The sequence below is a fragment of the Orcinus orca genome, chromosome 16, assembly GCF_937001465.1.
Source record: "Orcinus orca chromosome 16, mOrcOrc1.1, whole genome shotgun sequence".
In the NCBI taxonomy this organism is placed as follows: Eukaryota; Metazoa; Chordata; class Mammalia; order Artiodactyla; family Delphinidae; genus Orcinus; species Orcinus orca.
This window is the reverse complement of record NC_064574.1, coordinates 80,363,737-80,421,714: the sequence shown is the minus strand read 5'-3', so window position 1 is coordinate 80,421,714 and position 57,978 is coordinate 80,363,737. Positions and strand designations below refer to the sequence as shown.

The 57,978-nt window shown below is 55.7% G+C and overlaps 1 protein-coding gene and 1 long non-coding RNA gene across 2 annotated transcripts; both read right to left on the bottom strand.

The window, feature by feature from the left end:
* Nucleotides 1-29,787: 29,787 nt before the first annotated feature.
* MYL10 (myosin light chain 10) lies at nt 29,788-38,457 on the bottom strand. The gene is made up of 6 exons (XM_004268836.3): nt 38,120-38,457; nt 37,444-37,519; nt 36,420-36,524; nt 32,711-32,789; nt 30,280-30,328; nt 29,788-30,002 (listed from the first exon to the last, which is right to left on the bottom strand). The coding sequence occupies exons 1-6, from the start codon at nt 38,153-38,155 to the stop codon at nt 29,904-29,906; spliced, it is 444 nt and encodes a 147-aa protein (XP_004268884.1). The 5' UTR covers nt 38,156-38,457; the 3' UTR covers nt 29,788-29,903.
* A 6,543-nt stretch (nt 38,458-45,000) lies between these two features.
* LOC125961367 (uncharacterized) lies at nt 45,001-46,936 on the bottom strand. The gene is made up of 3 exons (XR_007472007.1): nt 46,668-46,936; nt 45,766-45,891; nt 45,001-45,211 (listed from the first exon to the last, which is right to left on the bottom strand). It is a non-coding gene; the product is annotated as an uncharacterized LOC125961367 (long non-coding RNA).
* Nucleotides 46,937-57,978: the final 11,042 nt, after the last annotated feature.

Below are 57,978 nucleotides of genomic sequence, written 5' to 3'. Positions count from 1 at the left end.
CTCACCCTTGCTGGGACCACCCCACCGCACATGAGGGGACCCAGGGGAGCTCTGCTCTGATGGCAGCCCCCTTCCCGTTGCAAGACCCTGTGTTCCCAGCCGGAAGCTTCGGGCTTGGTGCCCCCTGCCCCCGGTCCCATATTGTCTCCCTAGAATATCCTCGTCCCCAGCTGGCACTCTGCAAGCTCGCTCACAGCAGGGCTGGGTCTGGCTGACTTCCATCCTCCCAGCCCACCTCCCTCCCCCACGCCCCCGCCGAGGGCCTGGCCCAGATGAGACGTCAGTTTGTTAATAAAGGAATGCCTTCCCCCAGATGGGGACACCCACCCCATTACCCAGCAAGAGCACCTATGACGGCTGCTGCCGAGCCCGGCCGCGGTGACCCGCCGGTGCTGCAGGAGGCCGTCCCCGGAAGGCCCGCGTCTAGTGACAGTGGAGCCCTCTCTGCCCAGAGCACGCCCTCTTTGTGGGGTGAAGCCTCATTCATGGAGCAGTGCACCTCCTGGGGCTACGCGAGGACCGATGCCATCTGACAAGCTAAGCCCCCCCCACACCTTAGTGAAGCAGGACACGAGGCATCTCGTTCTCGCTGAGCCAGCGGCAGATGGGGGGCCCTAAGAGAGATTGTCCTGCCTTACCCAGGACCCCAAATCTGCTGCCCCAGCGGCCCCCAGCCTGAATGTCTCAAGGACAGACCCCACAGGCATCAGCATCCTTAGATCAGGGGCTGCTGCTTGGAGGTGGGGAGGTGTAGACTGAGCACAGGCGGGCAGGGTGGGTGCCCACGTGCACACACAAAGGCCCTCAGTGCAAACAGAAGCACGTGGGCGGCGTGGGATGGGTCAAAGGGCAAGGGCCTGGCTCTGCCCGGGCCGTCACGGGCCAGTGCAGAACTCTGCAAGGTCACAACCTGAAATCAACCTGGCCTTCCTGGTCCTTCTAAAGGATATTTGTCACAGTAGGAGTATAGAGCATCTTTTCTTTAACAGTTGATTAGCTGAATGTATAAGTTTTAAATATTTAGACGTACGATGCCTCCCTTTGTACCCTGGCCCTGGACCCTGCACTTTCTGGGGCAGGCCTGGGTTGGGGGCTGGCAGAGTCTGGAGTGACCCTCCCCCCAGGACTGGATGTCCAGGTGCTCCCAGGCCCATCTCAGAGCCACTGGGAGCAGAAGGGGTTCAGGAGGGAACCAACGTCCAAGGGGGACTCGCGCCAGCAGGGCGGACAGGCCAAGCCTGCGGGGTGTCGGACGGGGCCAGGGTACCAGGATTCGTGGACCTGGAGAAGTCAGGGGAGCTGTGCCCTGCACAGCCTCCCAGCGAGTGGTTCTAGAAGGAAGAGTGGAGTTCACGTCCACCAAGAGACCAAGGGACAGCACTGCCGGGCTGGGCAGGTGTGAGCAAAGGGCAGAGGTAGATGACGAGCAGGCAGAATTCCCGCAGGAGACTGAGGTAGACACCAGGGGCCAGGTCTTGGAGGACCCTAAACACTGGAGGGGGAGAAGCTGACCCGGAGGGGGTGGGCTGCTGTGGCCGGTTTTCACTGTCAGTCTGGATGGTAGATCGATCTTTCTGGAATGCGAGCCTGGCAGCATACCCCCTTGATCGTGAATCTGCAGTGGCTCCCTTGTTTCTGGTCCCCAGCCTGGGCTCTGCAACCTGGTACCATCGTCCGGGCCTCTATCCTCCTGGCTGCCGGCTGCAGAAGAGACCCACCACCTGGTCTTGTCTCTGTGCAGCCTGTGGGTGCTGGTGCCCCACACGGCCAGCGCTTGGTGCTTGCAGGACATGGAAGAGCAGGGGGTGCCTGGGGCGTCCGGCACTTACAGCCCCACCGGGAGCACAGCTCTTGGCTTTGGGCAAAGGCCTCAGATGCATCACCTCCTCTGACCCCTGCAGCCTGACAGCTGGGCTGTGTCCCTCTGGTCCTTGGTTCTGTCGTGACCATGAGCGTCTTTGTGCTGATGTGTGGAAACCCTAACCTGTTCAGCCTGCAAGTCCCAAGATGGATTCAGATGGTGGGGTGCGTTGCTCAGAGCGCCCCTAGGATCCATGACTGGGCTTCCAGGGCCAGGCACCCTCCTCTGCCTGAAACTGCCCCTCTCCCTGCAGCTCCTGGGGACGGGGTCCATGAGGGTCAACCCAGTGCAGGGGATGGGCATCTCTGAGCTCCTAACCCCAGCCCCGCCTGCAGGGTCCACCCAGGGGGTTAAGGAGGGAGAATTGGCTCAGGCCGACCCCCTGGCCTCGCCTCCCCTCACTCCCTTCCCTGTCTCCTCCCCCAAGCCTGCTCTGTTCCTCCAGCCAGCCTCAGGGCACACCCAGCCTCCCTCCAGGCAGTGCCTCCTGCACACACTTCTCTCCTGTGCCCCAGTGTCCGGATCAAACCAGGACAGGGACTGAGCTCTTTACTAACACCTTCCCTTCCAGACCCACCTCCCCCAGAATCCTGAGCAGCCCTAGACTGCAGGACCCTCTTCTCCTCACCCTCCTGCCTAGCTGAGCCCAGGGAAGCAAGGATATGAAGGGCACAGGCTCAGGCAGGGCCCCGGCTCGGGCCCCCCTTTCTGTGGGCGGGTCCCCAGGGTCTCCTGGGCAGGGCAGGTGTGGGACCTGGATGCAGCTCCTGAACTCACAGCCAGGGACCCCCACCAGACCCCTTAGTCAGCCACCAGCCAAAGCAGAAATTCAGGATCCCCTTAGTCAGATGGCGACTCTGGCAATTGCCCGGATGTGGTGGCCACATGTGGAGGGGACTCGGGCTGGGCTGATCTTCAGGAGCTCCCACTGGGCCAGCGAAACCTGTAGTTAAAATATCGAAACACCCCTGTGCTGACGGACCCAGCTCCTCACATGCCCCCCACCATCCCACCCCTCCCGCAGCCTCCCCAGAATCTAGGACCCCGCTCCAGTGCTAGGAAGAGGACCTGTTCTGATGGGTGGGATCCTGTACCATACGGATCATAAAATATTTTTAACATCTCTCCCGACGCGGCAATGAGAAGCTGATGGCAAGAGCCGGGGCTGAGGGGGTACGCTTTGCCACTGCTCGGGGCACATCCTGACCTCAGGCAGAAATTCACAGCTGACGTGCTGCCTTGGGATGGGGAGCTGGATGGAGGCGCTGGATGGTCATGGTCAAAAGCTGAGAAGTGGGCCAGAAGCCCTGGTGAGCCCAGGCTGGGGTTCCTCTTGGGCACTCCAATAGGACCCCACGTTTCCTGCTGCACCGCCTTGGGACTGGAACTCAAGAGAACATGGTGACCTGTTTCCTGGGACCAGGAGGGAATCAGGGTGAGGCTGGAAATTAATCAGACACTCGCCTGACCCCCAGGGGTTCAGAGGTCACCTGTATCTCTTTTCCCAGAATGCACTGGGCGAGGTTGGCCCCCTCCAGGCTGGGGGGAAGGGCACTTGGGGGCACATTCTTCTCGTCCTGCACTTGGCATGTCCCAAAGACACACAGCAGGTGATTCTCCTGCTGCATGGGCAGGAACTACCTAACTCTGGCCCTGGGCCCCAGCCAGAGGTGGTCCAGGTGCTACTGGGGTCCCCCAGCACAAGCTCTCACCTCCCTGGATCAACAAGACACCCTCACAGCTCCACCCCCCACCCCACGTCACTCACTCGGCTGTGGTCTTCTTGTGGGCAGGGTCACACGTGCATCCCCAGTGCCCAGCTCTGGTCACTGCAGTGAGTCACAGGACATTCACAAAGGAGAGGGACTCCTTCCCAGACCCCAGAGGCAGTGACTGAGGTGGTGGGTAGGGGGCCAGGTGGGCATCCAAGATGGTCCTAGGTCAGAACAGAAGCCTCCTCCCCACTGGCAATCCCACACCTGCAATCCCAACTATCTCGAGGTTTCTGGAACGCCTCTCTGCCAGACCTGTTTTATGGACTATAAAAAAAAGAAAATTTCATGAGATTTGCAATTACGTGAATTCCAGGGAGATTTATTTCCAATGTTATTAATAAATTCTAACGCCACCTATAACTTTCAATTACCAGTTAATTAACATGCAGTTGGTGCATTGTAAAGGCAAATTAAATACTTTCTCAGGCGGGGGCTGGTGAATCTAATGAGCCAGTGTGTCCCGAAGGAGACGGCTGGGCTCACACGTCCCGGTCTCCCCCTCCCCCATGTTGATGGGTGTGTGACATATTGATGGGCAAGTGATAATCCGGCCTCAGTGTCCCCATCTTAAAAGGGGATCACAGAACCTGCCTCCGGAACTCTCATGGTATCTGGGGTCGAAGCTGGTTTTTATTCACATAAATACAACTTGAACCTAGAGTCTGTCATACAGAGTGAAGCAAGTCAGAAAGAGAAAGACAAATACCGTATGCTAACACATATATATGGAATTTAAGGGGAAAAAATGTCATGAAGAAACTAGGGGTAAGACAGGAATAAAGACACAGACCTACTAGAGAATGGACTTGAGGATATGGGGAGGGGGAAGGGTAAGCTGGGACAAAGCGAGAGGGTGGCATGGACATATAGACACTACCACGTAAAACAGATAGCTAGTGGGAAGCAGCCGCATAGCACAGGGAGATCAGCTCGGTGCTCTGTGACCACCTAGAGGAGTGGGATAGGGAGGATGGGAGGCAGGGAGACGCAAGAGGGAAGAGAGATGGGAACATATGTATATGTATAGCTGATTCACTTTGTTATAAAGAGAAACTAACACACCATTGTAAAGCAATTATACTCCAATAAAGAATTTAAAAAAATCAAGTGATAATTAGAATCAAGTCTGGCTCTTTGCTCCCACAGGCTGAGCGACCGGACCAGTTTCCCGGGGCTGCGTTAACAGGTTGCCAGAAACGTATCCTCCACGGTTCTGGAGGCTGGAATCTGAAATCAACGTGTCCGCGGGGTTGTGCGCCCTCCGACGTCTCCAGGGGAGAATCCATTTTTGCCTTTACCAGCTTCTAGTGGCCCCAGGCGTCCCTTTGGCTCCTGACTCCATCAATCCAACCTCTGTCCCTGTCTTCACAGCCTTCTCTCCTATGTCTGTCTTGTCGTCTATGTGTCTCTCATAAGGACACTGGTCACTGGGTAATCCAGGATGATCTCTTCATCTCAAGATCCTTGACTTAATCCCATCCACAGAGACTCTCTTTCCAAATAGTGTCATGCTCAGAGGTTCTGCAATTGGGACTTGGACATACACTTGGGGGCCGTTCTTCAGTCTATGACAGTGACCTTGGGCAAGTCACTTAACCTCTCGGGGCTTCCGTTTTCCTTGTCCAACAAAGGGCTTCTTCACTGAACTAGTAAGAGCAGCTGCTGCCGCGGGTCAGGCGCCACGCCGAGCCCGTCATGTGCGTTGACTCATTCAGTCCCCACGCCAGCCCCAGGATTTGTCATCTTCATTTGTTGCAGGTGATCAAATCCAGGCACCAGGAGGTTAAGTGACTTGCCCCAGGTACCAAGTCGTGGGGCAAGGATTTGAACCCAGGCCACCTCACCCTGCAGCCTACACCCCCCTTTTTGTAATTGAGCTTTTTAAAATCAAGCAATAATTCACATGCCATTCAACTCCCCCATTCCAAGCGTACAATTCAGGGGGTTTTAGTATATTCAGAGCTGTGCAACCATCGTCACAGTTGACTTGAGAACATTTGCGTCCGTATCATTTAGTGATACCCCGCAGTCCTCCTGTCCCCCCACCCCCAGGCAACCACTGATCTACTTTCTGTCTCTATGGAGTTACCTGCTCTGGACATTTCATAGACATGGAATCAGACACTTTTGTGTTTCACGTAGTATGATGATTTCAAGGCTCATCCGTGTTGTGGCTGTATCAGGGCTTCGTTTCTCTTTGTGGCAAAACAAGAACCTATATGCTTAACCACTACAATGACCTGTAAGGTCCCTGGCCGCTCCGAAAGCCCCTCTGTAGGACTGACACATTCCAGAAATCTCAGTCAAACCCTGAGGTTTGATCTGCGAAGATTCTGTAGGACTTGGGGGCCAGAATCTCTCACCCTCTCTGCCCGCGGCACTGTCCTCTCTCTTTACCAGATTCCTGGCGCGGCAAGAACGCTGGCGGGGCCGGGCGCCAGTGGGTGAGCTGGAAGAGCAGCCGTCAGGCCCGGTCACTCCTGAAGTGCAGCTGCTCGGCCCTCACCTGGGGCAGAGCTTCCCGATCTTTCTCACGACACGGCTCATAGGGAACAGGATGTTATTTGCACAGCCCTCGGGGTAAACAGGCAGAGCTGCACCCAGCAACGTGCCCAGCCTGGGGTCTCTGGCTGTCCCGGCACCACCCTGGTAGACTCGAAGGGCCGCCACCTGAGACTACCTGAAGCCTACCTGCAGCACAGGGCTGGGAAGCTCTGATCTCGGGCGTCAGGGCTCTCACCCAAAGGATGCTCCTGCTGGGTGTGAGGCAGGAGGAGATGCTGGCTCTTCAGGGGCCAGGCCTTCAGACCGTCCTCTGTCGCTGGTTGAGGAGGAGAAGGGAGGGCGCGAGAGGAAGGATGCCTGGACCCGGGCTCTACAGGCCTCGGTACCCGGGTCCTCAGGGAGAAGAGGAAGGGGGTGGGTGGTTAATTAAGCCTGGAGACCTAGGGCTTCTGCGTGTTCCCACCACGGCTTCTGCGTGTTCCCACCATGGCTTCTGCATCTTCCCACCATGGCTTCTGCATTTTCCCACTGTAGCTTGCCATGGCCTCTTTTTTTTTTTTTTTTTTTTGCGGTACGCGGGCCTCTCACTGTTGCGGCCTCTCCCGTTGCGGAGCACAGGCTCCGGACGCGCAGGCTCAGCGGCCATGGCTCACGGGCCCAGCTGCTCCGCGGCATGTGGGATCTTCCCAGATCAGGGCACGAACCCACGTCCCCTGCACCGGCAGGTGGACTCTCAAACACTGCGCCACCAGGGAAGCCCCTTGCCATGGCCTCTTGCTCACTCTCTTCTCACAGCAGGTGGCTTTGCGGTCACCCAACATTCAGCGTTGTTATCAAGCATCTTCACGGTCTCCACTCCAGGGCTCAGGCTCCCTGGCACCTCCCCAGAGGAGGACTCCTTCTCCTGCTCTTGGCAAATGAACTCAGGTCCAGGTCTCACCCCCTCCAGCCTGGACACAGATACCTGACAGGGAAGGAGAACTCTGGGAACCTAAGGCCAGAACCCCAGAGAACGGGCAGTGTGGGCTTTGCTGCCTGTTGGTGGCAGAAGCTGCCTTCCCAGGAGGGGAGGGAATGCTTGGGGCCCCAAGCTGGGCTCCTCTGGGCCAACAGCGGAAGTCTCTGCTTTGTTTTACATCATAGTTGTATTCTCATCCCCGCCCTCCAGCTTTTCAAGGACCTTGATGACATCCATCCAGGTCCTCAGGATGTATCAGGAGTACATCACTCTCCACTTTCTCACCCCACCGTCCATGCCCCGCCCCCTCATGCTCCAACTACTCTGGCAGGCCCAGCTCATAACAGATCAGACGTGAAAGGACCTTGGCCTTAATTTTCCTTTGGCATCATGGCTATAAAAGGAGAATTTTGTTTTTTAAAAAAGACAAAACCAAAAAGTGCATCTTAATTAGGGAAGATGTGCAGTGAGGCCAGACTGAGCCCTGCTGGGCACCAGCCCTCCACTGGGTGAGAACAAATGCTTTTAACACAGTCCCGTTGCCAAGGTGATCACCGCATCTCAACTTACTGAGGTTGCATTGCAAATCTGTGGGGAAAGAACAGATTATTCAATAAATTATGCCAGGACATTTGCTTAGCTATTTGGAAAGAAATAAAATTAGCTTTTCCTTCACACCATACTTCAATATAAATTCCAGAGGATTTAAAGAATTAGATGTAAAAAGGGAAATTATAAAAAAAACTAGAAGAAATTATAGACAAATATTTGATCTTGGGGTGACTAAAGACTTCTAAACATAAAAGCAGTGGAAAAAAGAATAAGATAGGTAGAATTTAATACATAAAATTTAAATCTCTTTGTGTTTTAGAGAACCTTTTAATTAAATTTATTGGGGAACTACAAATAAGGCTAAGACAGTTGCAACAAATATGACAAAGGGTCATATATAAAAAGCAATTACAGGACTTGCCTGGTGGTGCAGCGGTTAAGAATCTGTCTGCCAAGCAGGAGACACAGGTTTGAGCCCTGGTCTGGGAATATCCCACATGCTGTGGAGCAACTAAGCCCGTGCACCACAACTACTGAGTCCGCATGCCACAAATACTGAAGCCCACACACCACAACTACTGAAGCCTGCGCTCCTAGAGCCTGTGTTCCGCAACAAGAGAAGCCACCACAGTGAGAAGCCCGCGCACCGCATCGAAGAGTAGCCCCCGCTCCCCGCAGCTAGAGAAAGCCCGCGCACAGCAACAAAGACCCAACGCAGCCAAAAATAAATAAATAAATAAACTTTAAAAAAAGCAATTACAAATAAATAAAAATGAATGTTCCAATAGAAAAATGGCTAAAAAGAAATGCACAAAAGAAGAAATAAAAAAAGGCAAGAAACATATTTTAAAATATTCACCTTCGCTGGTAATCAAAGAAATGCCCAGTAAAACACCAATGAGATTTTCCTCTCTCACCACTTATATTAAACATTGTACTGGAGATTCTACCCAGAGTAATTAGACTAGAAAAATACAGTCACCCAGATTGGTGATTGCTGGAAATTTGTCCATTTCATCTAGGTTATATAATTTCTGGCATACACTTATTCCTGGTATTCTCTTATAATCCTTTTTATTTCTGTAAAGTCAGTAATAATGTCCCCACTTTCATTTCTGATTTTAGTAATTTGAGTCTTCTCTCTTTTTTTCTTGGTCAGTCTACCGAAAGGTTTGTCAAATTTTCTGATCTTTTCAAAGAACCAAACTTTGTGTTTTGTTTTTTCTCTATTGTATTCCTATAAGGTAAAAATTTAGGTTATTGGTTTGAAACCTTTATTCTGTTTAAATATAGGCAATTAGAACTATAACACTCCCTCTCAGCACTGCTTTAGCTGCATCTCACAAGTTTGGGTATATTGTGTTTTCATTTTTATTCATCTCAAAGTATTTTCTAATTTCCTTGTGATTTCTTCTTTGACCCATTAGTTATTTAAGAGTGTGTTAGTTAATTTCCACATATTATTCCACAAGTATACTTCTGCTATGGATTTCTAATTTCATTCTGTTGAGACAGGAGAACACATGCTGTATGATTTCATTCCTTTTAAATTTATTTAGTCTTGTTTTATGGGCTAACATATGATTCCAACTGCAGATTCCAACATATGATTCCATGTGCACTTGAGAAGAATATGGGTTCTGATGTTGCTTGGAGTGCTCTGTAGTTGTCTGTTTAGGTTCAGTTGGTTACGAGTGTTGTTCCTTTAATTCTTTAGACCTGGTTTCCTTTAGTTCTTTGCACATATTTATAACAGTGTATTTAAAGACTTTGTCTAGGGCTTCCGTGGTGGCGCAGTGGTTAAGAATCCACCTGCCAATTCAGGGGACACGGGTTTGAGCCCTGGTTCAGGAAGATCCCACATGCCGCGGAGCAGCTAAGCCCGTGCGCCACAACGACTAGAGCCTGTGCTCTAGAGCCTGCGAGCCACAACTACTGAGCCCGTGTGCCACAACTACTGAAGCCCTCGCGCCTAGAGCCCGTGCTGCACAACAAGAGAAGCCACCGCAGTGAGAAGTCTGCACACCGGAACAAAGAGTAACCCCCGCTCATCGCAACTAGAGAAAGCCCGCGCGCAGCAACGAAGACCCAAAGCAGCCAAAACTAAATAAAAATAAGTAAATGAATAATAAATAAATAAAAGAAATGCAACAAAAATATAAAAAAAATTAAAAAATAAATAAAGTCTTTGTCTAGTAAGTCCAGTGTTTAGGCTTCCTCAGGAACACTTTCCTGTGAATGGGCCATACTTTCCTGTGTCTTTGCAGGTCTCATGAATTTTTGTTGAAAACTGGACATTTAAAAGAATATGGGGCTTCCCTGGTGGCGCAGTGGTTGAGAGTCCGCCTGCCGATGCAGGGGACACGGGTTCATGCCCCGGTCCGGGAAGATCCCACATGCCATGGAGCGGCTAGACCCATGAGCCATGGCCGCTGAGCCTGTGCGCCCGGAGCCTGTGCTCTGCAACGGGAGAGGCCACAACAGTGAGAGGCCCAGTTACCGCAAAAAAAAAAAAAAAAAAAAAAAGAATATGATGAGGCAAATCTGGAAATCAGATCTCCTCCCTCCCATGCAACACCATTTGCCAAGGGTTTGTTGTTATTGTTGCTGCTACCGTTTATTTCTTTAGTGACTTTCCTGAACTAATTCTGCAAAATCTGCGTTCTTTGCTGTGTTTGGCCACTGAAGTTTCTGCTCAGTTAGCTCAGTGGTCAGCTAATGATTAGATAGAGATTTCCTTAAACCCTTCAAACCAGTAAGTCTTCCAGCCTTTGTTGAGGGGCTTTGTATATGTGATGGGGCATACCTTCAATGCTCTAGCCTTAGCTTTCACTTCCTGATTGTGCAGAGCCTCAAGGTCAGCCAGAGGTGAGAAATTAGGTCCGTCACAGGTCTTTCCTGGGCGTGTGCAGAGTTATGCACGTGCATATGGCCTTCAAGCAACCCAAGAATATGTTGGAGCTTTTCAAAGCCCCCTATGGACATCTCATTTGCCAGCTTTTCCTTTTAATATTTTCTTTAGCCCCAACTGGTGCCACTTCAGGCAGCTACAAAATTAAACAATTGCAGCTGATTGTTTTTTTTGTGGTACGCGGGCCTCTCTCACCGCTGTGGCTCCTCCCGTTGCGGAGCACAGGCTCCAGACGCGCAGGCTCAGCGGCCGTGGCTCACGGGCCCAGCCGCTCCGCGAAATGTGAGATCCTCCCGGACCGGGGCACGAACCCACGACCCCTGCATCAGCAGGCGGACTCCCAACCACCGCGCCATCAGGGAAGCCCGCAGCTGATTGTTTTTGACAAATGCCCTGGAGCTAGGGCACACAGAGCAAAGACTGAGGTCAAATAAAAGACAATCCCTGAGAACGCGGCTTTTCAGGGAGCTGCCCGACAGGTCAAACAGTGACAATTCTCTGGCCGTGGGGTTTTGGGGGAGCTCCAAACCTTTTCTTTCCCTTCTAGTAGCTGCTGGGCTACTGGAACCACCATAGTTGTGAGGCTGTTGCTTTTCAAAACCTACAGTGGAGCTGTGAAAAGGGAAATGGGAATAAGGCAAGTTAACACTTCACAAAGCTTGCTGTTCTGACTGGGATTTGGCCATATAATGTAAAAAAAACAAAGCAAAATAAAACACTGCTCAAGTGTTGAAAGCCTTTGGTTAATTTCTAGAGCCATGAAAAAGTTGATTTTGACAAGTTTTGCCAGCATTTTCATTGCTTTTATAAAGTAGCGTATTTTTGGAAGTCCTTACTCTGTCGTTCCGGAAGTGCTTCCCTCCCACCTGTTTGTGTACAGAAAATATTATAGGAACACAGCCATGCCCATTCATTTATGTATTATCTATAGCTGCTTTCACACTACAATGAAGATCTGAGTAGTTGCAACAGAAACCATATGGCCGGCAAAGCCTAAAATATGTACTATCTGGCCCTTACAGAAAAAGTTTGCCAACCCCTTCGGTAAGGCAAGAAAATGATAGAAAGATTGGAGGAAACAAATTGCTGCTCTTCACACTGAAGAGATTTTTGCATTAAAAGTTGCTTTTTTAAATTTGTGAACAACTTGTGAGCATTAGTAAGTGAGTTTAACAAGGTCACTGAATGTGTTATACCAAACCCAATTATAGGACTTCCTGGATCCAGCTAAGAGAGTGTAAGCACACTCCACCTTACCTCTCCCACGGATGAGAATTAAAAAGCTTGGACAGAATACATAAAGCCGCCATCTGAGGACTCTGGAAAGTCAATCCTAAGAAGTGGACTGGGGAGGGAAATCCAAATGCAAAGGATGACTGGAATAGCTGTGAGTTTTCTGGTTTGTTTGTTTGTTTTTCTCCTGGGTTAAACTTTAGCATAACCCAAATCCTGGAAGTGAAGTGAAGTGAATGAAAACAGAATAAGCTCTAAGAAAAACTCTGTCTTCTGGCAGGAGAACCAGGAATGGGGCATCTTGCAAGACTGAGAGCCTGGTGGGTGGGGGTGTGGTGATCCCAGTATTTTTCTTTCACTTTTAACTGTCTCTGTCCTGTGACAAGCCCCTGTTAGGAATCCACATTCCTGGGGTTCCAGTAGAGCCACATGTACCTAAAACTCTGAGAGAAAAAAATTCCTTCTGATCAGAGAACCTAGGCACCTTCAGGCAGTGTCTTGTATGCCTCCTAATTTACTGTCTGGGGTAGCCATCATTGTTACTCCCATTTTCTTGGTGAAGAAACTGAGGCTCAGAGAGGTTAAGTAGCTTGCCCAGGGTCACCCAGCAGTGAAGTGGCAGAGTTAGTATTCTCACCCTCCCTGCCTCCTTAGTGTACCTGTGAGCTCTAGCACCTGGCTCAGTGCCCGGCACAGTGCCGGGCAGACAGTGAGCGCCCTGTGAGATGGGTCCATCTCCGCTCGCTGGCTCCAATGCAAGGCCTGGCTCAGAGCGTCCATTGACCCGTGTCCGCTTCTCGAACCTGTGCACACACAGAGGAGACCAGCCCCCAGCCTCCCTGGCCGACGAGGAGAGGCCTTGAACTCCACTCTGGATCAGCCGTTCTCAATGCAGATGAACTGCCGTTGATGTTCTTTGCACATAATTTTCAGCGAGACAGAATCATTTGGAAAGCCGTAAATACACATTCAGATGCACATGATGGATAATAAACTCGGCTCCAACGAGTCACTTGAGCCCCCATAAATCTTGGCTGCATTTTCTTCCCTGGTGCCCGTAAATCAGGCCCTATCTCTGCCTCGTCTCTGTCATCCTGCCGGCCCCTACCTGCCATGCATCATGATGCAGGTGGAGCGCCTGGCAGCTGGCCTCACATGCTGCCCTCATGCCCCGCTGCTCCCCCGAGGGACCCAGGCGTCTGGCCCACTTCAGGCGTCCTTTGTGCTTTTCTGAACAGCAGTCACCCTGCACATCACGGTTTACACAAGCCTCAAGGGGTTTTCACAACATGCAATTTTTTAAAAGCAGGCTGTAGCTGTTCTCTGCCTCTCCCTCTCCTGGGCTTGTGCCTCTGTGGGCTATTGTTAATAAGCTGCCAATGCGAGGGGCTGGGAACACCTCACAGGGTCTGGCGTTGGGCACAGTGGGCTGACAGTGGTTCTAGAGATTTCAGCCAAGTCCCTTTTCTGGGCCTCAGTGGGCTCATTTGTGAGATGGAAACAATAATCCCTATTTCCCAGGATTGTGTTATTCAGGGTAACAATGCACCGGTAACCAGCATTAGAGAAAGCCTCCAACCTCAGTTTGTGCATAGCCCAACACAAAGTTTAATTTTTGCTGCAAAGTCCGACGTGGAGGCCTTCTTCCATCTCATAGCTTCATTATCTGGAACGTGAGGCCCTCCAAGATTGCCACAGCGGGAGAAGAGAGACATGGAGACACATTGGCTCATAACAGCTTCAGCCCAGAAGGGATGTGGGTCACCTCCGCTCACATCCTATTGGCCAGAACCAGTCACATGGCCCCAGGCTAATCGCAAAGGACGCTGGGAAATAGAGAAGCACATGGCTGATTGGTGAGCATTTACATTCCTGCCAGAGTGGTTGAAAATGCTTAATTAAATACAATTCACAAGAGACAGCAAGGAAGGGCTCTAGTAGAAGCTCAAGATGTCGAGGGGAATCTAGATCAGTACTGGCTGATGGGGGATTTGCATCCAGCCCTCTTCCAAAATGGTGTATGTTGGTCCCTGCTCATGGATAAAGCATTTGCCGTCATGCCTTCCTTGGGGCCTGGCTGTGAAGGACGCAGAGCCAGGTTCCTAATAGGTGCTCAGGAAGTGGGACTCACCCAAGGTCATGCAGTTTTCCGTGATATACTGCATGCTCCCTGCGAGCCAAGCTCTCTCCCCTCACGTTCCCACCACCCGCTCCTCCTAGCAGCACTTAGCAGCTCCTATTCTTTCCCAACCCCTGGTTTCTCCCAGCCTCCATTGCGGCTTCAGGCTCCCATTACTCAGGAGGATGGCTCCCACCCACAGCTGGGCCCCACCTACAGGAAGCCCTCTGTGATTTTCCCGGCTCTTGTGTTTGGGGAGAGGGTAGGTGGTTCTCTGAACTGTGGCTGAATAGGGAGGAGGTTATCTGGCATATGAGGGTCTTCCGTGTCTCAGAGCCCGCCCGCCCACTGAACAGCCTCCCACAGCTGGGCCATGTGATTTCACAGCTGGAACTCCTCATACCTTCTGTCCCCCTTCCTCATGCATAGAAGCAGTAGGTCATGGTAAGGCTTGGAAACAGGAAGTCCAGGAGGCCAGGGCCTGGTGCAGCTGGAGGAAACAGACTGATTTGGTGCCCTCTGCTATCAGGGCGGGAGGTTGGAGACCCCGAGGGCCGCTCTCCCATGGCTGGAGACAGCTGGGCTAGAAAGAATCAGCCTAAGCTGTAAGGGCAGATGCCCCGTGTTCCAATCCTTGCCCAGCTACTAACTGAGCATGTGGCCTAAGCTGATGCTTTCATTCCTGGGCCTCAGCTTGCTCATCTGTAAAATGGGAATCTGTATTCATTCTATCCAGCTTACAAGATCAGCTACAAAACACTCGAGAACAGGGTCCAGGGTGGGGGTGGGCATGGGGGTGGAAGGTGGGGAGCCAGGGGACCTCTGCTGGGGTCTTAAATCCTGCCTGGGACCAGCTCTGGGCCAGGGCAGCCACTCAGTTCCTCTGGATCCAGGTGGAGCCCAATGGTGAGCACTGGACCAGAGGGACTGTTTCTCCTCTCTCCTTCCTCCCAGCCCAATGATGAAATCTGCTGCTTATTCCTAGTGGAATTCTCTTTTTCCATCTCCCATCCTCAAAATCACCCCATAAAACACCAAAAATAAACACTGTGCCTGGCTTTCATTTGGGGAGGGTTTGCCTGTCCCCTTTAATTACTTCTTACCATGACATACCAGCCTTTCATCTTTGCGTGCCAGGGTTGGTGACCCTAAGAGGCAGGCCAAAGGCAGTGCAACTGGACCTCTTTGGTCAAATGAGGACTCAATACTTAGAATGCTGGGGTAAGCACGGGGGACTGCCTGGGCTAGGCAGCCAACGCTGAACAGATGAGGAGACATTGAACCTGGGTTTAGAAGGATCAGTAGAAGTTTGTCAGGTGGAAAAAGTTGAGGGAGAGCATTCCCAGCAGAGCCAACAGTATGTGCAAAGGGCTAGAGAGAGGAACGGAATGGAATGTTTTAGGAAGAAGTAGAAGTTCAGTGAGGCTGGATATTAGGGTGCCCAAGGGAGGAGAGGGGGCCCCAGAGTCTCCAGGAGAGCTGGGTGGCATAGCCCTTGAATGCCAGGCTAAGGAGCCTGGACTTTATCCTAAGGGCCACGAGGAGCCGAGGAGGACTGTAAGTGAGGTGGGGACACCCCCGGACACCTGGCCACCAGGGTCAGCCTTTGTGACACAGCTGCTTCTTGTGTCGATGGAAGGTTGGGGGCTGGCAGGGTGACCCGTCTCCTCCCCAAACTCAACTTCCCTGGAGGAGGAAGTCTTGAAAGAATCTAAGAGGAGCCTCCACATAAAATGACTCTCTTAAAAAGTCAACATTTCTGTGATTTTGTAGAAATTAATCAGGAACACATGTGTTCTATTTTTCATAAATCGCGAGGGATCAAAAGGGAAGGAAAAATCTCTTAGGGTAAAAGATGACATGAGATCCACCACCCGCTGAAAGACTCCACACCACTGCCTCGCAGCCTGGGGCTTTCCTTCCACCCGGCATCCCCCGTGCACCCCGGTGGACGTGGGCCCCAGGCTGGTGTGGGACACAGAGGGATCTCAGACGCAGCCCAGACGCTGAGGTGCTCCCAGGAGGGAGGGAGCGCCAGCCAGTGAGGGGCCAGGGCAGTCGCTGTGTGTGACGGGTGCTGGAAGAGGAAGCCTGGCACTGGGGGAACCCAGAGGAAGCCTCCAGCCCAGCTGATGGAGGGACCAGAAGAAGGGACACTTAGAGAACAGATGAGAGAGGTGGGAACAGATGAGGACTGCCTTGAATGCACTGCTAAAGAATCTAGATTGTCCCCTGCATTTTTCCCCACTGCTGTCTGAGGACCGGGGTGTGATGGGAAGGGTCCTGGGCTTGGGGACAGAAGCTCCATTCAGCCTCCCTCTTACAGTGGGACCTATCCCAGACCTGGAACCTCAGTGTTCTCCTCTGTCAAATGGGGATAATAATGAGGTGTACCTCCCCCAGGGGAGCTGTGCAGAGCCGTGGACAGGCGGGTGCTCACTCAGGCCTCTGTCACCCTGGTCTCACCCTTGCTGGCCTCACCTGTCCTCTGTGGGGACCACGGTCAAGGGCAGAAGAGGTGAGGAAGCAGTTTCTCAGGCCTCCACCCCGCCGATGCCCTGTGTCCAAAGCCCAGTGGTTCCACAGCAAAGAAGAGGGGCCCAGGCCTCCCGGGGCCCCAACATCCCTGCGTCCATCCCGGGTGGAGCCCGACCAGGGGCCCTGCCCGAGACTCAGAGCCCCGTAGGCCCCTCGTTCTTCAGCCCCCAGATCAGGGGCTTCCTCCCTCCCCACCTCCCTCTCCACTCCGGGCCCCCCCAACCCTGGCCTGAGCGGCACCCAGTCCGCCCCTGCTGTGGGCGCCGTGCCAGCCCTGTGGACGGGCGCTGAGATAATCCGGCTAGACAGGCTGCCACCTTGGCACGTCCCGGGGCGCCCGGGGCCGCGGGGAGCCTCAAAAGGAAAATTAATGTCTCTTACCAGCAATTAGAGGACATTATTTCAGTAGAAATCTTGTTTTATATCCTCCCCATCCTTGTTTTTCAATCCCCAGCCTTTGATTTCTTTCTTCTTTGGGGATTCTCAGAAAGGCACTTGAGAGCCTGGGCCGCACACCCGGGCCTAGGGAGCGCCAGGGCCTCCCCTGTGGAGACCCTGGGGTCTCCCAGCGTGGCTGGCGGCCCGTCGGCAGCCGGGGCCGTACTCCCAGGTGGGCAGTCGTGGGTGGGCCTCTGGCTGGCTGGCTTTTCTGCTGCCCGACGCGGGTGACTCTGGGGCCCAGGCCTGGCCAAGGTCATGGCGTCAGGGGGTGGCATGGTGCTGAGGGGGAATCCAGGATGGGAGGGGCCCAGAGGCCTTCTGGGTGAAGGCCAGCACCCTTCCTCTCTCCTTGGGGAGACCCCCTCACATCTGTACCCTTCATGTCTCCCCAGTGCCTCAGACAAGGTCCCAACTCTGCAGCCTGGAGCTCAAAGCCCTGCAGATTCACGCCTGCCAGCTCCCCTGGTCTGGTCCGCCCTCCACCCCCCATCCTCCTCTGCAGCTACCCAGGATGCCTGGCTTGACCCAGAGTGGGGCCGAGCAGCTGTGGCCTGGGGTCCCTTGCCCGGGCCTGGAATCAACAGCCTTTTCTTTCTCTACCTGGCCAGCTCCGGCACCTTCTTCCAGGTTCAGCCCTGCCTCACCTCCTCCAAAATCCTGACTCGGAGTCCACCTCCCAGAATGTTTGGTGCCCCCGGCCCTTAGCACAGGCCTCTGCCCTGATCCTGTCAAACTATGCATGGGCCGGCTGCCCTAGGAGCTCCTCGAATCCAGGGAGCAGGTTTGCTTTAGCCCTAAGTCCCTAAATGGGCTTCAGCCAGCTTCTGCTGGAGTGGATGGGTTATGCTTAACCCATAGAATGCCCTGGAAGGGACACTGTGCTAGTTCCAGTCCCGGCCTTTAAGGAGACTGGCCGCTTCTGCTTCTTCCCTCTTAGAAAACCCCCTCTTGGAATCTAGCCGTCATGGTCAAGCGTGTGGAGAAGCCACATTCAGGTTAACAGCAGCAGCTAAAGTCCCAGCCAACTTCCCACATCAGCTGCCTGTGACGTGAATGAGCCCCTGGGTGGCTGCAGCCCAAACGAACATCACTTGCAGAAGAACCTCCAAGCTGAGCACAGTCAACTCACAGGATCATGAGATTTAGCAAGATTGTTTCTGTTTTAAACGACCAAATTTTGGAGCACTCTGTTGCAGCAACAAGTAACTAAAATAGTATACGCATTTACCAGATGTGTATGCATTTCTAAGTATTTAACTACTATTTTTCAAAAGATTAACCATTCTACACTACAGAACAGGAGTCCAAAAACTACAGAAAACAGCCAGCTGCCTGTTTTTGTGCCACCTGCAAGGAAAGAATGGTTTTTACTTTTTAAAAAAAATGTTACTTATTTAATTATTTTTGGCTGTGTTGGGTCTTCGTTGCTGTGCGTGGGCTTTCTCTAGTCAAGGTGAGCAAGGGCTACTCTTCAATGCAGTGCGTGGGCTTCTCATTGCGGTGGCTTCTTTTTGTTGTGCTCTAGGTGTGTGGGCTCAGTAGTTGCGGCATGTGGGCCCAGTAGTTGTGGCTCACAGGCTCTAGAGCGCAGGCTCAGCAGTTGCGGCGCACGGGCTTAGTTGCTCCGTGGCATGTGGGATCTTCCCAGACTGGGGCTCGAACCCGTGTCCCCTGCATTGGCAGGTGGATTCTTAACCACTGTGCCACCAGGGAAGTCCTGGTTTTCACATTTATAAGTGGCTTGAAAATCAAAAGAAGGATGTGATTCGGTGACTGGTGCATGAAGATTATATGAAATTGAAATTTCAGTACGTAAAGTGGGATTGGAGCACAGGTATGCGTCATTTGTGTACGTATGATCCTTGGTTGTTTTTGCACAGTGGCCAACTTCTGTGGTCGTGGCAGAGAACAAACAGCTGCAGAGCCTGAAAGATCTACTGTCTGGTCCTTTCCAGGAACCTTACCAATCCCTGCTGGAGGACATTAAATGCGCATCATCATTTTGAACTTCAAACACGGCATCAAAAGATTTGTATGTGTTTCTAAGCATTTATTTCCTTGGTCCACTAAGTATTAAAAAAAGAAAAATTGTGGACTTTTCGGCTTATTTATTTGTTTATTTGAAAGTTCGAAGAAGTATAAAAATGGTCAAAGAGAGTACAAAAATTTAACAAATTATGGGAGGAATGCTGAGAAAGCATTCGAGGAGAGGTAAAAATGAAACTTTCTGTTGATGGGGAGCAATGGAGGATTTTGAAGAAAGGGATTAAAAATTGAAAAGAGGGCCCAGCTGGACAGGGTCACCCGCTAAGGCTTTGGAAGCATCCGGGCAGACTGCCTCCTCCTTCTCCTCCCCCACGTCCCCCCCACATCCTGCCCTGGCCAGTGCTTCAGGCCTCATGCCTCTCTCTGGGAGGCGTCACAACAGCTGTCCCCCTCCTCGTCCCCTGCCTGCCTTCCTGCCCTTCACCGGCGCCCCTGCAGGCCTTTGAGTCAACCATCAACCCCCCCCACCATAGCTCCCCCTACACAAAGCCTTCCCCCACCTGCAGGCCAGCATTCACCCGCTTCTCTGTGCTCATCCTTCTAAGATCCCACCTGCCGTATCACACCATTGAGACCCACTTATTGTCCTTCTGCTTCCTGGGCTGGAAGCACCTCCAGTGCAAATGGCCGGATCCCAGGGGAGGTATCAGAGCTCAGCTACTGAATAAAGGAGCTCTGCAGCCCTTACTGAGCGGTGAGGGTCAGAATCCCCAAGAATGCTGAGTGGGCCGAACAGTGTAGATTTCCGTGATGCGGCACCCCCACCCCACGCCCAGCCTGTTGGGACCAGGGATGTGGAGAGATCAGGGCCTCCGACCGGTGGGCACCTTCAGGGTCACGCCTGAGCTGCCCCACCCTTGCCTGGCCTCTGGCAGGGCCTCGGGCCGGGCAGGAGTGGCTGACAGAGCCACCTCCCTTTCACAAGCCAGAAGCTGACAGCCGGGTTCGGGAGAACAAGAAGCCCATTCAGGGCGCAGGGCCAGGCGGGCCTGCTTTCAGGTGCATGATCTCACCTTTTGGAAACGCAGAGGGCCCGCCAGGGGACCTCCTAAAGCCTTTGATGACCCATGTGCAGGACACAAACCACAGGCCCCCGGGCCTCCAGGGCCTGGCCGACACTTCGCTCCGTGGACTCACATTCCAGTCCAGAAAGGGGCGCGGATGGGTGGGGCCGCGGGCTGCACAGGCAGGCAGCAGGGTGTCCACCCTGACGGCAAGCCCAGGCCTGACTGGGGCCCAGGCCCCGAAGAGCGCCCAGAGCAGAGGTGGCCCAGGCCCCTAGGCCCGACTCCCTGGGACCCGGCAGCACGTTCATTCGCTCTGGTTGGTCGACTTTGACCAAGCTGACTGGTGACACCAGGCAGACACACACCACCCCAAACCGGTGGCCATAACACACCGGGCCCAGCTGGGGGCTGGAGCTAGAGGGACTTTGGGTCCGGGCTTTGTCCCCTGATGGCCACCAGCTCTCTGCAGGGGAGGGACCAGCCAGGGGGAGCAGCTGGCTCCCTCTTGGGTGGAGAATTCCCTGGCCGGCAGCTCATGGGAGGCCCGACTTTTCTGTGAGCTCATAGGGCATGGCCCGGGAGCCAAAAGTGACCCAGAAGCAATGGAACTCAGATGGCCACAGAAGCCACTGCCCTCTGTCCCCCTGGCACAGTTACTTGGCTCCATCTGCAAAGACGGGACAGTGGCCTCCGGCTTCTCCGAGTGCCCGCAGGACAGGATACCAGGACAGGGCACGTACACCTCTCCCTGTGCCCAGCCTCGTGTCCAGCAGTGGCTTCTGTCACGACTTCTGTGGATGGCAGTACTGGCCTGCCATCCATTCCCTGGAGGGAAGGCCAGGCCACATTGCCCATGTGGGCCCCCAAGCCCTGGAGGGCAGCTCCCAGTGCCCTCAGGATAAACCTCCAGCTCTGGCTGGAGGCCCAAGGCCCTGCCCTCTGACCCTGAGGGCTTCTCCCAGTCTCAGGGACTGCCTCCTGATTACCCGTGAGCTCGGCCATCTGCTGGTCCCCCTGAAGCTCCTCCTGTTCTGCCAATCTGCTTCTCCCTCTGGCCCTGGCAGCAAGGGGTCCCTCCTCCAGGCCCCCCAGGACTCTGCGCAGCCCATACGTGGGCGGTTTATGGAGGCACCCACCGCTCTCTGGACACAGCTGCTCCGGAACAGAGACTAGGGGTGAGCTGGCCCTGACTCCCAGCCCCCAGCATGGACCTGCCAAAGGAGGTGCCCGCCGGTGGTTTGCAAAGTGACTGATGCATTCAGGAAGCCTCTGGTCAGCAAAAGGCAGTCTGGCCACACCCTTAAGAGTAGAAAGATGGCGGGCTTGGAGGGCAGGAGGCCCTGGGCATCCTTGGCCATTGGACGGGGGTCTTAGCTTCTCTGAGCCTCAGCTCCCTCATCGGCAGGATGGGAATACTATATGCACCATCTTTTTCATTTTAGCCATTCTGGGAGATGTGTACCTTATCGACGTTTTCATTTGCGTTTTCCTTATGAGGAATGACGTCGAGCACCTTGTCCTTCTTTGCCATCTGGATTTTTTTTTTATCACCTACCTGGGTTTTTGTAGATTTGGGGTTGTTGTTGTTCCGTGATTGATCTGTAGTTTTTTTTTTGTTTTTGTTTTTGTTTTTTGCGGTAACTGGGCCTCTCACTGTTGTGCCCTCTTCCGTTGCGGAGCACAGGCTCCGGGCGCACAGGCTCAGCGGCCATGGCTCACGGGCCTAGCCGCTCCGCGGCATGTGGGATCTTCCCGGACCGGGGCACGAACCCGTGTCCCCTGCATCGGCAGGCGGACTCTCAACCACTGCGCCACCAGGGAAGCCCAATCTGTAGCATTTTTAAAAAGTGTATTTAGGAGATGCGGTCTTTGTCAAGATCTATTTTCAGTTATCACAGGGCTAAAGAGAGGTTTCCGAGAGATCGACCACATGAAGCCCCAGGCACAGGGCCTGGCACCCAGGTGTCCAAAAACTGTCAGTTTCTCTCCAGCCTCAGGCACTGCCCATCACCTGCCTCTCCGAGTCCACCGCTTTGCTTCATCCCTGGGCCGTCTAAAATGCCCCCTCATCCTAGACCTTCACCGTTTCCCTGGTGTCTGCCTCGGGGTCCATGACCTGCCCCACCCCTGAACACTCTTTGAGCACCCGTGTTCTCTGTGCCCACCCCCAGGAAACAGCCCAGAGCCAGGGACTAGACCCCTAGGGCAGGCAACGGGGAGAACACTGGGCCCAGAGCCCTCAGCCTCCGCCTCTGGGGTTATTCTGCCACGTCCTGCCTGCATGTCCAAAGGCAAGTCGCTTTTCCTCTCTGGGCCTCAGCCTTCTCATCTGTAAAATGGGCTCTCCTGCCTGCCTGGCCCACCTCCCAGATGGTGGCAGGCCTGAACCTCAGAGCAGGGGGTCCAAGTGTGGTGGAGACTGTCAAGGGCTAAGTACCAGGTGGCTCACGCCGACCAACCCCCAGCACTCGGTGACAGGGAGCTCACCCCCTCACTGGTAGGTTGCATAGAGACAGGCTCCATCCAGGAGGGCCTTTCTGGATGGTGGCCCAGGGAGTGTCCACGGTCCCTGGTCAGGTCTCCTCTAGGCCAGCTTGATCTATGGTCCCGTCTCCAAGTCTCCCAAACTGGACAGCAGGTTTCTGGGGCCCCCACTTCCCTTTCCACTTTATTTGGAGCTACTCAAGCTGGCCCAGGCCTCCTGCTTCTACAGCAGACTCCTATCTCTCACAAACACTTTACGCTTGGAGGTGGGGCAGGAAGGAGAAAAAACAGTAATTACAGAGCTGATGGGGGCATTTCCAGGAAGGGGCATTCCACTCAACGGAGGCCCATGTGGAAAGAGGGAGGCTGGACTGGGACGGCCATCCTAGCAGCCTGAGCCTTGTGGCCCCATCCTTGGCCCTTCCATCCCCCACCGTGGTGGCCAGGAAGCTTGCTCCGCAGTGGAGGTGTTTGGAGGCCTAGGACCATGTCCTTGGCTAATCCAACACCCTGATGGGCCCACTGTGGGAGAAAGGGAAAGGTGGGAGCTTTCGAGCTGGAAGTGGCTAGAGCTATAATGTAACCCCCTTTGCGGACCGGAAAACAAGGGGTCTCAGAGCAGATCACAAACAGATGGTGGCAGGCATTTCCTCCCACCCCCATCACTGTCCTGGGAGAGCCCGGATTCCCAAGTGGGTGGTAGGGTTAGGCTATGCAGGGGACCCCTAGAGGCCTACAAGAAGAGGAAAACTTCTCCCACCAAACTTGGAGGAAGGTGTGAGGCGGGGTCAACAGATGAGGTCCCTCCACGGCTGCTTCCCCCTCCACTCACGGCCCCAGGGCTCAGGTAGCCTCAGCCCTCTCTCCTGGATGCGGGAACCAGGATGAAGTTCCCTTCCATCTGAACATCCAGCTCCTCCCCAGTTGTCAGCCTTCTGGTGCCCCAGGGATGCAGGACCGTGGCAGTATGAGGATGGCTTTGTGGACCAACCACCTCCGGGTACACGTGGACCAGCAGGGGCCCACCTGCTCAGAGCAAGGACGTCCCCGGTGCCTGAGAACAATGAGGAGCTCACGGTTGCTAGGGGCTGGGGGCCCTTCCTTGCCTCACCTCTGACCCTTGCGCTGAGCCATCGATGAGGACACTGAGGCACCAGCGCTGGGCGGCTCACGCAGGCCCCACAGCTAGCGAGTGAGTAGTGGAGCCAGGACGAGAACCCAGGGCAACCGCAACTCCTGTGCTGGAGTCACTGTGACACACCCCTTGAGCCGAGGGTCTCAGCCCAACTACCAAGGGTAACTCTTACCCGCAGCCTTGCAAGGCAGCTATGCTGTGTCTTAGCCTGTGGTGACAAGTAGGGGATGAGGACCTAGACTGCCTGCGTTCAAATCCCAGCTCTGCCACTTACTGTGCAGCCTAGGGCCGGTGTCTTACCCTCTCTGGTCTCAGTTTCCCCATCTGTAAAAGGGGATGGTAGTAGGCTCTACTTCCCGTGGTTGTTGAGGAGTTCTACGTGTGAAGGCACGTGAAGCACAGCGCCTGGTACACAGAGGGTGCTCTTAAGCGCTGCTGCCGCCTTTTACAGGAATCTGGAGGTAAACGAGCTTGCCTTGTCTTCCAGCCAGAAATTGAACTGAGGCAGCCAGGACTCACATGCCAACTTGTCTGCCCTCAAATTGCACTTTTAACCTTGCACCCATGGCCGCTTCGAAGATGCAGGCCCGGAAAGGCCTTGGGGAAGCCGGAGCCGGGCGAGGCTTCTCATCCGTCAATAGATGGCGCTGTGCGGCCATAAGGGCCACCCTCGCGGCCAGAGTGAGAGCTCGGCACACCAGGCCTTGCAGACTGAGGCCACCACCCAGGGCCAGGCCCTACACCGGGTGCTGCTTTCAGAGGGATGTACCACTCGCCCTGTTTCTCTGATGAGAAATACGAGGGCCCAGAGTGGTTAAGCCATTGGCCTGAGGTCACACAGCCATAAGGCGCTGAGGCTCTCCAACCCCTGATGCTCCAGTCGAGATCTTCAGCCCTGTCCTCCTGCCACCCACTCCATCCTCCAAGGGGCCTCTGGAGCTTGATGGGAACCAGGCACCCCCTCTCCACCCCCACCATGGCTGGACAATTCCAGTGAAGCTGAAGCCGCCAGCTCTGAAGTCGGAGCTAAGCCCCCGGTTAGGGCGGCTCCAGGCCGGCCTGTCCCTCCCGGCCCCATCGCCAGGCCCACGCCATGGGCTTCCCCAGCCCAGTCCAGCATCCTCGTGGTACCGAGAAGTCTGGGGCCCAGAGACGGAGGGACCTGCTCAGCAAGACGCAGCCCATCTCCTGGATGCCCTCTTCCTGGTCACTAAGGAGCCCCAGGTCCCCCACGATCTGCTACAGGCCCCAAATCACATCTCACAGTCCCCCGTCATCACCCAAGAGGCTGCATGCTAACATGCCCCCAGCTCTGTCCCACTGACACACACGCATTAGAACCCATCACCCCAATAACAGGTCTTGGACAGGAATGTGATCCTGACCATGTTCAGGGGTGTGAACGGAAAGACGGAAGGAATGTGGTAGGTCTGGAGCTGGGAAGGGGGAGCTCCCTCTGGGCCTCGGCTTCCTCATCTGTTCACCGAGAGTTCTTCTGACTCAGCCTGCCCTGGGCTCTGTGATTCTGGTTGGACCACAGTGAAGCCATGGGTATGGGGAGAGGGATACCCCACTGTGCACCAGGCAACGAGCTAGGTGCTTTATGCACCCCTATCTTTCTGCTCTGAGGAGCAATTCAGGTTCTAAAAGCCAGCCAGCCCCATCCCTGCCGCGTGTTCACTATCTCCGGCTTGCATACCTCCAGTCACGGGTAGTTCACTCCCTACTGAGGAGCCTGTCCCCAGGATGGCTCAGAAAGCCAGAGAGGTCCAAAGGCTGGGTCCCTGTACTCCAGACACCTGCCCGGCTCTGCCTTGTGGGACACCTGAGCCAGCTCCACGCTCTGCCCCAGGACAGGGATTTGAAAATAGGTTTTACCAGACTTCCCTGGTGGTGCAGTGGTTAAGAATCCGCCTGCTAATGCAGGGGACACGGGTTCGAGCCCTGGTCCGGGAAGATCCCACATTGCCACCAAGCAACTAAGCCCTTGCGCCACAACTACTAAGCCTGCACTCTAGAGCCCGCAAGCCACAACTATTGAGCCCGCGTGCCATAACTACTGAAGCCATCGCACCTAGAGCCCGTGCTCGGCAACAAGAGAAGCCACCGCAATGAGAAGCCCACACACCGCAACGAAGAGTAGCCCCCTGCTCGCCGCAACTAGAGAAAGCCCGTGCACAGCAACGAAGACCAAACACAGCCCAAAATAAATAAATACATAAATTTTAAAGAAAATAGGTTTTCCCCACCCTGCATGCGCAGACTCACTGGACACTCCTCAACCTCCCTCATCCCTGATCCTGGCCTCCCCGCCTTCAGCTTCCCTTCACCTTTGTCAAGTGAGACTTGAGGGCTGGATGTGTGAGACAGACAGGAAGAGGTGAATAGACACAGATACTTGGGGGTCCCGGGAGGCCCAGATGAACCCTCAGCCAGACTGAAATCTTGGCCCAGCCCAGGGCTCAGCTCACAGACGGAATGGAGTAGTTTTCCTACCAAACAGACTCTATGGCTACTGGGGCGTCCCCTCGGAACCTCACCGCTTGCCTTCCCCACCCCCAGGCCTGAAATTCCACCGGGATGTTTCATTACTGCTCTGAGGTCTAGCGCCCCCGTTCCTGGCTGGGGACGCCATTGGCTCCCCCCAGCCCCCCACCCCTGCCACTTCCTGGCTGTGAAGAGGTGCAGGGTCACCCCCAGGGTTGCCACGGAGACAGAGCGATGGTAGAGCCGCATCAGGCAGGGTCTCTCCAGCAGCCACGAGGTCCTGGTGGGGCCCCACCCACCCGCGGTTAGCAGAGCTTCCCGGGGAGATTTCCCGCCCAGCCGGCTCTGAGCCCCGGGGTCCACCCTGGAAAGACCTTCAAAGGACTTGGCCATTCTTGAGTGAGCGCCAGGAGGGAATCTGCTCTCAGAATCAATTTCGCCAGCCACACGGGTGGAAGGAATTTGCCATTTCTCTTAACAGTGACCCCTCGTGATTTATACGGGGGCCACCGTCCGAAGGCCCCAGTTAACGGATCACAGTGGAAAATGAAAGGCCCAGACCCAGGCGTCTCACTGGGCTAATTACCCTCAATAAGACCCAGCTGGCTGGGGGAGCTGGCGGGACCAGGGCAGGGCAGGATCCCTGCACGCAACTCCCTGGGGACACGGAGACCTGCCATGGCCACGCCTGGGCTTCCTGCCCATCACCCTCCAGGGCGCGCTGGAGCCACCAAGCATTCCGGGAGAGCCAACCCGGCCAGCTTACGAGACAGGTCACCTCTGGGGATGGCCACGGCCTCAGGGTTTGCTGCTGCCGAGGAGCTGGAAATCCCTGGGACCCAGAGAAGCACAGGGTCCCATTCTGCCTATGCGGAGACTAAGGCCCAGACAGATAGGCAGGTCCCAGGGAGACTCGGGCGTGGCTTTGGCCTGGCTGCAGGCCCAGACCTCAGTGCTGGCCACGGAAGCCGCCTCCAGAGGCCTCATGCACCTCAAGATCAACTTTCTGGGCCGCCTGGAGTTGGTTAAATGTTTCCCAAGAGTCTGTTTTGTGCCAGGTCCAGTGAGGGTTGCTAGGGGTAGAGTGATGGGCAAAATCCAACCTGATCCCAGGCTTGCAGCTCTTTGGGGAAGGCCAACGTCATGTACATCTCCCCAGCAAAAGTACTTGGTGTCATGAAAGTACACAGAAGGGGATTTGACCTATTCCAGGCACCAGGGACAGGGTATGTGACGTGGAGCTGAGAGCAGAAAGCTGAGTAGGGGTAATTGGGCACTTATCCAATGAGAGAGTATCCTAGGCAACAGGAGCGGCATATGCAAAGGCCCTGTGGCAGGAGGGAATGTAGGGCACTCAAGGAACTGAATGAGGCTGTGCAGGGAAGCACCGTAAAGATGGTGGTAAAGGGGCAGGTGGGCAGGTGGGGGAGGCCACAGGTAGTTCTTGTACCTTTAAAAAGGTGATTCCAGATATGATGACTCAGGGGGGAGGAGTCAATATCTCTCTGGCTTTCAGGAGCCTCAGCCCCCACCCCTGGAAAGGGTAGCTCTGTGGACCACCCCAGCTGCCTGGACCAGAGAAGGACCCAGAGGAACCCATCTAGGGGTCGTGGAGTGCCAACCCAGGTGTCCCTCGGGAACTAGACATAGAGTCCTGGAGACTGAAGGAAGCTGGTGGTAGGCCCAGGTCAGGGGCAGCCAAGACCACCAATGAGCCCCAGCTGGAGGGGGAGGGGTCCCGAGCAAGCAACGCTGTGAAAAACGCCAAGAGAAGCAGAGGCCAGGGCCTTGGAGCCACCAATAGCCTCACGACTGGTCCCCCACTCCCCTCCCGACTTCTTTGCCCTAGGCCACTGGTGCCTCCTGTCCCTGTGGGTCCCCCACCCAGAGCCCAGGTGGGTGTGATAGGTGCTACTGAGTGCGTCTGGGCCCTGGAACAGAGTGGGTGTAAGTGGACAGCTGTCTGAAGGGCGGAGGAATGAATGAGCAAAGGAAGGGCTCCCAGTCTCCCCTCCTGAGCTGCATGGAGCCCCTCCGGCCTTCCCCACTGGCCACCCCGTGTCCTCGTGGAGCCAGGCCGATGCAGGGCCAGCAGGCCTGGTGTCACGGAGTAGGGCAGCCTGGAGCTGCTGGACGGGAGAGCAGGTAGCCACGGCTCCCACTCCCTCCAAAAGCTTGACTCTGGCCTGGTTCCTGGGGACACAAACAGGTCTGACGAGTTCCTCAGCAGCTGAGTCCTTGACTTCCAGGAAAGCTAAACTCTTCGAGAGCAGAGAGAGCGAGGCCTGGGAGGAGGGAGGGATCTTTTGGAATATTCCTCTGCCTCTGCCTCGGGCCTTCCCCAGCCCTGCTCTGCGGATCTCGCCCCTTGTGTCCTGAGCCTGGGAGCCCCAGGCTGATGGGGACGCCTTTCTCCCCACCTCCCCCAGAGGGAACATGGAGTGCAGGAGGGCAAGGGACAAGGAAAGGGACCTCCTCACTGTGACCCCCAATTCAGTCCCCGCCCCCGTGTCCCAGTGCAGGGTGTAGCAGTGTGGGGTAGAGCTTATGGGCACAGGCTCAGAGCCATGCTGCCTGGGTTCCGCTCCCAGCTCTGCCATTGACCTCATCACCTACCTCGTTTCTGTTTTCTGTTTTGGTTATCTTTCCCTTATTGACGTATAGGATTTTTTTTTTAAACCCTTGCTTCCATGGACCTTACATCCTTTTTTTTTTTTTTAATTTATTTATTATTTATTTTTGCTTCGTTGCTGCACGCGGGCTTTCTCTAGTTGTGGCGAGCCTGGGCTACTCTTCGTTGTGGTGCACAGGCTTCTCGTTGCAGTGGCTTCTCTTGTTGCGGACCACGGGCTCTAGGCGTGCGGGCTTCAGTACTTGTGGCATGTGGGCTCAGTAGTTGTGGCTTGCGGGCTCTAGAGCGCAGGCTTAGTAGTTGAGGCGGACGGGCTTAGTTGCTCTGCGGCATGTGGGATCTTCCCGGACCAGGGCTCGAACCCATGTCCCCTGCACTGGCAGGCGGATTCTTAACCACTGCACCACCAGGGAAGTCCTGATGTGTAGAGTTTTTTTAAAAGTATATTTGGGATTTAAGATCTTTGTCAATATCTATTGTTGCCAATATCTTCTCCAGCCTGGGCTTGCCTTTTCACGCCCTTCATGGTATCTTTTGCTGAGTGGAAGTTTTCAATTTGAAGTCCAGTTTCTGCCCTTTTATCATATGGTTGGTGCTATGCATGCCCTGTTCAAGAAATCTTTGCCTCTTCCATAAACATCCTTTGAATCCACCCCCCCGCCCCCTCCGCCCACCACCTTCTTTGCCTCTGTCTGGCTTCTAGCTGCCAGGTCTCTCCTGGCCCTCTCCCAACTCCTCCCCACTGTGTCCCCACCCCAGTTCTTGTCTCTCTCACTGCATGATATTTCCGCCCGGGGACAGGGCTGGCTCATGTCCATGTCGCTGGGCCTGGCACCAGGGCTGGCACGCACTAGGTGCTCAATAAAAGCTTCATAAATGAAGACAGTGTCTGTGCCCCAGCTGGGGATCAATTAGTTCTAAACACCAGCTCATCAGGAACATTTGAGCAAAGCCAGGAAGTGAAAAACTTTGGAAAAACCAACAACATAGGAATGTTTAGCTTTCTCCCCAACCGGAGCATTAATCACAAAACCTCAGACCTTGTTACATTATTTATTCTTACTTTGCCCCTGACCCACAGGCCAGAGAGCCTTTTCCTCACACACACACGTTGGCTGCAGGGGCTCCTCAACGGCCGCCCCTCTCCCCCACCCCCAGCCCCGTGTTTGCTGCCTCTGAATGTGTGTATGGGGTGGGGGGGGGCGTCGGCGGTCCCCTTTTAGTCCTTCTCTTCGCCATGCGTGATGACGTAACACAGGTTCCTATAGTCCAGATTGCCACACACATCTGGCGGGAAGGCAGCAAACATCTGCTTGATCTGGGGAAAGAGCCGGGAGTCAGCCTCAACCAGGGCCGAGGGGGGGCCAGAGCCGGGGGTCACCCAAGGGCATTAGGCAGAATGTCGCTCCCCTCTTTGGAGAGGGAGGCATCAGGGTGGAGACCACAGAGGCCAGGCCAGCAGGCCAGGATCCCACCACCCTTGTTCCCATCCTAGGAGTCAAGGGGGCATCATCTCAGCAGATCACTAAAGAAAGAGCGCTTCCCAGGAAGATGCTCGTCAGTGCTGAGCAAGGACCTGAAAAGCCGGCTCTCACCTCGTCCTCACTGAAGCGGTCTGCCTGCGTCATGAGCTTCTCTTTGATGCTGTTCAAGGGAGAGAAAGAGTCACATTCAGGGTAAGGGCCGCTCTGGATGTGGACACGCAGATCCTGGGGCTGATGGCCCAGGAGGACCCCAACCAGGGCTGGCCCTACAGCCCCCAGATGGCTGTGTGGCCTCGGGTGGCCACTTCAGCTCTCAGCCTCCGTTGTAACGTGGACTCCCCTCTTCACATCAGGTGGGGACCCAATGAAATGGCCTTGGGACGCCGACATGACTTTGGGGGCCACTCTGATGTCCCATCATGCACTAATAATCAGCCTCTAGGTCACGGAGGGGAGCCTCTTTGCCCTGGCTCTAGACGCACCGCCTCTTCAGCTTATGAGTTTTGTGGACATCTGTAAGGTGTTTCGGAGCATGCAAGGGGCTTGCACTCAGCCAGGGGGCAGGAAGGCTGCCCAGGTCCGCGTCCTCCTGCGCCTGCCCAGGCCTCCTCTGCTCCTCGCAGCCCTGGGAAGTGAGTATTATTATCCCCCTTTTACAGAGAGGGAAACTGTCCCCCTGCGTGGTCCAGAGGAGCAGCTGCCCACAGCGGCCAGAGCTGCCCGGGACCCGGAGGGATGGCCAGAGGTGGGGCATTTGAGGCTGTGGGGGAGGGACTGGTGCCCCCAGGAGCTCTCAGGGGGTGCAGAGGGCAGGGGTGGGACCAGAGGGCTGAACAGGGCCCTGAGCACCCGTGTGCCCTGTGGCGCCGGCAGCCGCCGCCCTGCTCCAGACCGACGCACATTTTCCATTATTTATGTTACTACAGGACAGTCACAGTTTCCAACTCTCCACGCTGGGGATTTTTCACAGACTCTCTTTCAACCAGAGCCTCCTCTGTGGCCGGCCTGGCAGGCAGCTGTGTCTCTCAGATCCCATAGCCTGGGGATGGCGCCCGCGGTTCCCAAACTGGGTCTCCAAAGGGTTCCTCCCAGCCCTGACTTTGCTCTAGTGGGAGGGAAGGTAGGTGGCAGTAGAGGGGTGGGTTCGGGTCACCCCAGGGGTTCCCCCAGTGCCCCCCTAGGTCTCCGAGATGGGGGTGGGAACCCAGACTCTGAGGGAGGGCTGAAGGAGAGGGCTGCGGCCTGAAGAAACCCTCGGGAACCTCAGGAACCCCTCCCCGACCCCTGAGGAGAATGTGACTCAAAACTCTGGGGGGTGAGGGGCTGTAAGAATGTCTGAGAGACAAGATAGACCCTCGCCACTTCCTCCCTGCCCCCCTGCCCTCTCCCACCCCACCTCCATCACGTGCTATGCTAACGTTGAATAGAAAGCAAAATTAGCCTCCAGCCGAGGCCTCAAGCATCACAGTAATTGGTCGCGAAGCCTGTGACTAAGGAAGAAGTCTTGCCTGCCCAGGGTCACCCACAGGCCCAGGGAGGCCTTGGAGGCCCTGAAGGGACAGCTCACGGGTTGGCTCAGAACACTCAGTGTCTCAGCCCCTGGACCGACTGCCTCTGCCCGTCCCGCCCCGGCCCGCAAGTCTTGGCTGTCTGCCCTGTGCTCTCCCTGGGCTGAGGCTCCCAGACACAGCAGGCATTAGCGCTCCCTCCTTCAGTGATGCCAGCCCAGTGGAGGCCGGACAGCTGCCCACGGCCACCGCACTCTCTCTGCGGCCCCAGCTGAGCTGGTTCCTTCCCATGGCTACGCCTCCATCCCCACATCCACTTGGGCCCTGGCTAACATCTACTAAATACCCCCCTGTACCCTGGTGGTACAGATGGGGAAACTGAAGTCCAGAGAGAGGAAGGGTTTCACCCAAGGTCTCAGGGACTGTGTGAATGACAGCAGGTGGCCTGGTGACCCTTACCTGGTCCTCTTCCCAACACCCTGGATCCCATTGGTGCTGGCCTCTTGTATTTCACTCACCCATCCACTCGCCTCCATCCCGATGGCCAAGACCCTTGTGGCCGCTGCAACCCTCTCTTCTCCTCCTCCAGGCTGGCCTCCATGTTGCCCCTGCCTAACTGCTGCTTAGGCTCTCCCATGCCCCCAGGGCAGACCCAAGGTCCAGGGCCCACACAGGCCCTGCCTTCCTCTGTGTGCTCCAGCCAGGGGGAGCCTTAGTCATCCTTCAGGGCCCACCTCTACCCCCACCTGTTCCTCCCTCGCTACTGGGAAGCCCTCGCCTGGGGACCCCATGTTCCCCATACACATCCACACAGATGGGGACACTGAGGCCCAGAGAGGGGAAGGGACATCTAGTAATGGCTGAACTGGGCAGGGCAGCGGCCTCCTGGCTCCTGGCTGGAAGCTGCCTGAGATGCCTGAGTTCCAGGCAGGACAGGAGACTGGGCTGCGACCCACCCTGACCCGACCTCAGTCCATCTATCACCTGAGGCTTTGGGGAGAGAAAAACCAAAACAGAAGGCCGAGGAGACTTACAAATCAGCCTTGACGAAACCTTTCCCTTCAGTGTCGAACACATTGAAGGCGTGGAGAATGGTCTCCTCCGGGTCCGTACCTAGAAGCAGCGCACACAGGCAGGGGGAGCATCAGGATGAAGAGGCCAGGCAGCGGCTGGGGCTGGGGCAGGTCCCATGGCCCCTACAGAGGCCAAGGGCTCAGGGAGCTTCCTCCCCAGCTTCTAGTCCACAGTGAGGCCAGAGAAGGGATGTTTCAGAGAAACAAGGAACAGTATGATAGCCAAGGGCTCTGCATATAGCAACAATCAGCCTGCACAGATGCACCTGGAAAGGCCTACCAGGCATTTACTATGTGCTTAACCCTCCTGCCCATTGGTCCCATTTTACAGATGAAGAAACTGAGGCTCAGAGAGGTTAAGTGACGCGTCCAAGTTCTCACAACTGATGCTATGTGATTCGACGATGGATGGAGGAGAACAGCTTTTACTTGGGGGCTGGAGATGGGGGCTCTGGCAGCGGCATTGGAGGAGTCTGAGAGGTTGTCCAGGCCAGAGGCGGGGCAGGTGGGACCACAGGTTTGTGGGAGTGAGGGTGGGGGGACAGGAGAGGCAGAGCGCATCCGGAGCAGTTCTGGTTTTATCACTTTTATGGTGTGGGCTTTGGGGAAAGATGTCATTAGAAGAAATGGTTCTACTAACACAATGGGATTAAATACCCAGCCCCCTGGTGGTACAGATGGGGAAACTGAAGCCCAGAGAGAGGAAGGGTCTCACCCAAGGTCTCAGGGACTGTGTGAACAACAGCAGGTGGCCTGGTGACCCTTACCTGGTGCTCTTCTCCCCGTCACACTGACCTCCCTTCTCACTATGGAACCACGGGATGTCCCCTTCCTTCTTAAGGCTCAGCTGTGTCATTGGTGAAATGGAGACAAGGGCGGGGTTTGCTGCCCGCCTCCCAGGATCAGTTAAGATAAAGGGTCATTAATGGGCAGGGTCTTGACCAACATTATTATGGCCACAGACACATCTGAGCGCTCTGTGCCAAGTCCATCCTGCAGCTTCGGCACTGTGCCCCATGGGACTCCAGCACACCCCTTGTGGTAGGTCCTGATGCGCCAGTTTGTCAAAGAGGAAACTCAGGCTCAGAGAGGCTCTGTTACTTGCCTGAGGTCTCCAGATATAAGGGGAGGAAGGGTTTGAAGCCAACTCCTTGAACCTCCAGAGCCCCCTTCTTGTTCTGCCATGCTGTGCTCCTGTTACTCAGACTGGGTCAGGGCCAGCTGTGTCCCCCACATCAGGCTGGGTCAGGGTCATCTGTGTCCCCACATCAGACTGGGTCAGCGTCATCTGTGTCTCCCCCATCAGACTGTGTCAGCGTCATCTGTGTCTCCCCCATCAGGCTGGGTCAGGGCCAGCTGTGTCCCCACATCAGGATAATCCAGGACAGGATGATGTCTGAGTGACTCCACATTTCTGAGACTGGCCCTGAGTGACTGGGCCGGGCTCAGTGCTGACCTTGCCAGCCTGGGAGTTCCTAGAGGCAGAGCCGTGGGCTTCCTCTAGGTAGGGTGGCAGGGAGCCAGTGTGCCCAGGCCAGAGGCTCCATCCACGGCCCGTCACAGCCTGGCCTTGCAGGAGGAGAAGGGGTGGCCACAGGATTATGGTTGGGGAGCTGCTGTGCAGTCTCTGCTTCCCAGGGTCTCCGGAGAGACCTCTGTGCCGGGGCAGCCTGGCTCCAGCCTGCTTTCCTCAGGACTGGCTGTGTGTGGACCAGCTGCCCTGGGTTCAGGCCCCATGGCTGGACATTCACCACACCCGCTCCTCCCTTCTCTCCTCTGCTCTGCAGACTGCAAACCTCATCAAATGGGCAGCAGAGAGACTGCTTCCCCTCACTGCTGTTGGGAACCTCATGACAGTGTCCTTGTCCCAGTTAGAAGGACAAGGTGGTGCCTGCCCAGCCCCCCGGCTCCTGTTCCCACCCCAGGCTCAGCCACGTTCGCATGACAGGCTCAGCTGGAGCTCCAGCCCCGGAGCCCCTGCGAAAATGAGAAAAAGCTGCAGCCCTGGGTCGGAGCTCTTAGCTCAGCTGCAGACGGACACGAGCTCCAGGACTTGCTTTAAAGCCATGGCTGGAGTCACGCATGTCTTTGCCTGTGAGTGTGCCCCTGTCCTGCCCCCTGGACTTCTGCGCTCTTCAAGGAGGTGGCCATGGTCCCAGGAATAACCCTTAACAGCTTCCCAGAGGGGGGCCTGAGGGCACTGTTCTGTCAGCTGGACAACACCAGGCTGTCGTGGGTTTAGTGGTGGCCCCCCAAAGATATACCCAGGTCCTCATCCCCAGGACCTGGAAACGTCACTTGGCAAAAGGGCCTCTGTAGATGTAAGGAAAGGCTCTTGAGATGGACTGATCACCCTGGCTTATCCGGGTGGGCGCTAAATCCAATAACAAGTGTCCTTACAAAAGTGAGGCAGAGGGAGACAGAAGAGGAGGGGGCAGTGTGACCACAGAGGCAGAGATGGAAGCGAAGCAGCCACCAGAAGCTAGCAAAGGTCAAGAACGGGTTCTCCCCCGGAGCCTCGCAGGGAGCCCGACCCGCCAGATTTCAGATTTCTGGATTCCAGAACTGAGAGAATCCATTGCTGGGGTTTTTTTGTTTTGTTTTGTTTTGTTTTGCGGTACGCGGGCCTCTCACTGCTGTGGCCTCTCCCGTTGCGGACCACAGGCTCCGGACGCGCAGGCTCAGCGGCCATGGCTCACGGGCCCAGCCGCTCCGTGGCATGTGGGATCTTCCCGGACCGGGGCACGAACCCGCGTGCCCTGCATCGGCAGGCGGACTCTCAACCACTGCGCCACCAGGGAAGCCCCATTGCTGGTTTTTTGAGCCGTCAAGTTCGTGGTCATCTGTTACAGCAGCCTTGGGAAACTAACACAACCCCCATTTTACAGACAGAAAAACGGAGGTGCAAAGAGCCGATAAGCCTTGCCCAAGGTCACCCTGGGGGTCAGTGTGAGACCAGATCTTAAGCCCAGTTGTAGCCGAAGCGCCAGGGGAGGGTATCAGGCAGGGGCTGCCTGAGCCTGGGATGACGATGAGCCCCACCCCGCAAGGGCAGCCGCAGCCCAGGCTGGCCCTTCCTTCTGACCACAGAACCCCAGCCCGGCCTGATGCTGCATCTCAGGGGAGTGCAGTGGTTAGAGCCAGAGTCGGGGTTACAGTTCCATCCCTGCCACTTCGATGCTGGGACACCTGGAGCCGGTGTGGTGCCCCGTCTGAGCCTGGGTCTCCTCACTCACGAATGAGGCCCCTGATCCTTTCCCTGGAGGAGAAGCCCATCCTGTACTGGGGTTGGCCACAGAAGCTTCCAGAACGCCCCTCCCCCATACCACCTTCTCTTGTCAGCAGCGGGTGGTAAGGCAGAACAGGCAAGATGAGCCCAGGGCTAGGAAGGTGGGGCAGGGGCTGAGGCACCATCCTGACGGTGGGCAAAGGGCTTTCTCACCAACTGTCCCGCTGGGCGCCTCACAGCCCTGCAAACTGGGGGTCATCACATTCACCCCACTCTGTGATATAGAGGTGGGAACCGAGGCAGGGTCTTGTGTGTGTGCCCCGGGGGCTGGTGTCTGGGGCTGCATCGTGCATCGGTGCGGGGTACGTCAGCACGCAGGGCCCTGCCTACCCACACCCACTCGCCCCTCCCCTCCCCAGGGCCCCCTGGGGCCTCACTCACCCTTCAGCTTCTCCCCAAACATGGTCAGGAAGACGGTGAAGTTGATGGGCCCGGGGGCCTCCTTCACCATGGCCTCCAGCTCCTCGTTCTTTACGTTGATGCGGCCTGGGGGAGACACCCAGGAGGACAAGGAGGGTCAGAGGGGACCCTGCCTGCAGGCAGCCCCAGAGAGCAGAGCATCCTGCAGAATGCCCCAGCCCTACCGTCTCACCCGCCCCCCACTCAGGCCTAAGGCCCCGCCCCCCTGCTGGGGGACCTCGGGATGGGGACACATCCAGCCGTGGTCAGCACGGGGCTGCCCCCAGCCTCCCCACCCGCCTGCCACCACCTCAGCCTCCCTGGAAAGGAGAGCAAGTTGGTGGTTATACCCATGTTACAGATGAGGAAACTGAGACCCAAAGAAGCTGCAGCTGAGGTACACAGGGGTGGAAGACCTGGGCCTCAGGGCTCAGGTGCCCCGGGAGGGGACGGGGACCCGGGTTCCGCACGGTCCCAGGGGACAAGCAGATCTCTGGGGGCTTAAGGCTCAGTCCGGAAGTGAGCTGGTTACGCCCCTGTCCCCCAACCCCAGTGCCCCCATCCAGGCTTCAGGCCCATCCCTGGGCCCTCAGAGAAGGCAAAAGCCTCGCTGGCAGCTGAAGACCGCCCGGTAACCCGAGTCCCACCCCTGGATATCTCCAGCCTCGTCCCCACCCACTGCGTCTCCCCCTGCTCTGCTGACCCCTCCCCCTCCCCCTCCCCCTCCCAGCCTTTGCACGGGCCACTACTGCCCCTCTTCCCCACCACCTGTGTCTCCCCCTGCTCTGCTGCCCCCCTCCCTCCCCTGGCCAGTCCTCCTCTAACACCCGGGATCTCCCCTGACCTGCCAGGCAGTGGCCGCCCCTCCTCGGCACCCCCAGAGAACACCAGCCCCTCACATCCCCTGCGCCAACCGCCCTGGCCTGCCCCCAGCTGCCGACCCTTTCTGGATGGCCAGGGCTCGGATTGCCCCCCATCCCCAAGCCTCTGGCTGCTGGGCACCCACCCAGGGCAGCAAAGGTGTCCCTCAGGTCCTCCTTGTCGATGAAGCCATCCCGGTTCTGGTCCATGATGGTGAAAGCCTGGCAGAGACACGGGCACTGAGCAGCCACCCCCGCCTGCCCAAGCCCAGGCGCCCTCCCCAGAGAGATCCCCCCTCCCTGCAAGGGGCTGTCCTCCCGACCACTGTTGCCTGGGCAACCTCAATACAGGCCCTCTGGCCACCCGGTCACCCAGCTCAGCATGACGCCGGCATGAGAGTGATGGTCAACCTGCCCTGGGCTCCTGCTGTGTGCCAGCACGTGCTGGGGCTTCGTGCCCATCCCTCATGTCATGCTCCCAGCAGCCCCATTTTACGGAGCGTGAAACTGAGGCTCGGAGAGAGGAAGGGCTTGCCCTAGGTCACACAGCACGCAAAGGCTCGGGGAGAGGCGGGGTAGAGGCTGCCCAAGGACAGCGCGTCACCTCTCCAGAGGCTAAGCTATAGCATGGCAGCCTCTAGATAGTGACGTCATCACCCCCCAGCGGCTGAGGGTAGTGATGTCATCACCCCCCAGCGGCTGAGGGTAGTGATGTCATCACCCCCCAGCGGCTGAGGGCCGAGCCCACACCTTGCCGGCTCCCTAAGGGCTTTCCGTGCATTCCTGTAACCCTCCCACCGGCCCTGGGCGCGGCTGACCAACCTCTTTAAACTCCTGGATCTGGGACTGATCGAACATGGAGAAGACGTTGGAGCTGGCTCCGCCTTCTGCTCTTCTCCGGGCTCTCCTGGGTGCCTGTGAGGTTCCAGGGGATGCCTTACAGAAGCCCCTCCCCGGGAAGGTCCCCCATTCGCCCCACTCAACCCTCAGGGCTCATCTCCTGAAGGACACTGCCCACCCCCACGGACCCCAGCAGACAGACCAGGCTCCTCAGGAAGGCTGGCAGAGAAGCAGGGCGTTTCCCCGCTTCTTCTTCCCGGCGAGAAGCCAACAGAGCGGCTACCCCACGGGGCTACCTGCGGCTTCCCCGACAGGCCCCTGACTCCAGATTGCAGGAGGTCAGTGCCCAGCCACCACGTGGGGGCCCTCCTCTCCTGCCCCCCTCCCCGGTGTTCAGGGTAACACCCAGATCCCTTAGCCCTGTGACGTCTGCTCCCTCTCCCAGAGCATCCTCCCCCGGCAACCTGGGTCCCCCCAACTTGCTTTGAGCTTCCTTCTCTCCCAACATTTGCTCCTGCCATTCCCACTACCTGGGACACATTCCCTGCCTTCCATCGGGATGAATCCTCATCCTTCAGGCTTAATTCCCCCGCCTCCTCCTCTGAGAAGCCTTCCCTGACTAACCCCTCCCAAGGCCAACTTAGAGCTCCCCCACCCCCTCTGTCCCTCCCCACCAGTCTTGGGCTTCCACACCCCGTAGCACGTAGCACACTGTCCTGCCATATCTCCCTGTGTCTGTCCCACCGCTGGGCTCCCCTCCCCCACCCAGGGCCTGGCTCCGATCTGGACTGGTTTGGAAATAGCGGCCCAGAGCTCAGGGCATATCTCATGGCAGCAGGCAGAGCAGGTGACCACCCACGTGGAGGGTCTCTGGCCAGACTTCCTGCCTCCGTGTGTTTCTTTCCAGATGTCATGGTGCCTGAGGGTCGTCCACTACTGGGCATTTGCTGAAAGCTCTCTGTTCCCAAACCCCTCCAAGGGACCTTTCTCTCAGCAGCCGTCACTGAGGTCCCCATGTGCAAGGAGCCCCAGACTTGGCTTGTGATGGGGGGGAAAGGACAGGCGGGACTTCACAGAGGAGGAGGTGGAAGGGGACCCTCCACAGATGTGGGCGTCCCCACACCCAGCTCGGGCCTCCATCTCAGCCCCTTCCACTCTCTGTGCCCAGCCCCGTCCACCCCACCCCAGGGCCCGGGCTTCCCTGGAGCCCCCGCGCCCGCCCCCAGCGCCTCTGTGGTCTCCCCTCCCCCGGCTCACTCCTGTCCGCTCGCCCAATGTCCCCATCCCCGCACTTGCCCCCAACTCCCCTGGGTTCCTGGGCTCACTTCAGGAGCCCCAGTGCCCGGCTGACTTATAATTAGCTTTTACTGGGTCCTTTGTCTCCACTAATCCTTTGAAAGGGGGCTGGCAGGGCGGCCAGGCCGTTATGATGCTGTGAAACCCCTGTAATATTTATAAATCCCTTCAGACGTCATAAAGAAAAGAACCTCCCTGTGGAATTCATCTCACATAATTACATATACATTTCCTTAATAAAAAGCAGTCACTTCCGTCTGTGGGATATGCTGCCCTTTCTCTCCTCAGACCTGCCCTTGGCCACGGCATCCCCCATCCCTGTCTCGCCCCAGGCTTTCAAGTCCATCTGGGGTGGAAACGTCACCCTACTGTGTGACAGACCCTGTTCTAGAACCTTGCAAGGAAGGAAGGGGTTGTTTTCTCCTACTGCACAGGCAAACCTGAGGCCCAGGGCCCTGACCGGGCTTCTGATCTCCTAGCCAGGACCCTTTCCAGCCCAGCTGTCTTGGAAATTCCCTTTTATAATATGCCTCTAAAAATCCGCTGAAGGGAACATCTCAGGGCAGAAGGGGTCACCCAGACCTGAGTTCTAATCCTGCCTTTGCTACTCACAGCCTCTGTGATGTTAGGAAAATCAGTTTTCTGCCCTGAGCCTCATTTATAAAACCGAGATAACGTCTCCCTCAAAGCATCTGGACTTGTATTAGGTACCTGCTGACCTCCAGCCAAGCCCTGTGCCCAATCCCAGGGACCTAGAGCTGAATCAGGCCTGGTCCTTGTCCCCAAGGAGCTCACAGTCCAGCTGGGAGACAGACAATCACTAGAGGGTGATGCGGGGGGGGAAGATGCTGAGAACACAGAGGAGCCTCTGTACCGCTGGGGTACTCAGGGCGGACCTCCTGGAGGAGGTGGCTTCTGAGCTGAGGCTTGACAGAGTTCTCAGGCCAGGAGGGACTGATGAGGGTGAGTGAGACAGGAGCATGAAAGAACGGCACCACTGAGAGCCTACAGGGAGACCCAAGGGGCTGGAGCACAGGGGCAAGGGGAAGGTGGCAGGGCAGGCCCCACATGGCCTGAAGGACCCCGTAGCAAGGCCAGCAGTCCCCATGCCAGGCTCTGTAGGACCCAGGCTGTCCTGGAATAGTGACCCCGACCCCCATAGGAAACATATTCTCTTATTGAGATCAGAGCCCCACTTTTCCCTGAAACCTCCAAGCCTGGCCCACCCTGTCCCCCTCCACCCTCCTCTTCCTTGCCCCCCACCCCAGCTTTCACCTCAGCAGCCCCCACCGAGTCCAGGAAGGCACAGACCCAAATCAGGACCCACAAGGATGGACTGGCCGGGTTCAGGGATGACATCAAGGGTGAAGAAAAGGTCAGGACAGGCACAACATCAGGTCAAGGTCAAGGTCAGGGTGAGTTCAGGCAATGAGGTCAAGGTCAGAATCACAAATGCAGTCAAGGTCACAGGCTGAGGTCAAGGTCAGGAGGCGGGGCAGCACCAGCCTACCATGGTCTGGATGGCTCCCTCGCGCTGCAGCAGGGCTGCGAGAGCGCGGCGACAGCTCTTTAAATAGTGCTCCAGGTCCGGACGACAGTTTGGAAGGTGACAAAGGACAGGAAGGGGGCCTCCCTGCCAGACACCTGTCAGGGGCCATTGAGAGTGGGTGGAGTTGTGGGATCCAGAGACTGTCCAAACCACAACGATCTCCACCAGTGCAGGGCCAACAGGATCTCTGCGGCCAAGGGACCAAGGCCCAGGAAGGGGCTCCTGGCTGAGGGCACACGATAAGCTGAGGCCTGGAGCCAACTGGGGAGACTTGGCCTTGGGCCACGCAAGTTCAGGAGAGCTCCCAAGGCAGGGCCACCCACGCCAGCTGGGGAGACTCAGGGCGGCACCGTGGCCCAAGCCCTCGAACTGTGTGACTCTCGGTGGGACACCATCCTGCAGAAGGCTCGGGCTCTCATGTGAAAAGCGGGGAGCGCCATCCTGCAGAAGGCTCGGGCTCTCATGTGAAAAGCGGGGAGCACGTGACGCTTCTTGGTCAGCCCACGGAGAGGGTATCTGAATCAGCCTGGCCCGCAGGGACCCCTCAACCGATAGGACTACTGCCACCATTACCCACCCCAGCCTGGGCCCCCCCAGGGCCTTGAAAATAGTCCAGGGAGTTGAAAGAGCAAAGAGACAAGAAAAATGGAAGTGACTCTGATGAAGGAGAACTGAGAAATCACATGCCCATCCGCTCTGGCCACACACATATTGGGATGTAGCCTGTCCCCACCAGGCCTGGGCCGGCCCAAGAAGTCTCTAGTTCATGTGACAAGCAGAGCCTGCGCCTGCCCCTGGCAGGGGCCCCGTGTGTCCAAAGCAGCCTGGCTGCCCAGTCTATCCAGCCAAGTCGGCCCGCACCTGGGACCACCACGCCTGATGGGCTGCCAGGGCCGGCAGTGCTGGGCTCAGGCTGTGGGCCCACCCGGCCCCAGGCACAGGACGGCTTAACTGTCCCCGGAGCTGGACTTAGGCCTCCAGGCCCCGGTACGGCTGATCCCCTGTCTTGGGGGAGGGAATGTGATGACGATGAAAACAGTAAGAGTAGCTAACATTAATGAAACGCAGCAAGTCAGGCTATGTCCTAAAACTTGTGTCTTCACGTTGACTCCTTCACCCCATTTTCCAGGTCAGGAGACTGGGGCACACACGGGTTAAGTGACTCACCCAGGCTGATAAGTAGTGGTGCCAGGATGAGGGCTCCTTTCTAGTGATTCCAGAAGGTTGTGCCCATTGCGATGCTCCCCTCCCCGAGCCATCCTGGACCAGCTGACTCTTACCAGCCCCTCTGACCTCCCCGAGAACTGTGATGGAATCTGCCGCCCTGAGCTGGGGCCAGGCCCTGCCATGCTGCCCCCTGGCAGGGACCAACCACATGGGCTACAGGTGTTCAGCAGGTAAGGGTGAAGGGAAACTGGCTCTGGGCACAGGAGCCAGGATTCCAGTCCCAGCCCCATCTCCAGCCACGGTGGGAGATGAGCTGTGTGAGCACGGCAGACGCCTGCCCCTTTCTGGGCCTGAGTGGAGGGGCAGGTGGCCACTGTCCATGCCAGCTGTGGCAGCAGCCTTTCCTGGCCTGGTCCATGAGCCTGGCCCTGGGGCCTCCTGGCTCTGGGCTTGCTGAGCGGGGAGAGATGATGCCATCCGGGGCTACTACCCCTGCTTCCTGCTGGCCGGAGGTGTCCATATGCGAGGCCTGGATGCCCCTGAGCTCCGGCTTCTGGGGATCACTGCTCAGGACAATGCAGGGGCTCCTGAGGGCCCAGGATAGTCCTGAGCACTCCGAGGGTCGCCCAGCCTGCCAGGAGGAGGGAACTGCAAGAGGGAATCGCAATGAAACTCGGAGTGAGTCACACAGAGCTCACAGTGCTGAGTCCCCGTGGTTTCCTTCCCTGGCCGCCTCTTCCTTCATATTATGAAAGCAGGAAGAGCTAGTCAGAAACCTGGTGGAGACCGTGGAAACCCCCAAGGAGAGATGGTCGGGAAACACTTGTCCCTGGGGTGGGGGGAGTAGGGGGAGATGTGGGGAGCATGCAGCGGTCCTAAGAGAAAGACGCTCTGAGTTCCACCCTCGCGGTGGGACTCTCTCTCAGCAACCCACAGGCCCTCAGTCTTCCCCATCTGAGAAATGGTGCCAGTGAGCTGGCTGCTTGGAAGCAGCCCTCAGGCAGCCCAGCGCCCTGGGAAGGAGTCACTGGCCCGGTTTGGAGGGCAGAGCCCCCACATGGATGGAATTCTTTTTCTTTTTTTAATAAATTTATTTATTTTTATTTTTGGCTGCGTTGGGTCTTCGTTGCTGCGCGCGAGCTTTCTCTAGTTGCAGCGAGCGGGGGCTACTCTTCATTGCGGTGCGCGGGCATCTCATTGCGGTGGCTCCTCTTACTGCAGAGCACGAGCTCTAGGCGCGCGGGCTCAGTAGTTGTGGCGCACGGGCTCTAGAGCGCAGGCTCAGTAGTTGTGGCGCACGGGCTTAGCTGCTCCACGGTATGTGGGATCTTCCCGGACCAGGGCTCGAACCCCTGTCCCCTGCATTGGCAGGCTGATTCTTAACCACTGTGCCACCAGGGAAGTCCCTGGATGGAATTCTTGATGAAACTTACCACCGCAGTCCCCCATCTGCCTGATGGGGCTACGGCAAGTCTGTTGCCATCATCAGGTCACATTGTTCTGCTCGGCCGACCACTGGGTGATGGCCAGTTGTTGGGGTCAGAGAGACCCCCGAGGGGTTTGTGCTCCCAGCCAGGTGCCTCCAGGAGCAATTAGTCTCGGAACTGGAATTTCAGGTGGGCCCCAGGGAGTCAGAGGACTTAGACGCTTGTGAAGGGCACCCCACTTTCCAGAGGGCAACCCGAGGTCTCAGGGGTGACCAAGCCAGGATGGGAACTTGAAAGAGACCAATTGCCTTAGGACAAGGCCACCCCCCTGCAGGGTGACAGCTGTCACCCAGACCACATGAGAGCAAGCTGGGGCAGGTGACTTTACCCCTAACCTCTCACCACTAACTCTTTGTCATCAGCAGGCTGTCCCCTGCCCTCCCAGGCCCACTGCCCTGGGATACTGCCCCCACCGCCCCCGCCAGCCACCACCTTGACCTCCAGTGCTTTCCAAATCCTTCCTTCATTTTCCTTCCTCCAAGCCTTTGCCCCCTCCCCTCCCCCACTGGAGTCACAGTCTATCTCCAACCTCTACTCCGCAGAGCAAGGACCACCTGCTTTTCCCTCACCACCATTGCCCCACCTAGAGGCTTCTACTCACCTGGCCTATGGGAGCATGGAGGGAACCAGCAGTCCTCTGAGTCCAGCCCTGCTAGCTGCTGAGTGTCTTTTGCAGCCTCCCCATCAAGTGGATGTTGCTTGCATACCACCTGTGATGGGGAGCTCACCACTTCCCGAGCAAAGGCAACTCAAATTGGCAAATGCTCATTGATTTTCTACTGTGGCCCTCCACTGGGTGTTCTGGGGGACTAAGAACTCATCCTTGACAATTCCTGGGCTTGGGTCATTGTAGTAACCCAGTCAGACAATGTACGCTGAGTTTCTTCATTCACTCATCAATTATTTATTGGGTGCTGGGCACAGCGCTGAACAAAACAGGTGTGGCTCTGAGAGTGAGGGGACCAGACAAAAAGTGCCAACGCCCACCCGTTCAGAGGGGACATTATGGGCTGGGACCCAATGAACTGGGCCTTGAAGGATGAGGAAGATGCAGTGGGAGAGGTCACTGCTCTGGGAGGAGAGCAGATAAGGTGTGGGTGTCCTGGGGCACCTAAGGAGTTGCTCAGATATGAAGGGTCAAGTGGGAGGGGCCGGGGTCCAGCGGGAGAGGGGAGCAGAGGGGGCAGGGCTGTTCAGAGGTGGCCTCCCGACCATCGAGAGGTGACCTCGAGGCCCCAAGCAGGACCCAGCAAAGAGTTCCCAGACCGGGCTTGGGGCTCCCTCTCCTCTTGGTCTAGGGTCACTCTTGGCACACTGAGCAGAGGAATCCCGTCCTTTCTCCTCCTGCAGCCTTCAAACCCGCAGCTATTTTTATAGCAGGATGCTGTGGCCACAGGCCCCTTGAACGGGGCGCCTCTCCCATGCTTCTGCAGATCGAGCACGCTGGCCAGCCCTCCTGCCGCTGCTGTGAAACAGGCAGGAGGCGTCCTGGGAGACATTCTTCTTCGCTTTAAAGGCTTCCTTGTCTTTTCTAAGTGGCTCCAAATTAGAGGAAGGCTCCAGACAGGGGCGGGCCTGGGGAGGAGGGGACAGCAGGAAGTTTGGGAAAAGACAGACCTCCCCCTAATTATCCTTTAGATCTCGGGTCATCCCATCTGCTAATTAGAAAGTTGATGTATGTGAAAGGCAATTTCCTTTGGGATAAGAAGGAGCAAAGGGTAAATCGGCTCTAAGTCTGGGTTCTGCTTGAAACATTAACTGCAGAGTGGTGGCCTGCGTCTGGCCCCCCGTCACTTGGGAGGGGGCGGATGCCTCCACCATGAGCACAGGGACTACTGTGGCAGCAGCACGTGTTGGATGTTCCGCGACCAATGCCGGATTTACTGGTCTGGATTCTGAGTGGCGAAGGTGGTCCTCAGGAAGCTTGCACCTCCCTGGTGTTAGGGCCCTGCCTCCTTTGGTGGGCCTCCTTGGGAGAGGGAGGGGACCGACCCCTTTGTCCAGTCTCTTATCTCATGACTGGGGATGTGATGAGGAGGTGGGGGATGGTGAAAAGCAGGTGTCAGAAGCCAGACCTCCTGACCCCGGGCTTGACCACCCCCCGGCCCCTCAGGGGAGACCCTTCTCACATGCTCACATCGCCTTCCTCAGAGTTAAGTGGCTACAGAGCTTGACAGGACGGTTTGGCGACCAGGTCACAGCCAGGAGGATCCAGGGGTCCACGGGTAGAAGAGGGGGCTCTCACTGCAGCGTCACTGCAGAGGGTGACAGTGACTTGTCTTCCCAGCCTCAGTAGCCACAAGGCAGGTCAGACCTAGCAACACCTTGTGCTGAGGAGTTGCAGGGATGTATAGTAGCACAGGAGCAACCCAGGGATTGTAGCTCACAGCTCAGCTCAGACATGTGCAGGTATTCTTGGGTTGCATTAATAGAGGTCTAGGTCCTCAGTACAGGGAGGTGACAGCGCTACCTTCTGTTGACCTACACAAACAATAGAAAACTTAGGCTTGAACCTAGGACTGCGCTTTGCAGGGGAGGGCTTTTAGGAGGATAGCCACATGAATTGTGGCTGGAGAGTAACAGCCTTGGTGGGAAGCATAACTGTGGCAGTTTAGCAGCTGGGCCGTGCATGGCCGGTACCCACTCAACTGGGACCACTCTTCAGCTCTCCAGCCTCCATTGTCCTTCCTCCGGGTATTTGCCGTCGGGCTCATAGGTTCTCTCCAAGCTCTGTGCCTTGGGAAGAACTTCCCCTCTGTTACCCCATTTTAATTCTACTTTGGGTTATTAGCTATTGCTACGTAAAGAATCACCCAAATCACAGTGGCGTGTTCACGGTTTCTATGGGTCAGAAATTCAGAAAATGCATAGCAAGGAAGGCTTGTCTCTACTTTGAAATGTCTGGGACTAAGGCCAGGGATGGCCGAACAGCTAGCACTGGAAACATCTGAAGGCTTGACCACGCATGTGTTTGGGGTCTGGGCTGGGAAGGGGAGAGGGGGAACAGCCCCCTGGTTCACAAAGCACAGACCTCATCCCATTGGACAGCTGAGAAAACTGAGGCCTGAGGCAGGGAAGGGCTGGCTCGAGGTGCCACTGGAAGATGTTTACCACATCCTGGAAGAGACACCTGGGAGCCGAGTCAGCGGGGACGTCCAGAAGGGCTTCCCGCTCTTCGAGATGTGGGACATCCTGGTGGCAGACGGTGGCACAGGCAATGCTTGGACCTGGGGCCCCCCCAGGGGCCTGGAGGCTGCCAAGCAGGCCCATTTGCTGTACTAATGTGTGCCTTCTGCTGCTCGGGGCCTCCTCACAGCCTCTCCTGTGAGCCGGGCCAGAGGCAACAGGACAAACTATAATGATGTCAAACCACGCCCTGCTGCCCTGGCTTAGCAAATAGCCCGGTTGCCCAGCATCCAGCAGCTTCCACCCCCGCCTGGCTCAGGGTGGGGTGAATCAGAAGCCAGGACGGGGGTGGGCCACTTTTTTTTTTTTTGCGGTACGCGGGCCTCTCACTGTTGTGGCCTCTCCTGCTGCGGAGCACAGGCTCCGGACGCGCAGGCTTAGCGGCCATGGCTCACGGGCACAGCCGCTCCGCGGCATGTGGGATCCCCCCAGACCGGGGCATGAACCCATGTCCCCTGCATCGGCAGGCGGACTCTCAACCCCTGTGCCACCAGGGAAGGGGTGGGCCGCTTTTTAATGCCCCCTCCCACCCCTACCCCCCAGGAAAAGAGCCTGCAGCTGGAGCCTCCTTCCCCTGTGAAGGAGATCATGGAACCGGGCCCCCTCCCGCTCCACAGGCTGGAGCACCCACAGTGGAGGGACAGTGGAGAGCAGAGCCCTCCCTAGAAGGCATCCCTCCCCAGTGCCCGGGCCTGTGGGCTGATCTGTACGGGGAACAGCAGTACAGCTGCAATCTTCTCCCCAGGGTCTGGGGGCTGTGGATAGACTAGAGCTTGAATTTGGGATTAGACCTGGGTTCGGGTCCTGCTGGGCCTGACTTCTCTGTGACCCTAGTGCACATCACTTAATTGCCTCAGGGTCTCTGTTTCTTTACCTGTAACCCGAAATTGTTTGTATTTAAAAAAAAATTTTTATTGAAGTATAGTTGGTTTACAATGTTGTGTTAATTTCTGCTGTGCAGCAAAGTGACTCAGTTATACGTATATATATATATTCTTTTTCATATTCTTTTCCATTGTGGTTTATCACAGGATATTGACTATAGCTCCCTGGGCTGTACAGTAGGACCTTGTTGTTTCTCCATCCTATATATAATAGTTTGCCTCTGCTAACGAAATTGGTTGTATTTACTCAGCAAGTTTGTTATGAGGGTTAAAGCGTCGTGCCTGGAACATGTTCGGTGATTATCAATCGGGGCTACAAACCCTGTCTGGTCATTGGCAGAAGACATGGCTGTCAGTGACAAGATCCCCCAACTGCAAGGTCACGTGGCCCGATCGTCCTCAGGCCCAGCGTATAAGCCGGCTGTTACGTCACTGCACTTCCAGATGCTAACTCGCAGGGGAATGCTGGCTGTGTCTGTGTCACGCAAATACAGGCCTGCACCCCAGCCCGAAGCAGAGGACCCGAAACACAGTGGGCACTTATCATCAACAGCTGTGGACTGTGCTTCGCATTGATTCCTTCTGCAGACGCTGGCTCGACCACAGGCCGGGCTTGTATCCTCCACTGTTCAAGACTCAGATTAGCTTCAAACTCGTCCCAGTTGTGTAATAACCGTTCGTTGAGACCTTCTGGAAAGATCAAGGAAGCGTCAGCATCTTAGGTGGAACGGAGCACAGATGTATTGGGAGGATGGTAGGTTGGGAAATGTGGAGGGCGTGAGTGTGTGCGTGTGTGTGTGTGTGTGTGTGTGTGTGTGTGTAGATAAATGCTCGCCTCCTACAGTAGGAAGTCCTCAGATAAACTTGACACTGAAAAGCCAACTGGTAGCAACACAAGCTTGTTATTTAGTGCTACGGAGGGAACTCTGAAAGAATCAGCTAGAAATGAGAGCAGTGGCCTCTGCGGCAGGGGAGAAATGGGGCAGGAGGAGGGGTAGGCCTGTGTAACTGTGTAACTACACAACTCTTATTACAACCTCTAATTGAGGGACCTGCTTACATTTGACAAATTGAAATTAAAAAGAAGAAATATGTACTGTTGAGTCGACCTCTGTCTCCCTAGTCTTGGGGGCCCTGAGGGGAATGGGGTGGGGAGCAGTGCTGCCTTGGGCCTGGTATAGCCCACGCAGGGCTGGGCACATCGTGGTCCTCAGGGAAGCCACCCGAGGTCACACTCTCACTGTCACCAGACCCTGGGGCCCAGTGGTGCAGCAGACGCCCGGTGTTGACTTTGGGGTGCTCACACTGTGGGGAGCCTGCAAGGCGCCCCAGTGGCCCAGGGGCACTTTTGAAGTCCCAGTACCTTCTAAGGATTCCGTTTAACAAGCTGGGTGCTGCAGGCACCTGGATGAAAGATGCTGTATGAAGACATGAGATAATTACCAATTAAAGCCATTTTCTTAGAAACAGGAAGGTCCCATTTGCCAAGAGTAAACAGTGGGGGCATGCCCAGCCTGGGAAAGTCGTTCCAGGGGGCCTCAGAAGCCGGTGTGAGTCAGAGCTCCCTCCCCCGAACCCCGAGGGTGAGAAGTCAGCAGAGATACAGCGGCAGGGCCCCCCCAACCCCAGGGTGGCAGGAGGGGCCCCACCCCACGGCTCTCCACCCTGCCTGGCAGGAATGGAGGAACTGCTAGAACGGCCCAGATGGAGGGGCCCCCTGCCCTGAACGCAGGGACATCCCCACATCCTCTGCAGGATGTAACCTCGATGAAGGGACAAACGAGGGGAAGCGAGCCTGGGGCTCCCTTTTCACTAATCTCACAAACCCCTGTTGAGGACCTCCTGCGTGATGCTGGGTGCCTGCAGTGAAGCGGTGGAGTGCCCTCCTCGGCCGTAACTCTTAGCAGCCAAGCCTCATTGGTGCTTACGACGGACCAGACAACTCTGTCGAGTGCTTTAAGGGCTGCCTCTTTTTACCTTCACCCTGACCCTAGAAAGTGGTCTGTTAGGATCCCCATTTACAGAGGAGGCTAAGTGACTTCCTGAGGTCACCCAGCTAGTAAGTAAGAAGCTCCAGGCTCTGAGCAAGTAACCACTGCACTACCCATCCCCCGATCTCCTCGGCATCTGCCCTGCCTGCAGCTGCGAGGTTGGTAATCCGGCTGGCGTCCATCCCTCGATGGGCAGCTTCACCTTGCAGACTCCCAGCCTCCAGGAGGACTCGAACCCCTCTCTAGCCCATGCCTCTTTCCTGGAAGCCCCTCAAAGCCAGATCAGGGAGTCAGGCACTCCCTGCACACACCCATGCTGACTGCATCCCCATCACTGAGAACCATCCATTCAAACTTCCAAGCCAGGGAGCTGGGACCAGTTCCAACTCCTCCTGTTCCCTGCTCTCCAAGTTTCATCAGCTCGCAGAGAGGAGAGGCCGCATGTCTCTGATGGGCCAAGTGGGACCTGGGGCCAGGACCCAGCAGCCCAGAGCAGATCCACAAAGAGACTCAGCTCCTTTTACCACGTGTCCTAGTTACCTGGTTACTGCTGGCCGATGGCTAATTCCTGCTCCCCTGCCCAGTGGGAAGATTCCTTGTAAACTATAAAGTCCCTAATAATGGAAGCAAGTCTTACAATACTCAGGTCAAATGTACAGGCATAGCTCAGTTTCCCAAAATCACATGGTTCTTGGAGATGGTCGTATTCAGCATTTCACAAAGCCACCTATTGTGTGCTGGCATCTACTACGTGCTGAGCGGACCTCAGATCTTAGCTACCCCAGGGTATCTCCGATAACCCGTCCTTACAAACGAGGGCCTTGATCCTCGAGGAGTGTAAGTTCTGCTGGAGGTGAGGGACAGCTACACCAGAGATCAGTTCTTTCCCGGATGCCTCCTGAATTAGTTTTCTGTTGCTACATAAAAACACAACCAGAGATTTAGTGACCTCAGACAACACACACATTTGTTATCTGACAGTTTCCTTGGGACAGGAGTCTGGGCACAGCTGGCTGAGTCACCTGTTCAGCACCTTACAGTCAAGCTGTCAGCCGGGCTGTGTTCTCATCTGGAGGCTTGACTGGGGAAGACTCCGCTCCCACACTTATTCTGGCTTTTTCAGAATTCCTTCCATTTCTTGGTGTCTGTATGGCTGAGGACTCTTTGCTGGCAGTCCACTGCAGGTGGCCTCAGGTCCTAGAGGGTCTGTGCCATTCCCTGCCGCATGGCCTTCTCCAACATAACTACTTCGGGAAGCCAGTAATGAAAGTCTCTCTCCAGTCTGCTCAAACGGAGTCTTATATAATGTAACATAATCATGGGAGTGACATCTCATCACTTCTGCCACATTTTTTTTGGTTAAAAGCAAGTTACAGGTCCACACACACTCAAGTGGAAGGGATTGTACATTGGGGGTCATATGAGGGTCTGCTCCTATGTGCCCCCAGGAAGGATGAGGGGCACTCCTGACCCCAGTGGGGCTGTCACTGGTCAGGCATCCAGGCATCGCTGGCAGCCGGGAGGGGATGCACACACATGCACGTGCGCATGTGCACACGCCAAGCATCCTCCTGCTGGGAGTTTCCCATCAAAGACCCCATAACAAGCTCTCACGTTCTTAGATCCTCATCTCAGGAAATCCTCACCTGGTCCCCTGAGCAGGAACCAGGGCAGGGCTTACTGTCCCTTCATGAGCACAAGAAACCGAGGCTCCCAGTTAGTCCGTGACCAGGCTGTCCCCTGGCCTCCCGCCCAGCGTGTAGCCCTCACCCCCGTGCCTAGGCTGTGTCACCTCTTCTGTCCTGCAGCGTCAGCGCAGCCTCAAGCTACAGCCCCTCTCTAAGCCCTGAAGGAGTCGACGCGCCGCTTCCCGGCAAGAGTGTTTCTGCAGCCTTGTTTACAGTTGTTGAACTATTTTCATCAAATTAATTAAATACATGCTAAATCCTCTCCAATTTGTTGTGCGATAAATTAAAGATGCTAAGATTGTGAAATGCATAACAAAACCTGTTTATTCTGATAAAAGCCCGCATGACAGCCCTGAGACAAGCGTCTGATGGTCCAGGATCTGCTTCCACCGCCGGCTTCATCAGAGCGGGGCTTCTGGCCAACAAGCCCCTCGGCGGCTGGGGTCCCGGTGAGCCCACATGGCCACCCAAAATGGGGACTTGAGGCTCAGAGGGAGGCGACGGGCCCCACATCACCAGAGAAGACGCTGCACGGAGGCCAGGACTGCAGAATGCATCGTCCTTCCCCAGAACCTCCTGCTGGCTTCCTGCTGCACCGGGTCAGCAGCTTGTAGCAATGATAACAGCTAATACGGGCCTGGTGTCATAGTATATAAACTCAAGTAATCCTCATGCAACTCTCAGAGGGCAGTGCTGCTATTACCCCATTGTACAGAGGAGTAAGTAAAGGCATCGCAAGTAACCAGCGGAGCGCACACAGCCTAGGACATGGAGAAGCCGGGATGGGGCCAGCAGTCCAACTACAGAGTCTGTGCCACTCACTCTATGTACACAGGATCCTCCTCCAGCTCTGGCCACCCATCCCCAGGCCAGGCTATAGTCCCAGAATCCCTCTGGGTCCAGGACACACACCACTACCACCACCACTCCATCCCACAGCTAGTGTCTGTCTCACTCCGTTCTTTCTCTGTGCAAAGTGTGCCCCGTTGGCCACATGAGCATGACGGGTCACCTGTGAGAATCCCCTTCACCCACACAGGGGCATTCTGCAGCTCCTGAGAAAAAGAGGGCAAGGGCATTCCAGCCATCCAATCTGGGGCACAGAGAGCCTTGCAACCATCAGCCTGTGGCCCAAACCCTCCCTCCCAGACCAAGCGGATGTATGGATTCAAAGCGACTCCACAGCCACTACCCCTGTGGGTCACTTGGCCAAACCCAGAGCTGTACTTTGTTATTCCCATTTTGTGGATGAGGAAACTGAGGCCCAGGGAAGAAAAGGGACTTTCCCGACTCCCATAGAGAGATTGTGGGATAACTAAGTTTAGACCCAGAAAAGGCTGAGCTGCAGGTACCCAAAGCCCAGCTCCTGACTTCAGTGCAGCCTGGTCATCACTGTCTCTCAGCCTCCCTCGGCCTAACCAGGTGTTCTGGGCACCTTGGGACCCAGAGCATACTTAACAGAGGTCCCGATGCAGGCCTGACTCCACTCCAATCCTAGCTTCCACTCCCACGAGTGGGCATCTGCAGTACCCCACTTGCTGGGCCCTTAAGAACCTCAGAGCAACTGGGGATTGTTACACCTTGTAAACTCTGAATCCCAAAAGCGATGGTAATTGTTAGCAGTACTGCTGCTGCTGAGGAGGAAGAAGAAGAGGACAAATTGGGTGACTTCCAAGCTGATCCCTCCTTCCAAGGCAGGTACCCCTTATTCCTATATGTCCACTCCGGTGAGCCCACACTGCCCAGGGCCAGTCTTCCCAGGAGGGGAGGCAGGACACACACCCTCAGTGGTCTCTCCCAGAACTCTCTTGCCCCTTTGGTGTCCCCAAGTGGTGTGGCCCTGGCTTCCTCGCAAGTTCTTTGATGACAGTTTGACCACGTGGCTCCCGCCCCGTGATGTCCCCTTGCTCCTCAGCGCATCGGCTCCCATCACCCTGGCACGTGGGAGGTCTGCTGACTGGTCACTCATAGGTGGAGAGAGACAGAGAGCAAAAGGCCACTGTCGTCCAGTGGGACAGGGCGAGGACACTGGAAGCCCAAGGAACCGCAGGAGAACCGGAGGGAGTGATCCGTTCTAATGGGGGCCAGCGGGGAGGGTGTGGTCCAGGGAACAAGTGAGTGGAGGTGAACACAGAGGCTGAAGTTCTGAAGGATGAATAGGAGTTTTCCAGACAGACACGGGAGCGGTGAGCAAAGTGGGGAGTGGGATTCAGACAGCCTGTCTGCAGGACACTACCTTTCCCTCTCGTTTCCCCCAGGACAATCATTAGCGACACTGATTCAGCAGGGGTGGAGGGGGCGATTTGGAGTGGCTGACACAGGGCACAGGATGAGATGGTGGGGACTTGCCTGTGAAGGTGCTGAGTGTGGACCTGACAGGGTCCCTGAACCCCAGGTAAAAGTCTTGGTGCTCGTGCGTGTCTGGGAGCTGCAGAGAGATTTGGGGCAGAGGGAAATACGAGCCACAGACACAGAGCTGGACCAGAGCTAGAAAACCAGAAAAGACTGATAAAATAGTGCAAAAATAGCGCAGGCAAGAAGGGACAGAGGCCTGGACGGAGGAGCACATGGGGGGAGTGTGTCAGTTAGAGGCACAATAAGGGCGTACAGCCAACAGGACATGGGGAGCAATTAACTATGACCTGAGGACGAAGGGGGCATCCAGGCTGCTCTCACTTACTCTGATGTGGGTAAGGGGTGGGCATCATTCGGGCTCAGTGAGGGAAGCGGAACCCCGGTGAGGGTTATAGTATAGGAATTAGCACCCACACCGCTGGGGAGGGTCTGGGAAGGAAAGGTCCAAAGTAAGGAGCTTTATGGTACCCGGGAATGTCATCAGCCAGCCCTCTTTAAGCAGGGGTGCAGGTGGAGCTTGCAGAAAAATCTGGAAGCCAAGTGGGTCTGGCTGCTGGAGTGGGAAGGCAGAGCCAGGGTAGACGTTGATGGAAGTGGCTTCACAGCTTCTGCTCTGTGAGATCATAGCCAAGCATCTGGTGGAAGGCCCAGGTCACTGTGAGCCAGCAGGGCCAGCAGTCCTCAAAAGGAGGACAGAGGAAAGGGCAAGGACAAACCAGAACCTGCTGGCATCTCTGTGTCTGTCTCTCCCACCTCTAGCCTTGATGGACTCAGAGCACAAATTTCTCTTCAGGCCAACTAGAGGGGAGAGGATTCTAGGGAACAAGGTTCCAGCCAACTTGATTGGCATGAGCCACCACAGGGGAATGACACGGCCATTTGCTGAGACCCGGCACCCAGGAGGGGGCAGGTGCAGAGCCACCTGGTACAGTTGTGCATGTCGTTCACTGCTCAAGGGCACTTGGCTAAGGGATCCACAAAGGCTGAACACCTGATCCTGGCATGAAGCTGTATCTACTTGGATTCAGGGGTATCTTTTTCTAATTTATATAAGATATTCTTTGAGCGTGGGCAGGGTGCAGGGAAAGAGGATGTGTTCCAGGTGGGATGGGGGGGTATCTGGGTATCTGTGGGGGATGGGCTTCCCCATCTGTGGCCAACACCAAGGAAGGGATCATTTCCCTTTAAGGGCCAGGCAAACAGGTTTCTTGTTAATGGTTGGACTAATCAATAACAGGTGTGGGGCATAAGGTGCTGGTCCTAAAATCCCCAGAGGGCAGAGCTAGGCCCAAGGAAGAAGCGCAAAAGTGGGCAGAAGCCAGCTTACTCTGAGGGAGAATTCTGCCCTAGGCAAAGTTATTTCAGATACAACAAGCTGACTTTACAGGTGATGAGCCCCCTGTCACTGGAGATATGCAAGCAGGGCCCGACGGATGCTTAGAGGGTTTGCTGCAGGGGATGTTATGAAGCATCAGTGGCCATTCAGCTACCTGCCCCTCCTGGGCTGTGAGTCAAACAGGAGAGAGATCTCTGATGATGGTTGGGTGGGGCTCCCCCCAAGCCCACCCCCATGCTTTCTCTCTGCTCACTTCTTTTTGGAACCGCCTTGGGTGTTTAGAAGATTAATTTCATGTTTGTGCAAAGCAGGGGATTAGGAGGGGAGGAGACTGAAGTTCTCTGTAGGTTGTTAAGAAAACATCATCTAAAAAAAGACTGGCAAAATCATTGTGGATACAGGTTACAGTTGAATGACCTGTTTACCACCAACAACCCAGGGCTTTTAGTTGTAGGTAATTTGCTCTCGTGCTCTGCAGTCTCAGAACCTAAACCCCTGGGCTCTGGGATGTTAAAAGACAGAGCATGGCGGGGTGACCTCTATCCCTTAGGGCAGGGAGAGTGGGGCATCTTACCACCACCCCTGTCCTGCCGGGGTCCGGGCTACAGACCTCAGGCAGAATTCTGCCGTGGGGACCACTGGCTCCTCTGTCCACTGCTGCTTCCTGCATCACTTCTCAGTGCTCCTGGGGAATCAGGGGAGAGAATGAGGCTCAGAGAGGGTACAGGCTCACCCCAGCACACACAGCAAGTTGCTGACTCCTGGTCCAGAGCTCCTTCTCTAAGCTACCACTTGCTCTTTGAGATCAAGATGGTGGGAGCCGCCGGACCATAGCAGGCCTTTGCGGGAGGGCCTCGGGAGACAGAGCCCACACCATCCAGCACCCTATCCTTTTTTTTTGAACAGCTTTGTTGAGATATAATTCACATACCGTACAATACACCCATTTACAGCATACACTTCAAGGGCTTTCAGCACATTCACATTGTTGTGCAGCCATCACTACAACTGCTTTTAGACCATATCTATCACCCCAAACGGAAACCCTGTACCTTTCAGCAGTTACCCTCCAACCCCTGCCAGTGGCTGCCAGAGCCTCCCCCCAGCCCCTGGCAACCACTAATCTATTTTCTGTCCCTATGGAGTTGCCAACTCTGGCCATTTCACACAAATGAAATCTTATAGGAACTTGGTCTTCGACTGAGTTCTTTCACTTAGCATAACGTTTTTGAGACTCATCCGCGTTGTAGCATCCATCAGTACTTCGTTCCTTTTTATGGCTGAATCATAGCCCGTTGTATGGATACACCATATTTTGTTTATCCATTCACCCACTGATGGACATTTGGGTTGTTTCTACTTTGGGGCTATTATGAATAGCCCTGTTATGAACGTGTGTATATAAGGTTTCTTTTGTTAATTAATTAATTAATTGATTGATTGATTTTTGGCTGCATTGGGTCTTCGTCACTGCGCGCGGGCTTTTCTCTAGTTGCGGTGAGCAGGGGCTGCTCTTCATTTTGGTGCGCGGGCTCCTCGATGCGGTGGCTTCTCTTGTTGCAGAGCATGGGTTCTAGGCACGTGGGCTTCAGTAGTTGTGGCACGAGGGCTCAGTAGTTGTGGCTCGTGGGCTGTAAAGCGCAGGCTCAGTAGTTGTGGCGCACGGGCTTAGCTGCTCCGCGGCATGTGGGATCTTCCCAGACCAGGTCTCGAACCTGTGTTCCCTGCATTGGCAGGTGGATTCTTAACCACTGCGCCACCAGGGAAGCCCGTGTGTATAAGTTTTTGTGTGGTCGTATAGTTCTCCTCAGAGAACTGGAATTCTGGAGATAAATAATAATTATAAATGGGGAGTAACTATGCTGGAAGAAGTGGGGCTGGAGCGAGGATAAATAAGTTAAATCTTCAGGTCTTGGAGGAAGAAGTCGTCAGATATTTATAATTGATGAATCAAGAAATACCAACATAGTAGACATATGTCATCCTTGTCAGCTCCTCTGAGTCTGGGCCCCTCTCCATTGTTTGGGGAATCTTCCTCCCGTCCAAAAAAAAAAGGGAAAATGCCAAACACTCTTTCCCAGCCTCCCCCGCAGCCAGAGTCAAGTTCATGCCCCTACTTAGCCAATCAAACGCACCCACTCAGACTCTGATACTAAAGCCATGAGGTGGAGAAGCAGACGTCACACAGGTTCCATTCTGGTGAGGTTGGAGGCTGCTCGGGGAGACAACACGCAGATTCTAGAAGTGGCAGGGACCACAGAGCAGTGTCCAGCATTGAGGGCTCTGGAACAAGAGGCTGCACCACACCGATGCTGGAACGCGAACTGGGGTGTCATTCCTATGTGAACCTCTACCCGCTAGCTCTCCAGCCTCCCACTGATGTTGTAAATCTCTCGATATATATACTTCTAATAAATGCCTTTTCTACGTCAATTTCCCGGAGTTGGTTTCTATTGCCTACCACTCACATTGCTGACAAAACAAGCAATACCGGCTTGTTCTTAGAGATAAGAAGGTAATCTCCAGGGAGACGTGAAAAAAAAAATGCAGTTGTTCTTCGGTACCCTCAAGGGATTGGCTCCAGGACCTGCCACAGACACCGAGATCCGAGGATGCTTAAGTCCCACGGTTGACCCTCCGAATCCACGGATGATTCAACAAACCGCGGATTGTTGCTGTTGGGCGAATCTGCGGATGTGGAATCCAAGGATATGGAGGGCAGACTGTATACATATTTATTGGGAAAAAAATCAGTATAAGTGGACCTGAGCAGTGCAAACCCATGTTGTTCAAGAGCTAACTGTAATTATAAGTGGTTGTCGCCAAAGAGGGGGACGTGGGAAGGGAGGGGCAGGGCTCCAGTGCTTTTCATTATATAAGCCCCTCTGTATGATCTCTTTTT

Bases quoted from the DNA above. Each gene is read 5' to 3' on its own strand.
- MYL10 (XM_004268836.3), bottom strand. From the start codon at position 38,155: ATGTTCGATCAGTCCCAGATCCAGGAGTTTAAAGAG. The intron at 32,790-36,419 runs GTGAGTGAGGCC...CGCTGCTTCTAG, and splicing joins GTTTGGGGAGAAGCTGAAGG to GTACGGACCCGGAGGAGACC. The intron at 30,003-30,279 runs GTGAGAGCCGGC...CTCTTTCCCCAG, and splicing joins ACCGCTTCAGTGAGGACGAG to ATCAAGCAGATGTTTGCTGC.